The 72,089-nt window shown below is 45.7% G+C and overlaps 1 long non-coding RNA gene across 1 annotated transcript; it reads left to right on the forward strand.

Annotated features, from left to right (window-relative positions):
* Positions 1-6,036: 6,036 nt before the first annotated feature.
* Positions 6,037-54,967, forward strand: LOC139317525 (uncharacterized). Its single transcript, XR_011600462.1, has 3 exons — positions 6,037-6,130; positions 24,113-24,198; positions 54,888-54,967. It is a non-coding gene; the product is annotated as an uncharacterized lncRNA (long non-coding RNA).
* Positions 54,968-72,089: the final 17,122 nt, after the last annotated feature.

The raw sequence follows: 72,089 nt of genomic DNA on the forward strand, positions 1-72,089 counted from the left end.
CACCCTCACTCAAAGAAGCGTTAATAATCCTCTGGAGCCAGCCTCGTGTAACCTCCCGGGAAGGCAGCACCAACCAGGAGGGACACGGGTCCAATAAACATGTGGTCGCGTTCAGCCGTCCCAGAATCCTGTCCATGTCCTCAGGAGCCACAGGATCAAACTCCTCCCAGATAACACTCTCAAGACCTGCCTCAATCATCCCGTCAGGACTTACCCAGTCAGAGGCCAGACCTTCCCGAATCTGAGCGATTTTATCATACAGATACTGCACAAAGTCCTCAGCTCGACCCTGCAAGGGGTCATCCCGCGCTCCCAGATGGAGGAGGGAGCGGGTCACCCTAAACAGGGCAGCTGGGCAATTATCTGATGACGCAATAAGAGCGGCAAAATAGCTAGATTTTGCTGCTTTTATCGCCACTAGGTAGGTCTTAATATGAGACCTCACCAGTGTTCGGTCAGATTCGGAACGGCTGGTCCTCCAACCGCTCTCCAGGCATCTTTTCGGGCTCTTCATCTCCCTCAGCTCCTCGGAGAACCAAGGAGCTAGGTGAGTTCGGTGCCGGGTCAGAGGCCGCAAAGGCACGACGCGGTCCAAGGCCCCGGCGGCCGCACTCTCCCAGGTGGCCACCAAGTCCTCAGCCGAGTCATGAGCCAGAGTCTCAGGAATTGGCCCAAGCTCCATCTGGAACCTATCAGGATCCATCAGGCGCCTGGGGCGGAACCACCTAGTCGGTTCCGCCTCCCTGCGGCAGGGTGTAGCGGTTAGAAAGTCTAGTCGAAGGAGTGAGTGGTCAGACCATGACAAGGGTTCGATGACTATATCCCCTATATCAAGGCCACTTGACCACTGACCAGAGATGAAAGCTAAGTCCAGAGTGTGCCCACCTATGTGAGTGGGGCCATGAATTAACTGAGTCAGGTCCATGGCCGTCATGGAAGCCATGAACTCCCGGGCCACCGGGAGTATGTGACTACCTGTGAATTTCTCATTATGTTTCAAATTTGCCTCAAAGATAATTGTGAAAATTGGAGCCAAGTTTGGTTGCCTGATAGTATTTGGAGCATTAGATTAAAATGATTTTTAAGAGAATCCAGGCCTCACAATTTCTGAAAGATGCCACATACTTGCACCAGACCTCCCTCTGAGCAGCAGAGGGAATGGCATAATTCCTTGGAGAAAAATATGGTTAAATATGGTTATGTGCATTTACAAAGGTGATTTCCACTATCCATTTTAGAAGAGGAGAATCCTTTCAAGAGACAAAGAATAAAACCAAATGGCATATGTATGATTCAATTGCTACTGATTTTAATACCGTGTTTCCCCGAAAATACGACCTACTCAGAAAGTCCTAGCTTAATTTTTATACATGTGCCCAATATAAGCCCTACCCCCCAATAAGCCCTAATTAAGACCCCGCCCACTCCAGAGTGCACAGGTAAAAATTAAGCTAGGGTGGGGATGGGGGGGTGGAGCGGCCCTACTACTTACCTTCGGATAGTTGCAGCCAGGCCTCGCACACCTCGGCCCATTTCTTTTGCTGCAGCCGGCAAGGCTTTCCTGAAGGCCTCTGTAGCTGATAGCAGAGCTCTGGATCGATCCGGAGCTCTGTTATCGGCTGCAGAGGCCTTCAGGAAAGCCTTGCTGGCCTTGACAAAGAAGTTCCTGAAGGCCTCGGATAGCGAAAAAGAGGCCGGGGGCAACATGCGCAAGTGAGGTGAGTCAGTGGATGACATCCCCCCCCCCCCCAAAAAATAAGACCTGATGCCTTTTTTGGTGGGTCTTATTTTCGGGGAAACACGTTAGTCACAAGAGTGTTTAAACCAACGTTTAACTTACTAACATAAAAAACAAATAGTTCATTACCTTTTCAGTTTACATTATTTAATCTTGCTTTACTGCCCATTTTTAACATTTATATTTTATTGGCTTCTACTAATCTAGATGAAATGTTTATATTACTAGTGCTGGAAGAAAAATCCATCTGGTTCAGTTCCAAGCTGGGAGACACTGGAAACATGGAGGCTGATTGGAAAGATGGTTTATTGATAAAGCAGAACCACATGTGATTCTGGGCAGCTGACAAAATGGAGTTGAGAGTGGGTGGGTTTTTATACCTTCTTTGGGCTTTGTATTTGAGCTTCCTGTTCCTGTGCAAGAACATGTCCTTTAATATTCTATTGGCTGTTGTCAGATTCCTATGGGGTCATGTAGGGGTTATGAAGGGGTCATAGCTGGCTCTATAGGCAAAAGAGGAAATGCAAATCCTAGGTGCTTGTCTGAGCTAATCTGGTCAACCTCTGGCTTATTGTTTATCTGAGCTCCCAGGTGAAGTTTGGACTGCTCTGGGATGGTGCAACGAAGGGGCTTGTGTTCTGAAAGGGTGTTGGGCAATTCCTATTGTGCCTAATGGCTTTCATCCTATGTTGGATCTTGGGTGAGGGGCTGCTTCTAATCCTATCACTCTGCCTTTGTTAGTTGTCAAACTTTGCTGCAAGCAGTTTTGAAATATCCTGTCTTGAATGGATTTCTGCCTGCAGTATTTGCTTTGCTTATGCCCCTTCTCCAAGTTTTTTATTTTTTAATTTTTTATAAAAATGTCAAATCAATGTGTGAACAGTGTGGCACCTGGGCACCATACATTCCAATACAAACAAAACTGATCAGATTAAACATTATTACATTCAATCAACTTATGAAATTCCCATAATGCACATCTATATTAGGTTACAATCTATCATTATTCAATTATTCCACCTATTTCTCATTACTTTCATTTTATCAAATAAAAATGTAATACATTAATATTCCCTTTATTTCTATCTCTTATTCTAGCTTTTAATCATATCACCCTATATTAAAAAGCTTTTTCTTTCTTTCCTGTCTAACTTCTAATCATGTCACCTGCCTACAAAAAGAGAGAAAAAGAATAGAGAGGGAGAGATAGGGAAAGACAATTCAAAACAGCAACTAAGAAAAATTGCTCCTCCATCATCTCTTGCCTGCTTTATACTTTAATTGCTATACTTTAAAAGAAAGAGGGGTAGAAGGAAAAGCAAGTCAAAAACAACAATAAAAAAAAGAAATCATCTACCCATCATCTCTTGCCCGTTTTGATACTTCAATTGCTATGCTTTTTTTTTTTTTTGGCTTGCCTCCCCTATTCCTCTCTTAAGTCTCCATCTATATTTCTTGGATGTCCAATCTAAGTATTCCTCCCACCTCTACCCTCTTCCACTGCCTATTTTCTAAAAAATTTACCGAGGCCCCTGCCTCCATTTCAAACATATCTTCCAACTCTCTTAATATGTTTTCCCCCTGGTTTAATTCATCAATCATTATTATTTTCTGTATAATCTCGTCTTCTTCCTTATTTCTTCTTTTGGCTCCTCCCTTTCCTGGGCGTCTCGGTCTGTAGTCATCATCCCTTGTATAGTGTTTTACATTTTTTCCATAATATCCTTAAATCCTTTGTCCATAATATCTTTTATATTTTGATAAAGTAAATCCATCTCCTGGACAATTCCACTCATTTCTCCTTCTTCAGTATCTTATTTTATTTTTTTACGAAAGTTGATTGTTGTCCAACAGTCCAAGAATTATTTATTTAGTCTTTAAACTACCCTTCAAGGAATACACTAGTCCCAATTCTTTATATCTCATAAGTTAACACTCAGTTCCATTCAAGTAGTCCCCAGAGGTTATCAAAAAACCTTTTATATCCTCTTTGCAAATTCAATCCTCTAATATAGTGTTCAAGTGTCTCTTTACTTAAATCAATTCCTTGTAGTTTCCTCTTTTGTCAGCAGGTGGTACTCTCGGTTTAAATTTCAGTTTACTAGTCCATTGTCATTTGGGTTGTACAACAAATATCAAAGCAGAGTAAGGTTTTTTTTAATATAGATAAATCCAATGTTTAAAAATACCTTCCCAGTAGCACTTCTTCCCAGTTTAGGAGTCTGTTTATTTCATAATCTGTTGTTTATTCTCCTACAGCTTTCATTTCCGGTTAGGTATTTTTTTTCAAAACATCCCAAAATGCTTAGGCACCGCTTTAACACTAAATTCTGGCAAATAGTTCTGGTTTCTTGGTGTTCAATTTAAGACAAAAGAAAAATCCTCTCCCCCAGTTCCACCATGGCTCACCACCTTCTCTCCAGCACCAGTCTTAGCTGTTATTCTTTGGTTGTCCCAGCTTTACTTTAGAAAAGTAAAGTCCTACACTTAGGCAAGGAAAACCAAAACTACACATATAGACTGGGTGAAACCAGGCTTAAAGCAGTAACTGTGACAGGGATCTTGGAGTCTTAGTGGACAACCAGCGAAATATGAGCCAGCAATTTGCAACGGCAGCCAAAAGAGCCAATGCAATCCTAAATTGCATTAACAGAGGGATACAATCAAGATCAAGTGAGGTGCTAATACCACTCTATAAAGCCTTAGTAAGGCCACACCTAGAATACTGCATCCAGTTTTGGTCACACCACTATAAAAAAAGATGTTGAGACTCTAGAAAAAGTGCAGAAAAGAGCAACCAGGATGATTAGGGGACTGGAGACTAAAACATACGAAGAACAGTTACAGGAACTGGGCATGGCTAGTCTAGTGAAGAGAAGGACCAGGGGAGACATGATAGCAGTCTTCCAATATTTGAGGGGCTGCCACGGAGAGGAAGGGGTCAAGCTATTTTCTAAAGCACCTGTAGGCCAGACAAGGAATAATGGATGGAAACTGAAGGAGAGATTTAACTTGGAAATAAGGAGAAATTTTCTGACAGAACAATCAACCAGTGGAACAGCTTGCCTTCAGAAGTTGTGGGAGCTTCATCACTTGAGACTTTCAAGAAGAGATTGGACTGCCATTTGTCAGAAATGGTGTAGGGTCTCCTGCTTGGGGTGGGTGGGGGGGTTGGACTAGATGACCTACAAGGTCCCTTCCAACTCTGTCAATCTATGTATACATGCACACACACCACTTCCATTTCTCATACTGATATGCAAAGCTCTTTGTGCTCTGGATCTTCTCTCTGGAGAAGCATCCTGGCCCGAGTCCAGTCATATCATAACGGCTACCTACATTAGGGCCCCCTATGTCAAGATAACCCACTGCCACGCCCCTTTGCGACCGCAGAGGTCCCTTTTATCTCCAGTATACACAGGTCGAGCCTTTGTTTTGCAACGACCACCACGAAAAAAGGCGCCCCTGGGCCAGGCTTCAACCCTCGAGGAAAAGAATCTGATTCCCTCTTTGACTTGGGCACACGTCTCCCCTCGCAATTTCCACTAAAACAAAAATAACTCAATCGACCGGCTTAACTACTGCTCGTGTAAACCACAAATCCATGCTTTGTCCGCTCCCTCAACCCTATAGCCACACCCCATACTTTTAGTACCTCCTTGCACTGACCTCTCCCCTCCCCCAACCTTTTCTCACTACGAGCAACTTCCCCCTCCCACCCGTACAAATCTCGCGAGACAGTACGCGTTTTCACAAGCAGTGCTTCCCCCCCCTCTTTTTGCACAAATCGCTCCAGGGCTGGGCTTAAAAATGACTTAAGTAAAGAAGGGCGGGGGAAAGGGGGGTGTAGAAAAGAGGACGATTGAAATGTGGGGGTGCCCCTCCCCCATCGCTCGCAACTTGCAATCCCCCCCACCTGACTAACCTTGTTTTGTACTCCCTTCTCCCATCCCACCCTCCCTTTCCTTCTGTAATCTGTTCCTTGGGGGGGAAAAGGAGGTGAAGAGTCCCTCAGTCCTCCCGGGAGCGAAGCTACCTTTGGCGGGCACAGAATCTACACGAGGCCGATGATTTTGCGGCCTGTATTTCTCTCAGTCTCTTAAGAAGGCTCCGCAGCTGCTTCTCCCCCTCACAGTCCCCCCTTTTCTCCTTCAGCAGCTTTTCCTAGTGCAAAAATGGCCTCGCAGCCGGCTAGGTAGGAGTGAAGTCGAGCCACCACAGGTGAGACCGCGTACCGTGAACCCGTCCCTCGTTTCCACATTGTTGGGAAACAAAAAGGCCTCGCTTCACTCCATAACCATTAAGTCCGTGGCGGGTGAGCAGGCTGGTCTCCCTTCCGGTCTTCCTCGTAGGCCTCGGTGTTGTGGACGTGGTGCTCCTGCAACTACCGAGGTAACCCTCTTTGGCGGTGATGTGCGTGTTTCTTTGTTTTTTTCCAAGGGAGGGGGACGCACGCCTTGGGTTCGGTTGTTCTCCTATTGCGCTCCGTTGCCTTAATTACTCTGCAAATACCGGCAGGGACGAGATTGCTGCCCGACTGTCCAGGCCTCGGAGCCCTGTGGAGGGAAGGGGTGTTCGCTCCCCACCCCCGAGCCTCAGAAATGGGCTATGGTAACGTTATGGGGGGGCATACCAGCACATGCTTCTGTTGCTATAACGTTATGGGGGCATACCAGTACATGCTTGTGTATTTTATAGGCCGCGGGTAGAGAAAAAATGTGTTTAAAAAAAATCCATTGGAGAGGGGGATATTATTTGGGGGACGAGACTGATAGGTATTCATGGCCAAATTTGCCGACCCGCGTGCGGGCCTTGGGGCGGACCTACATTGCAGAATTAAAACGGGTGCATCTGAGGGCGAATTATGGGGGGGCGAACGCAAGCGCCTGGTTGTTGCTATGGGAGCGTTCTGATCGGTGGGGGGGGGGTAGGAGAGACTAGTCATCACAATCATTTTCTCGGGGAGAGGCGGGGGGGGGTCGCTTTTGCTCCTTGAGCAAATCGGGTGTGTGCGTGCCGTTAAAGGTTGTCTGGGCCGAGCTTCAAGGATCGAATCTTGGCCTAGAAGCGTGGGGCTATTGGGGTGTGTCCTTTGGGTAAGGGATAGCTGCGACCACATCCTCGAGAAGGGAGGCCGGCAAGGGTGGTAGTCGCTTCAGCTGGAAGTTTGGATAGGTTTTTGGCCGAGTGTTACATAATTAAGGGTTCAAAAGAGGAGTGAGGCTGCCCCTGCGCTTCTAACTAGAGCAGGGGTCTCCAAACTTGGCAACTTTAAGACTTGAGGAGTTGAAGTCCACAAGTCTTAAAGTTGCCAAGTTTGGAGACCCCTGAACTAGAGTTTTAAATTACACGGATTAATTCCCGTTTCAGTGTCAATGAGTGGATTTGGAACCAGCAATTACTTTTAGGAATTAACGTTCCCCTTAGTAACGAGAGAGAGACCCAGTGCACATCCTGGGGGTTCTCCTGGGCTTGTGAGTCCTGCTCGAAGAGCAGGTGGCAGTCGTGGCCAGGAGGGCCTTTGCGCAACTGTGGGTTATGCGCCAGTTACGCCCTTTCCTAGACCAACAATCCCTACTCATGGTCACTCGTGCCCTAGTCACTTTCTGTCTTGACTATTGCACCACACTCTACATGGGGCTGCCCTTGAGGAACATCCAGAAGCTCCAGTTGGTGCAAAATGCATTGGCCTGCATGGTTCCTAGTGGTATGCACATATATCATCTCTCCTGCGGGAGCTGTATTGGTTGCCGATTTGCTTCCGGGTGCAATTCAAGGTGCTGGTTGTCACCTTTAAAACCCTTCATGGCTTGGGACCAGGTTATCTGAGGGACCGTTTCTTGCCGGTCACATCTACCTGGCCCACCAAAGCGGGGAGGCAAAGAATGTTGCAGGTCCCATCCCCTAGGGCCGTGTTGGCGAACCTATGGAACGTGTGCTGGAAGCGGCATGCAGAACCATCCCGCGAGGAATGCACGACCTCGCTGGGTCCTCTTCCATGTTCCTGTGCACACATGTGCGCCAGTCAGCTGGCTGTCGCACGCACAGGAGTGGCAAAACCCGGAAGGGCAGCGTTCCGTCACGCATGCGCAGGCCGGCACCCGAACTTCTGGGTTTATGTCACATGCATGTGCGATGGCCAGCTGTTCATTGGGCACGCGTCTATGCTGGAAACCGGAATTTCGGGGTGCCGGCTTACGCATGCGCGACAGACTGCCACTTTCCTGGGTATCGGTGCTCCTGCACGCGTGAAGGCCAGCGGGGCTGCGTATTCCCCGCAGGGATGGTTTCGTGTGCCATTTCCGGCACGCAGTGACCTAAAAGGTTAGCCATCACTGCCCTAGGGAGATACACCTGGTGGAACCCAGAAGAAGGGCCTTCTCCGTGGTGGCTCCTTCTCTCTGGAACATCATTCCCCCAGATATTAGAATGGCCCCCACTCTGACACTTTTCCGGAAGGCTCTGAAGACCTGGTTCTGCCAGCAGGCCTGGGGAACGCAGACTGGGATGTAGCCCATTAAATGGCTCGTATGATGTGTTGTCGCCAGGGCGGGGTGTGTGTGTGTGGGGGATTATTATTTTATTAATTTACTAGCTGTACCTGGCCACACGTTGCTGTGGCCCAGTCTGGTGCTTCCGCTGGGCTAAAAGAGCGAGGCTGAAGTTCCAAACTCTTCACGAACATTTAGTGGGCATGGCCAACTCAACGTCACTCACTTTCATCAGTCACATGACAGCCCCCGAGCCACGCCTACCCAGCTGGTGATTAGGACAGAGAACCGGTTGCTAAAAAACAATGGGAACCACAAAATCCTCCCTCTCTGTCTCCCCCTCTCTCTTTGTATCTCTCTATGTCTCTCTCTCTTCCCCATCTGTATCTCTCTATGTCTCTCTCTCTCCCCCGTATCTCTCTGTGTCTCCCTCTCCCCCCTCTCTCTGTATCTATGTCTCTCCCCCCCCCTCTGTATCTCTGTATGTGTGTCCCCCCCCCCCCGGTCTCTCTGTATTTCTCTATGTCTCTCTCTCCCTCTCTCTCTCTCTGTTTATCTCTGTCTCTGGCCCGGCCTCTTCTGCATCCACCGCCATCGCCCTTACCTTTTCAGGCCAGGCCTTTGCAGCTCTCCGCACCACAGCAGAAACTCGGGGGGGCCCTCCGTCCTCCCTACACAGATGTTCTCTGGGGGCTCGACGGGGAGACACATAGCAGGGAAGGGAAGGGAGGGAGGGAGGGGGTGCGGCGTGGGTTCGAGGCTGGTTTGGGGCTTCCTGCCTGAAGGAAGAATGCGGCAAAGCCAGGAGCCACGCACACCCCACTGGACCCCTGCTGCACAGTTCTCCCCCGCCTGCCAAGGGCAGAGGAATGATTAAATCCCCCGCTCTTCCAGGCGAAACGAAGGAGGGCCGGCCATCCTCCCTCCTGCCCATTTCCACCCCCCCGAAGCCTCCCCGGAGCCCCTTTTCTGCCAGAGGGCGAAATTTTTGTGTAGGCTCCATGAACTGCCAGAGTGCCCACCTGGGAATCAAAGGCGGCGCTGGTCAAAGGCGACCCCGAGGCTCCAGTTGCCTCCATCTCCCGCTCACTGACCGGATTCGCATAGCGCCGGTTAGTGGCTAGTCTTTCTGACCTTGGGGCCAGTGGTAGCACTGGGCCAGGCGCGATTTGGGCCAGGCGAGGGATGGAGGGTTCCCACTCTGCGGACCCAGGCAGCCTCATTGCCAGATGTTCTTTGGAGGAACCCCGAGAGCAGCTGGCGAGGGGGATGGGCAGCAATGGCGGGCGAGGCTAGTTCGTGGGGTGGGAGGGGGAGGTCAGAGCCAGGCTCGGGCGGGCCCCGCCCAGCCCTAGAAGCGCCAGCTGCGAGGGCTTCCCGGTGGGGAGCCGGCTGCCTACCTGCCCAGCCTGGTGGCAGGATATGGCCCTCGGGCGTCTCTGCCTTCCAAATGCGCAGTTTCTTGGAAGCAATATGGAGAGTCTAAATATAAAGAGCAGAAATCTGTTGAGCGTAATCAGGGCTGGGAGGCTGCCATGTTGGTTTTACGTCCAGCAGATGGCGCTGTTTTTCAATGTTTGTCAATGTCAATGTCTTTCAATGTTTTCCAATGTTTTTCATGTTTTAACCTGTCACAGGTGTGACATGTATATAATATAGGTATATAAAAACACACCCTTAAGTCGAATGCAACGTTGTGTCAAAATTTGAAAGCAATCGGTGAAGAACTTTGGAGATGTGCGGTTATGTACAAATGGACATTTACATTTTTATTTATATAGATATGATTTTTTAATTAGTTTTATTGTTTTTATATGTTTTTATATTCTTGTAAGCCACCTTGAGTCGCCATGTGCGAATAGGCGGCAATATAAATATCCTAAATCAGGGGTCTGCAACCTTAAACACTCAAAGAGCCATTTGGACCCGTTTTCTACAGAAAAGAAATCACCGGGAGCCACAAAACCTGGATGGGTGTGGCCAACTCAACATCACTCACAGATGCCGCTGCTGTTGCCATCTCCATAGCCTGCCCGCTGCTCCCACAGCACCTTGTGCAGCACAGTTAAATTTAGCATGCTTCACAATGGTGAGACAGTTTCCCCTCCACCTCCTGGAGCCCATTATAATGCAGACCATCAGCCGCAACCGGGCTGGGCCAGTGTCTTGGGGTGGAGAGCAAGTCACGCATCTCCCTGAGTGACTGAGGTGCGCGCAGCACCAACAAGGGCTGGAAGAAGCCCCTGCGAGATATGGCAAGTACAGGGGTGCTTCGCTTCCGCTCTGGAATATGGAGCGAGTCTCCATCCCCCGCTGTTGCCCTTCTCAGACCAGGCAAGGTGTGACGGGGAGGGCGAGGGGCGGGGCCAGCCAGTGGTGGGTTCAGTGGACAGGGAGCCACAGCAGGGGGATGAAAGAGCCACATGTCGCTCCGGAGCCACAGGTTGCAGACACCCGTCCTAAATAAATAAATAAATAGGGCTTATGAGCATCCTAAAAAATCATGGTAGGGTTTATTTTCCGGTTAGGTCTTATTTTCGGGAAAACGGTAGTTTGCTTATGCCAGGGGTCCTCAAACTTTTTAAACGGGACCAATTCACAGTCCCTTAGACTGTTGGGGGGCCGGACCGGCTGGGTGGGCGTGACTAGGTGGTCTTGTGACTGGGTGGGCATGGCTAGGTGGACATGTGACTGGGTGGGCATGGCCAATTTAGCAGTCCATTGTGCCAATTTAGCAGTCCATTAAACAATACACACACATGAAACTTTCATTTGTTTTGTTCCTGGGAGTGTTTTATTTGCTTTTGTTTGCATGTTGCTCTTTTGGTTGGCTTTTTTTTTTACTAAATCGTTTTTTAAGTTGTTTAGTGGTCCACTTCAGAATACTCAATTTTGCAGCAATTCTTCTCAGCCCCAAGGAGCTTACAATCAACAAGCCTCTCTCTTTCTCTCTCTCTCTCTCTCTCCTCTATATCTACCTCCCCCCCCCTCTCTCTCTCTTTCCATATCTCTCCCCAACTCTCTCTCTCTCTCTCTCCTGGGGCATCTTCTGCAGGATCCCCTTCAATCCTGGCAGTGCACTGGGATACCTCATTGAATTCCATTCTGTTCCGTTCCATTCCTTTCCATTTCCATCCCATCCCATCCCATCCCAATTCCTATTCCCACTTTATGCTATTGCTATTGCTATTGCTATTGCTATCCCATCCCATCCCATCCCATCCCTATTCCTGTTCCTATTCCCATTTCATTCTCTCTTATTTCTATTCCATTGCATGCCCTTCCTGCCTCCCTCTCCAGGGGCAGGCTGCCTCACCGGCCACCACCAGGACTGATATCTATGTGTGGTAGCTAAATTCCACAAAGGAAATACAGTAGATTTAAGCGGGGGGGGGGGGGGGAGATCCGGTCCGTCAAAAACAAAAAACAAAAAAATCCTCCTGCGGAAGGAGCCTCCATGGGCAGTGGGGCTGGGCTCACCTCTGGTTGTCCCAGCGCGAGTAATGCCCCTTCGCTGACAGCGCACGATGCTTCGTGGTGGCAGCTTTGCTCAAATGGGGGTGGGTTTCAGCTGTCACAACCGTCTCCTGACTGTTTCTTCACGGATCAAGGGGGGGATCTTTGCTTGCTCAGAAGGTCAATTTTCTCTGGCAATGGTAAGGCAATTTGAGTTTGGGAGAGATTTGGGGCTTGGAATGAGAATCAATCAGGAATCAGGTGGACCTCCTTTCTGTGGATCTGCGTAACGTGGGATTCTTTGAACACCCCCACCCCGCCCCCATTTAACTAATGCCACATCTCCAATCTGGATAACTCTGGAATGAAGGATGAGTTTATGAGTGAAAGTACATTTTATCTAATGGAGGGGAGGGGAGGGGAGGGGGGGGATGTGCGTGTCCCAACTTCTTCCATCCTCCTTGGAATCCGCCCTCCAGGACCTCCTGAAGCCTCAGCCTAGCATCCTCCCCCGATCATTAGAACAAAGGCCAACAAGTCCCGCTCTTTATCGGGTGGGGGGTGGGGGACTATGCAAAAGAACATTCGCCTTAATACGGGGGAGGGGGGAATATTTGAATTTGTATCCACTGGTAGCGCTACCCCCGATGGCTCCTATAGTCATAATGAGAGCTTTGAGGGGGCAGCAGGGCGGAACAGCCAAAAAAAAAAGAGCGAAGAAATTCAGCTGTTACAAGTGGATTATTGTGCATTTGAACATTCTGACGGAATGTTTCTTGTTATATCCCCCCCCCCCCGGTTTGGCTTCAGCCCTAATTCTTTCATAGCCCTGAGAATTCTGAGAGTTGGGAGTCCATTGGTCGTAAAGGTGCAGGGAGCCCCTGTTTCTACCTGTCCCACGTGGGAGATCAGGAAGCGGAAAAAACCCGGAAGCCCCAGAAGAGAATGGCATCTGCGCGCTGACATTTTCTCTGCACGGCGCAGCCTTTTTTCTTCTACTTTTGCTCCAGGTTCGTCACCCTCTGGGCAGCCCTATCTGGGGAACTGCCAGCCCTTCCACCGGAGCTGTGAAGCAGTGCAAGGAGAGAAGCGGAAATGGGGGTGGGGGTGTTCAAAGTATCCCACGTTGCGCAGATCCACAGAAAGGAGGGAGGTTCACCTGATTCCTGATTGATTCTCATTCCAAGCCCCAAATCTCTCCCAAACTCAAATTGCCTTACCATTGCCAGAGAAAATTGACCTTCTGAGCAAGCAAAGATCCCCCCCTTGATCCGTGAAGAAACAGTCAGGAGACGGTTGTGACAGCTGAAACCCCCACCCCACCCCAGTTTGAGTAAAGCTGCCTCCACAAAGCATCATGCGGTGTAATTGCGCAGGAGGCGCAGGCTCTCCTGTTGGGACCCTTTGGGTCCCTCCCCCCCCGAGAGACGGTGGACCAACAAAGTCCCTGGCAAATCTTTTTTGCCAGCTGAGGAAAGAGTTCTTTCCTCGGCTGGCAAAAGGCGCGGCCCGTTTTTGGCTTCCCCCGCGCCCTCCAGAAGCACTCTGACAGCCAAAAACAGGGCACGTGGAGACTTTCCGGGGCCTCCACCTGCCCCTTTTTTGGCCTCCCCCCACCCACCAGAAGCACTCTGCCGGCCCTCGCAAACCTAAGCCCTTCCTGTGGCTGAAGGGTGGGGGCTGGCAGGTGGGTGTGGCGATGTGGGCGGGGCAGCCTCGTGGTCCTGCACGGGCCAGATTAATGGCTTTGACGGGCCAGATCTGTCCTGCGGGCCATAGTTTGAGGATGCCTGGCTTATGCTATGTGAACATAGCTGATGAGGGGGTTTTTTTTGCCTTGCGCATGTGCAAGATGGCCATCTCCTGGAGTATTTGCTGACGGGATGGTGAGGGGATTGACTGTTTTGGGGTGGTTGGGGGGCGATTTTCCATCCTCTGGCCCCATGCCCGGATCGCTGAGTATTTGGTGGCTTGGATGAGCCGTCCCTGATCGGGACAGGCTCTTGGATGGCCTGAGAATCAGCATAGAGAGATTGCATCAGCTGGGCTCTGTTAGGAGGGCGGCGGCGGCCTCCATGATCGCGCCTTGGCCGCGGAGAGCTGGCGGCCCGACTGGCGCGGCTGGGTCGGCGAGGAAGCCGCTCTCAGCTGTCCGGGACCCTGCGGTGCTGTGGCGGCTAGGGAGGATCGTCAGGCGCCTTGGGGAACGTGAGGAGCTGACAGTGGAGAAATCGGTGATGTTAGAGGCCGCATCGGTGGCAGTTGGCTCCAACCGAAGACTGAGGGGACTCATAGCCCAGCTTGTGCTTTGCTGGGTTTTTTACAACCCCCCATGTGACTCGAGGCCTCGGAAGACCTAGGCAAAAATTGCCCTGAGAGGAAAGGGCATGGCTACATGGGTGAGTGTGCCAGTGAAGATCTGGGGGTGCTGGGAGTTGGCTAGAGGGGGATTGGCAATTTTTCCATCCTTGTCTCCTCCTTGGAATCCCTCCCCACCCCTTGTAGTGGCCTCCCCTGACTGCTGCCCTGACTCTGATTTTGGCCAGACTATCTTTGCCAGCTTCAGTTGTTATTGGGACCTTAACATCACCCTTCTTATTATATTGCCATCTGATCTCCTTCCCTCTATTGCTGTGTGGTTACAATTCCACCTCCTCTCCATCGCCTTCCATCGATCTCGGCATGGCGGAGAGGGACAGCGGGCAAAGGGCGAGGGAGCTGAGAGTCTTGGACAATTACTGCTGCTTTATTCCGGAGGAAGGTGTTATGATCTCTGCTGGCGGCTTCTCTGTCACTTAGTCGCCGTGAGAGGGTGGCTGCGGCTAATTCCCCTGGATAAAATCATCGCAGCTGTTTTTTGACTTTCCATCGCTGTGAGAGAGCGGTGGTCTTTCCGGTTTTCCCACGCCTAGCTGCACTGCATTTGCCTTCTCCTGCTTTACCATTCTCTGATGCCCATAGTCACCTTTCACCTATTTCTCCCATATTTTCAACTGGCTTATACTTCGGCGGACCTCCTCGCTGCGAGATGCCCCCCTCTCGCGGACATGGCCTTCTTATCTATCGAAGGCTGTTGAGGGTAAAACTGCCCTCTGCAAAGTGGTGCAACGGACCAGACAGCGAATAGATAACGTTGCTTAGCAAAACACACAGATACTCACAGACTCTGAACGTTTAAAGAAAAATAAACAGTCTTTACTTGTAGTAAAAAAAACAAACTTGGCTTCTCAAAACAAAGATAACACTTCTTCAAATAATCACGGTTCAACACAAAAACATAGTTTGCTTACAATTCCAGTTCTCTTCAGTAACACAGACACAGTTCCTTTCAGCAGTTCAACCTTCTAATAGCAGGAGCAGAAGTGAATGAACTTCCTCCCTTCTTTTATGTCTGCTTACCACAGCCAATTAGTCATCTTGTAGCAGTTAAAGTTACAGAACATAGTTTTCTATATATTACCTACCCAACCATAGGATAAGCATCGAACAAAGGCCTACCTCAAGGACGGGTTTTGGAACCCCGAGTGGTGGCATGTTTCAAAGCGGGGCTTGAGGGGCTTTTTAATTAGGGTTTTTAACCAAATTTTAAGGGGACCCGGGAGGCGGGGGGGTGAGGAATGAGCCGGGGCGGCTCTCACGGTTCAGCAACCTAGCCCGTCTGAAGTTGGTGGGGTGAGGGGGGGAGAGGGAGGGAAAGAAGAGGCTCGGTGGAGAGAGGGTCTTCCAATCCCTGTGATGGTTGGGAGAGGCGGGGGATGTGAGAGAAGGGGATCTGGGGAGCGCCCCCGCTGTATCCAAGCGGTGGCGCGGTCCGGCCCCCTGGGCTCACCCTGCTTCCCCAGGGGTGTAGGAGAGCGGAGCCCTGGACTCCGGCTGGTGTATCTGAATGCCAGGTCGGTGGCGAAAAAGGCCCTCGTCCGAGATTTAATTGACAAGGACGTGGACCGGGCTTGCATTACGGAGACCTGGTTAGGGCCGGAGGGAGGTGTCCCTCTCACCGACTTATGTCCCCCAGGCTTCCGTGTGCTTCACCAGCCGCGACTCCAGGGTAGGGGCGGGGGGGGCGGGTGGTGGTTGTTATTAGAGAAAGCCTCAGTCCCAGGGAGGTCACTGTTCCTCAGATAGGCGGGTGCGAATCACTCCTTTTGAAGTGGGACCCTGGAGTTCAGTTGGGCCTGTTGGTTACGTACCTATCTCCCAGCTGCGTAGCCTCAGCCCTGCCCGCACTACTAGATGTCCTGGCCGAGTTGGCGGTTGAACTCCCCAACCTTTTGGTTGTAGGAGACTTCAATTTGCCATCGGCCGGGGAGACATCTGAGTTAGTCCAGGAGTTCATGACCTCCATGATGGCCATGGACTTAACTCGGGTTGTGCAGGGCCCAACTCATAAAGGAGGACACACACTCGACCTGATTTTTCTCTCTGGACAGTGGATAAATGATCGGGGTAGGGGGGACTTGTCCATCCACCCCGTGTCATGGGCCGATCATTCCCTCCTCAGGCTGGACTTTCTCTCCTTCACACCCCGCCGCTGGGAGGTGGAACCAGTGAGATGGTTCCACCCCAGGTGCCTGATGGAACCGGAAAGGTTCCTGACGGAGCTTGGGCCATTTCCCGCCTCCTTAACCCACGATTCGTCCGAAGCCCTGGTGGCGGCCTGGGAACAGGCTGCGGCGGGCGCCTTGGATCGAATCGCGCCTTTGCGGCCTCTGACCCGACGCAGATCCTGGGTGGCTCCATGGTTTACCACGGAGCTCAGGGAAATGAAGCGTCGGAAAAGATGCCTGCAGGGCGGTTGGAGATCCTTCTGGTCCGAATCTGACCGAGCACAGTTAAGAACCCATATTAGCTCCGGCAGGACTCGACACTTATCTTGTGGCAATGGAAGCGGCGAAACGTCAGTATTTCGCTGCTCTCATTGCATCTGCAGAAAACCGCCCAGCTGCCCTGTTTAGAGTGACCCGCTCTCTTCTCAATCATGGAGCGAGGGAGGACCCCTTGCAGGGCAGAGCTGAGGATTTTGTACAGTTTCTGCAAGATAAAATCGCTCAGATCTGGACTGGGTTGGACTCTGACTGGGCAGAGTCTATCGAGGAGACAAGGGCCTGTCTTGAAGGTAACGTCTGGGTTGGGTTTGAGCCTGTTTCGATGGATGAAGTGGACAGGATTATGGGTCGACTGGGTGCCTTCACGTGTTTATTGGACCCTTGTCCCTCCTGGCTTGTTTCTTCAGCCAGAGAGGTGACTGGAGCCTGGATTCAAGCGGTTGTCAATGCTTCTTTAAGGGAAGGGGTCTTCCCCGTCACACTTAAAGAGGCGGTGGTTCGACCCCTCCTTAAGAAGCCCACCCTTGATCCAGACTCCCTTAACAACTACTGTCCAGCCTCCAACCTTCACTTCATAGTGAAGGTTGTTGAGTCCGTGGTGGCACAGCAGCTCCCGCAGTTCCTGGAGGAAACTGACTACCTGGACCCGTACCAATCGGGTTTCAGGCGCGACTACAGCACGGAAACGGCACTGGTCGCCCTAGTGAATGATCTCTTGCAGGCTCGGGACGGGGGTTGCTCCTCCATCCTGGTCCTTCTTGACCTCTCAGCGGCTTTTGACACCATTGACCATGGTATCCTACTGCAGCGACTCGGGGGGTTGGGGGTAGGAGGCACCGTTTTACGGTGGTTCTGCTCCTACCTCTCGGGCCGCTCGCAGTTTGTATGGACGGGGGGAGAGAGATCCACCCCGAGGCCCCTCACATGTGGGGTGCCTCAGGGGTCGGTTCTCTCCCCCCTGCTCTTTAACATCTATATGAAGCCGCTGGGTGAGATCATTCGTGGTTTCGGGGTGAAGTACCATCAATATGCTGATGATACTCAGCTTTATATCTCCACCCTGGACCACCCTGGGGATGCCCTTTCTGTGATATCCCGCTGCCTGGAAGCGGTACGGGCCTGGATGGGAAGAAACAGACTCAGACTCAACCCATCCAAGACTTGAGTGGCTGTGGATACCGGATACCGGCTGTGGATATAAAGCATGCGCAAGATGGCGGTCGCGTGGTGAGGTGCTGTGGCTGGATGGAGGACTTTCCGGAGCTCGAGGGGGTACTGCAGGGGAGCTCGACCACCAGCGACCCCTGATTGTGTCAGATGGTTTCGGGGCGAGGGTTTTGAGATCTTCCTCGCCCCTGAACGCCCCCGGAGTTGGAGACGGCGAGGGAGAGTGTAGCCGTGCTGCTCCGACTCTGCCGCCGCTGCCGAGAGCCGAGTGGAGAGTGGTGGCGCTGCTGGGGAGAAGGGAGAGCGGAGAGCGGAGCCGAGCGGAGAGTTGAGAGCGGAGAGAGGAGATATGGAGATGAGGCTTGTTGGCGGCGGCGGGTTCAGTCAGCGGAGCTCGGGGTGAGGGTTTTTGAGATCTCCCTCGCCCCTGGACATGCCTGGAGGCGCTGGCGGAGAAGTTGGCCGTGCTGCTCCGCCGCTGCCGAAAGTGGAGCTATGGTGGTTTGTTCGGCAGCAGTCGTTGGCAGCGATAGCGGCAAAGGTGAAGGGGGAAGTATGGCTGTGGGGCAGCGAGTGGTGGCAGCCCGTTGAAATTTCATCTACCCCACTCAGGAACTTCCTCAGCGGCCCCCTGGAATCTGGGAATGGTGGCGTAGATATCAGCGGGGGTGGTGAGGCCGGCCCTAACATTAAACTGGGCCATGGCACACCCCACGGAAGTACTGGAGCTGTTTTCAGGTCCTATTGCCGGAGAAGGGGGCTTGCTGGAGGGTGAAAACTGAGAGGAGCATAAACGGGTCTAGGACTGGAGAAGAGAGACCCCCTCCCGGGATATCTTGGCAGCTGTAGAGGACCTGGAGGCTGGGGTTTGGATTCGTTATCCCGGAAGAACTGAGGAAAGTAGGGCTGGGGGGCAATGGAGGAGCTTTCCGTCGCATAGATACCAGCCCTTTCCCCCCCCCCCCGGGTACTGTGTCCGCCTAAATGGGCTTATTATTTGCCCTGAGCGAGGGAATTTTCTCTCTTCCCCCCCCTCTTTTCTTCCCCTCTTCCTTCTCCCCCTTCCCTTCCCTTTCCCTTTTTCATCGGGACTTACTCGAATGTGACCTTGAGTACAAGACTTTGCCAAGGATTTTCCATCTTTGCCCCTGGCGTGACTCATTGACTGACTGATAGACTGATAAATCTTTCCTCCGACCATGGTCAGCCAAATTGATGCAGCTGTTGAGGGGTCCTCTATTACATCATGACTCTTGTCTGTGGGAGAAGTTTTTCAATCTACGGCCCCTTGGGGGTTCCACCGTGAGAGGGCGGGCCAGAGGTCGCCCCCATTGGAGGAGATAATTAGGACCCTCCTACTGTTGTGGGAGGACAGTAGAGATACCAACAGCACATCAATGAACAAATGGCTGTGTTACATCTTTTGTGAAGTCCCCTGTCTGAGCTCCGGGCCTCCATCGCTGCATTTTGGAGATGTATACGACTGCAGATCTTCTTGCGCTGCGAGATTCCCCCTTCTCGCAGATGTGGCCCTCCTCACTATCGAGGGCCCACCTCAAGGACGGGTTTTGGGACCCAGAGAGGTGGCATGTGAAAACTAGGGGATTGAGGGGTTTTCTATCGAAATTTTTAGTCAAATTTTTAAGGGGTCCCAGGGAGGGGGAGGGTCAGATTGGAATTCAGGTTGTGGGTATGGGGGATAACCCACAAGGGGGAGGGTCGGGTCTGGCAGTGAAGTGCGGTGTGGGGGGTGGGGGACCCGGGGTCGAGGGGGGGGTTAGAGCTTGTCCGGATGGTTTTTTGAACATCAGTACTGTAGGTGGGAGGGGTAGATAAGGCGGGAGCAGGGGGCCATATCGTGTTAGGGGAGTGCGCACTCACTGTCTACGAGCGGTGGCGTGCTCCGGCCCCCAAGGCTCTACTCGCTCCTCAGGTTGCATAGACCCTCAGGACCCAGGCCTTCGGCTGATGCTGTGCAATGCCAGGTCCGTAGTAAATAAAGCCCCCCCTCATCTGTGATCTTGTTCAGGAGGGGGGTGCGGACCTGGCAGGTATTACGGAGACCTGGTTGGGCCAGGAGGGGGGGGTTTCCCCTCGTTGAAATGTGCCCGCCAGGTTTCCAAGCATTCCATCAGCCGAGGTCATGGGAGGGGCGGGGGGGGTAGCGGTTATCATTAAAGAAGGTCTGAGACCGAAGGAGGCCACTGTTCCTCAGACGGCCGGCTGTGAATCCCTTTTTGTGAAATGGGGTCATGGGGTTCAGATGAGTTTGCTGATCACGTACCTGGCTCCCTGCCACGTGGCAACAGCCCTGCCCGAGCTACTCAATGTCATCGCCGCGGTGGCGGTTGATACCCCTAGGCTTATGGTCATGGGGGATTTCAACCTGCCGTCCGTGGGTGAGGCGTCGGACTTGGCTCGGGAGTTCATGGCTTCCATGACACCTATGGACCTGACCCAGTTAATTCATGGCCCTACCCACACAGGGGGAAACACGCTGGATCTGGTTTTTGTCTCTGGACAGTGGTCGAGGGATCTTGAGATAGGGGATATAGTTACTGAACCCTTGTCATGGTCAGATCACTCTCTCAGATCCGCATGGAGGCGGAGCCGGTAAGATGGTTCCGCCCCAGGCGCCTGATGGAACCTGACAGATTCCAGACGGAGCTTAGGCCATTTCCTGAGGTTCTGGCACACGCCTCGACTGGAGACCTGGTGGCCGCCTGGGATAGGGCGGCTGCTGGAGCTCTGGATCGGGTTGTGCCTTTGCGGCCTCTGACCCGGCGCCGATCTCAATTGGCTCCTTGGTTTACCGAGGAGCTGAGGGAGTTGAAGCGCCGGAAAAGACGCCTAGAGAGTAGTTGGAGGGCCAGTCTTTCTGAATCTGACCGGACACTAGTAAGATCCCACATTAGGAATTACCTAGTGGCGATAAAAGCAGCGAAATGTAGCTATTTTGCTGCTCTTATTGCATCATCAGATAACCGCCCGGCCGCCCTCTTTAGGGTGACCCGCTCCCTGCTCCATCAGGAAGCACGGGAGGACCCCTTGGAGGGTAGAGCCGAGGATTTTGTTCAGTATCTGTATGACAAAATCACTCAGATTCGGGAAGATTTGGACTCCGACTGGGTAGTCTCAGGGGGAGAGACGGGGCAGGTCTTGAGAATGTTATCTGGGATGAGTTTGATCCTGTGACCCCTGAGGACGTGGACAGGATTCTGGGTAGACTGAACGCGACCACTTGTTTATTGGACCCGTGTCCTTCCTGGTTAGTACTGGCTTCCTGGGAAGTGACACGAGGCTGGCTCCAGGGGATTATAAACGCTTCGCTGGGTGAGGGTGACTTTCCCGCCACCTTGAAAGAGGCGGTGGTGAGGCCTCTCCTCAAGAAGCCTTCCCTGGACCCGGCAATGTTGGTAAATTATCGTCCGGTCTCCAACCTTCGCTTCGTGCGAAGGTTGTTGAGAGTGTGGTCGCGCAACAGCTCCCCCAGCACCTGGATGAAACGACATATCTAGATCCTTTCCAGTTGGGCTTCAGGCCCGGGTACAGCACGGAAACTTCATTGGTCGCGTTGGTAGATGATCTCTGGAGGGCTCGGGACAGGGGATGCTCCTCTGTCCTGGTCCTGTTAGATCTCTCAGCGGCTTTTGATACCATCGACCATGGTATCATGCTGCACCGGCTGGAAGAGTTAGGGGTGGGAGGCACTGTGTTGCGGTGGTTCTCCTCCTTTCTCTCTGACCGGTCGCAGTCTGTGTTGACGGGGGCAGAGGTCAACCCCGAGGCCCCTCATATGTGGGGTGCCGCAAGGGTCGGTCCTCTCGCCCCTCCTGTTCAACATTTATGTGAAGCCGCTGGGCGAGATCATCCGTGGTTTTGGGGTGAAGTACCACCAGTACGCTGACGACACCCAGCTGTACATCTCCACCCCAGACCACCCCAACGATGCCCTTGAAGTGATGTCCTGGTGCCTGGAGGCTGTGCGGATCTGGATGGGGAGGAATAGGCTCAGGCTCAACCCATCCAAGACCGAGTGGCTGTGGTTTCCGATGTCCCAATATAGTCAGTTGGTGCCATCACTGACTATTGGGGGCGAATCATTGGCCCCCACGGAGAGGGCGCGCAACTTGGGTGTCCTCCTGGATTCACGGCTGTCTTTAGAAGAGTACTTGACAGCCGTGACCAGGAGGATTTTTCATCAGGTTCGCCTGATTTGCCAGTTGCGTCCCTTTCTGGATCGGGACTCGTTACACACGGTCACTCATGCCCTTGTCACCTCCCGCCTGGACTATTGCAACGCTCTCTACATGGGGCTCCCCTTGAGGAGCACCCGGAGGCTCCAACTGGCGCAGAGTGTGGCCACGCGGGTGGTAATGGGAGCGACATGGTGTTCCCATGTAACACCTCTCCTGTGCGAGCTGCACTGGCTCCCGGTGGTCTTCCGGGTGCGCTTCAAGGTTTTGGTTACCACCTTTAAAGCGCTCCATGGCTTAGGACGTGGGTACTTGCGGGACCGCCTACTACCACCAATAGCCTCCCACCGGCCGGTACGCTCCCATAGAGAGGGGCTCCTCCGGGTGCCGTCGGCCAAACAATGCCGACTGGCGGCCCCCAGGGGGAGAGCCTTCTCTGTGGGGGCACCTACTATCTGGAACGAGCTCCCCCCAGAGATACGGAGGATCCCGGATCTGTGCACCTTCCGCCGCGCTTTAAAGACCTTACTATTTCACCAGGCGGGCCTGGCCTAATTTTCTCCCTCTTTTATAAAAGATTTTTAATTTTTAAATATCTTTTAGTATTTTATACATTCAATTTTAAAATTGGTTTCAAAAAGTTTGGGGTTTTAAATTTGTCGGGGCCAAAATTATTTAATTTGATTTTATTCTACTTTTAAATTTTGTATGTATGTGTTTTATTGTTTGGCTGTGCACCGCCCTGAGTCCTTCGGGAGTAGGGCGGTATAGAAATCAAATCAAATCAAATAAATAAATAAAAAATAAATCTCGTGATCTAGTGGTCCCGTCACTTGTGATAGGAGGGTCCTATCTTACTTCTTACTCCCTCAGAAAGGGTCCGCAATCTGGGTGTCCTCCTGGATTCAGGGCTATCTTTAGAAGATCATTTGACGGCCGTGACCAGGGGGGCCTTTGCACAACTACGCCTGGTGCACCAGTTGCGCCCTTTCCTAGACCGGGATGCCCTTGCCATGGTCACTCACGCCCTTGTTACGTCTCGGTTGGACTACTGTAATGCCCTCTACATGGGGCTCCCCTTGGGATGCACCCGGAGGCTACAGCTAGTCCAGAATGCGGCCGTGCGGGTTGTTACGGGGGTTTCTCGTTACTCCCGTGTGACACCTGCGCGAGCTGCACTGGCCACCGGTGGTCCTTCGGGTCCATTTCAAGGTGCTGGTGCTCACCTATAAAGCCCTACATGGCTTAGGCCCGGGGTACTTGCACGATCATCTCCTGCCATCCTCCCATTGTCCTGTGCGCTCCCATAGAGCGGGCCTCCTTAAGGTGCCATCAGCCAGACAATGTTAGCTGGCGGCCCCTAGGGGGAGAGCGTTCTCTGTGGGAGCGCCGACCCTCTGGAATGGGCTGCCCATCGGCCTTAGGACAGTCCCTGACCTCCTCTCCTTCCGCCGCGAATTGAAGACGTAGCTCTTTCATCAAATGGGTTGATCTGCAGGGGTGATTTTAAATAATTTTAATCAATTTTTAATTGGATTTTTAATGTTTATGTAATTTTTGTTCCGTTCTTTGTAAACCGCCCTGAGTCCTTTGGGAGAAGGGCGGCATATAAATTACATAAATAAATAAAATAAATAAATAAATAAACATGGCTTTTGGCTTAGTATGTAGAGCAAACCTGGCCAATGTTTGTTTATTCAGTAAACCATAGGTAAGTGAACCATGACTGAATTTTAGAAATCTAGTGCAATTATGTTCATTATACTTGTATAATGTATGCAAATTTTTGTGCTTACTAAACCTGAATAAATGAATGTTTAACATAGAAATGCAAATGCTACTTTGATGTATCTATTCTACTAGTGTTATCACTATAAAATATTTGGACCATGAAAAAGCCTTTGTGGGTAGTTTTGTAAACAAGTTTATACAATAATTCAGAGATCCCCAAACTTTCCGGCTTTGCGGACCGGGGAGGGAGAGGGAGTGGTTATGTGTGAGCGGCAGGTGAGCATGCACACACAGCTCCATTTGTGCAAGCAGCAGGCACATGTGCCTGTTGCTTGCACAAATGGAGCTGTGCGTGTGTGTTCACCCACCGCCCTCCACTTCCACAGCCCAGTTTTGAATGGGCCAAGGCCTGGTAGTTGGGGACCCCTGCAGTAGTTAGTGATTATTAATGAATTATTAATTTTGATAGCATTGACTGCTCTTAAAGTGTTCTATTTTCTTTATTAGCAGATATGATGGAAGAATTGCATAGCCTAGATCCTCGCCGGCAGGAACTGTTGGAGGCCAGGTTTACTGGAGCAGGTGTTGCTAAGGTTAGTTATGTGCACAACCAGTTGACTAACATGTACACTTCTGCATGGATTTAGTACCATTTTATTAGATGGGAAGATTATGTAAAATAACAGAGATACAGTCAAGATGTACACATATTTCACACACAGGAATTGATTCAAAGTCATATTACCAGTCCTGTTGATTTCAGTGATAAATATGATAATAATGGAACTTGCCTGAGCCGTATGAGTTGATGGTCTATTGAGTTGCATCTTCAAATGCAAGATAATTATGACTGGCCCTTTTTAATCATACTTTAAGCAGGCCTGTGGAATTAGTAAAATGCCACATTGATAAAATAAAACATAAATACAGCTAAAATTCAGCTAATAAATGTCAAAATAATTAACTGCATTTCACACCACTCCAAAATTCTGTTTTCTAACAGGTGTTGGAAACTTGGTTTCTAGTCTCCAACTTGACAGACTTTGTTTCAGTTTGTCAATGCTCATTTTAGACTGCTGTGTCCAGAGCAGTATTCCAAGTGGGGCTTGATAGAGACAGAATAGAATGAGATAATTACATCCCACTATGTAGATTCCGTGCTCTTAGTGGCTTCATCATACTGTTAGCTAATATTCAACTTGTGTTCTAGAAGATCCAGATACTTTTCAGATGTATTATATTGCAAAACTAGGTTTCCCCCTTTAATTTTTCCCCAAGTTGCAGAAATTTAATCCATGAAATTTGACCCTGTTAATTTCCACCCAATGGTCAAGTTTATATAGATTGTTTTCAGTCTTCTAAAGTGTTAGCTACTTTTATTTTGTGTAATTTACAAATTAGATAATAATTTCCACCTCTTCATCCAGGTTATTAATAAAAAAGTTGAATAGCAGAGGACCTGAAACAGAGTACTGTGGTACTCTGCTTGATAGTTATCCAGCCAGTTAGAAATTCATCTAACAATTTGTCACCTACCCTATATTTTACCACATATTTTACCATTTTATTAATAAGGATTTCATGTAAAACTTTGTGGAATGCTTTGCCGAGTTTACAAAAATATACTACACCTGTGGCATTCCCCAATCTGTTAAACTAGTACTGTTAAGAAACGAAATGAAGGCAAGTCTGCCATTAATTGTTTCTGACAAACCCATTCTGACTTTGTTAAGTGCTGCAATCTTATTTTAGTGCTCACAGATATGTAATAATCTGAGGACCTTGCCCAGTAATGATATCAGGTTGACAAGTCTAATTTCCCAGGTTCTTCCCTTTTTTTAAAGAAAGGGACAATATTTGCTCACCTCTAGTGTATGAGGACCTTGCCAGTTCTCCAGGAGTTCCTCATAGATTACAGCTAGTCAGTCTGCAGTCACTTCTGGTATAGTTTTTTAGTACCCTAGAATTGTAATTTATATTTACCACTATTTTACAAAAAGGTTGAAAAGTTAGATGGGTCTACTTTAGGTTGTTTATTAGTATGTTGAGAGGTTTACTGCAGGTTTCTGACTCCTCTCCACTCTCAATTGTACCTTTGAAATAAATCCTTAAGCAAGCTATTGAGTTTTTTGTGGCTAGGTTGTGACCTTCATTCAAGTCCATAATGATCCAAACAGGAGGTTACCACAGCATAGAACTCTGAAGCCATCTACTGATAAAATTGTCAGTGAAATAGCGATAGCACTTAGACTTATATACTGCTCCATAGTGCTTTACAACACTCTTTGAGCGCTTTACAATGTCAGCATATTGACCCCAACAATCTGGATCCTCGTTTTACGGACCTCAGAAGGTTGGAAGGCTGTGTCAACCTCGAGCCCGTTAGGATTGAACTCCAGACTGGGTAGAGTTAGCCTGTAATACTGCATTCTAACCACTGCACCATCAGGGCTCCTCCATATCATTCTAAGGTGGTAAAAGCTGGTAAAAATGTCACTGATGTCACCCGAACTAAGGACAAATCTACAGGAGATTGCGATAGAAACTAATATTTGGGCTGATCATAACCCAATAAAATTAAGCTGGAAAGGAGTAAAGAAAAAAATGAGATGGACATTGAATCAATACTAAAAGAGAAAGAATTTATACAAACAATAGCAAAAGAAATGGAATTTTAAAAAAAAGAAAAGAAAGAAGAGACATCGTTGCAAAATGTATGAGATACAGCCAAAACATATATTAGGGGACTAGCTGTAACCTACACCAGGGGTCTGCAACCTTAAACACTCAAAGAGCCATTTGGACCCATTTCCCACAGAAAAGAAATCACCGGGAGCCACAAAACCTGGGTGGGTGTGGCCAACTCAACATCACTCACTCCCACCCAGTCACATGATCCCCCAGCCATGCTTACCCAGGTTTTGTGGCTCCTGGTGTTTTCTGTGGAAAACAGGTATCTCTGTCTCTCTCTTTCTCCCTCTCTGTCTCTCTCTTTCTCTCTTTCCCTCATCTCTCTCTCTCTCTCTCTCTCTCTGTGTCTCATGTGTGTGTTCCCTCTTGAACCATTTCCAAAAACAGGCGAGGGTTGGTGTTTGTTTTTTTGCTGATGTTGTTCGTTCTTCTTCTTTGGGTGCTTTTTACCATATTTAAATCGAGTCATTTCAGGTTCCCAGATAAATGAAGCTGTTTTGTCCCCCTGCTGTGGCTCCCTGTCGGCTGAACCCACCACTGGCTGGGCCCGCCCCTCGCCCTCCCCTCCCAGTCACTCCTCGCCTGGCCTGAGAACGTAAGGGTGACGGTGGGAGATGGAGACTCGCTCCATATTCCAGAGCGGGAGCGAAGCACCCCTGTACTCGCCATATCTTGCAGGTGCTTCTTCTGGCACTTGTTGGTGCTCCGCACACCTTGGTCACTTGGGGAGACACACAACTTGGTCTCTGACCCGAGACACTGGCTCGGCCTGGCTGCAGCTGACGCCACTGCTGTTGCCACCTCCATAGCCTACCCGCTGCTCTCACAGCACCTTGCGCAGCACAGTTTGTTTGTTTGTTTATTTATTTATTTATTTATTTATTTATTTATTTATTTATTTATTTATTTATTTATTTATTTATTTATTTAATTTGTATACCACCCTTCTCCCAGAAGGGACTCAGGACGGTGAACAGCCAAAATTAAAAAAACATACAAATACAAAAATTAAGATAATTAAAAAGAATTAAATCATTGGCTTCCCAATTTAAAACCCCCAAGTCCATAAAATTTAAAATCCCAATTAAGAGCCATTTAGGCTAGGCCGGCTTGGTGGAATAAATAAGTCTTCAGGGCGTTACAGAAGGTCCGGAGGTCCGGGATCAGCCGTATTCCAGGAGGCAGCTCGTTCCACAGGGCGGGTGCCCCCACAGAGAAGGCTCTCCCCCTGGGGGCCGCCAGCCGACATTGCCTGACCGACGGCACCCTGAGGAGGCCCTCTCTGTGAGAGCATATTGGACGGTGGGAGGTTATCGGTAGCAGCAGGCGGTCTCGCAAATATCCTGGCCCTAAGCCATGGAGCGCTTTAAAGATGAAAACCAATACCTTAAAGCGCACCCGGAAGACCACCGGGAGCCAATGCAGCTCGCGCAGGAGAGGTGTTACATGGGAGTGCCACGTCGCTCCCATAATCACCTGCGCGGCTGCATTCTGCACCAGCTGGAGCCTCCGGGTGCTCCTCAAGGGGAGCCCCATGTAGAGAGCATTGCAGTAGTCCAGGCGTGGCGTGACGAGGGCATGAGTGACCGTGCACAAGGAGTCCCGATCCAGAAAGGGGCGCAACTGGCGTATCAGGCGGACCTGATAAAAAGCCCCCCTGGCCACGGCCGTCATATGCTCTTCTAAAGACAGCCGTGTGTCCAGGAGGACACCCAAGTTGTGAGCCCCCTCTGTGGGGGTCAGTGACTCGCCCCCAATAACCAGCGATGGCACCAGCTGGCTATATCGGGACGCCGGTATCCACAGCCACTCGGTCTTGGAAGGGTTGAGTCGAAGCCTGTTCCTCCCCATCCAGACCCACACGGCCTCCAGACACTGGGACATCACTTCGAGGGCATCATTGGGGTGGTCTGGGGTGGAAATGTACAGCTGAGTGTCATCAGCGTACAGATGGCATCGCACCCCAAAACCACGGATGATCTCACCCAGTGGCTTCACATAAATGTTGAACAGGAGCGGCGAGAGGACCGACCCTTGCGGCACCCCACATATGAGGGGCCTCGGGGTTGACCTCTGCCCCCGTCAACACAGACTGCGACCGGTCAGAGAGAAAGGAGGAGAACCACCGCAACACAGTGCCTCCCCCCCTAACTCTTCCAGCCGGTGCCGCATGATACCATGGTCGATGGTATCAAAAGCCGCTGAGAGATCTAACATTACCAGGACAGAGGAGCATCCCCTGTCCCGAGCCCTCCAGAGATCATCTACCAACGCGACCAATGCCGTTTTTGCCGCTTTTATCGGCACTAGATAGGTCTTAATATGAGACCTAACTAGTATTCAGTCGGATTCGGAGCGACTAGCCCTCCAACCACTCTCTAGGCGTCTTTTCCGGTGCTTCATCTCCCTCAGCTCCTCGGAGAACCAAGGGGCCGGGCAGGTTCGGCGTCGGGTCAGAGGCCGCAAAGGCACGACTCGGTCCAGAGCACCAGCGGCCGTCCTATCCCAGGCAGCCACCAGGTCTTCAGCCGAGTCGTGAGCCAGAGTTTCAGGAACTGGCCCAAGCTCCCTCTGGAACCTATCAGGATCCATCAGGCGCCTGGGGCGGAACCACCTGGTCGGTTCCGCCTCCCTGCAGTGGGGTGCAGCGGTCAAAAAGTCCAGCCTTAGGAGAGAATGGTCCGACCATGACACGGGTTCAGTAACTATATCCCCTATATCCAGACCACTCAGCCACTGACCAGAGATAAAAACCAAGTCCAGAGTGTGTCCTCCCGCGTGAGTAGGGCCATGAATTAGTTGTGTCAGGTCCATGGCTGTCATGGAAGCCATGAACTCCCGAGCCATCCCAGACGCCTCACCGGCAGACGGCAGGTTGAAATCCCCCATGACCAAAAGTCGGGGTATCAACCGCCACCCCGGCAATAACGTTGAGAAGCTCGGGCAGGGCCGCTGTCACGTGGCAGGGAGCCAGGTACGCGATCAGCAGACCCACCTGGATCCCATGGCCCCACTTCACCAGGAGAGACTCACATCCGGCTATCTGAGGTACAGTGGCCTCCCTCGGATCAAGACCTTCCTTTATAATGACCGCCACCCCCCCACCCCTGCCCTGGGCCCTTGGCTGATGGAATGCGCGGAAACCTGGTGGGCACATCTCTATGAGGGGGACCCCCCCCTTGGCCCAACCAGGTCTCTGTAATACCTGCCAGGTCCGCACCCCCCTCCTGTATTAGCTCACAAATGAGGGGGGCCTTATTAACCACGGACCTGGCGTTGCACAACATCAGTCTAAGGCCTGGGCTCTGAAACTCTGGACAGCCAGGGGAACGAGAAGAGTCATGGGGGCCGAGGCATGCCACCGCTTGGAGATAGCGGGTGCGTGCCCCCACCACCTGATGTGGCCCCCTACTCCCGCCATATCTGCCCCTCCCAACCACGGTCCTGATAGAATCACCCTCCACCCTATCAGCACTGAGCTCCTCCACACCCCGCTCCCCGCCTTCCATTCCATGCCCCTGTATCGAGCCTGACCTATACCCCTCCCTCCCCACTCCCCGCCCTAAACCCCTTAAAAGATTACAAAAAGACAATTTCAAAAAACCCCACAACCCCTCTTTGCAGCATGCCACCTCTCGGGGTTCCAAAACCCGTCATCGAGGTAGGCCCTCGATAGAGTGGAGGGCCAAGCCTGCGAGAGGGGGGAGTCTCGCAGACCAAGAAGCTCCGCTGCTGAATACATCTTGACCACAGAGGATGGGAGCAGCCATATCCTTTTTTTTTTTTTTAAATATTTTATTGTTAAGAAATTATAATAATACAGTTTTTGTCCATCCGGTTACGTAGTATAGGAAAAGGAAATAAATAAGAATACAGATGTATGTACATATAGATAATCTTTGCTACTCAATTACATAGTATATAAATATGTACTTATACTGATATGTGCTTATATCATTCTTAATGTATATATATATAATAGGTCTTTAAAGGTAAATTAATAAATACATAAGTCATATCTTTTGCTTACCTATATAACCTTTCCTTACTTCATTTCACTTGCTACAATGTGCAGTACATCTTCTCTTACTATGTCATTTGACTATTTCTTGTACTCAATCTAGTCTCTTCCATTTTTTTTTAATTTCATTTTCCTCTTCTCTAACCACCCGTACCACTTGTCCCACACGCTATAGTAGTCAGTATCTTCTCTGTCATTGATTTCCAACGTTAGTTTATTCATCTCGGCACATTCCATTATTTTACCGATTACTTGTTCCTTAGTTGGTATTTTTTTCTCTTTCCATTGTTGAGCAAAAGAGATTCTTGCTGCTGTTGTTATATGCACTGCTAGGTATTTCTTCTTTTTTGCCATTTCCATCTTCAGAATTCCTAGGAGGAATATTTTAGGATCTAATTCAAAAGTTTCACCTATTATTTCTGAAAGCCAATTACCAATCATCTTCCAATATTTTTTAGCTTGAGGGCAGGTCCACCAGCAATGGTAAAAAGTGCCTTGCTGATGCCCGCACTTCCAACACTTTGGACTTAGGTTGGGATAAATTTTGGCAATCCTAGCTGGTGCTAGGTGCCACCTATAGATCATCTTATACTGGTTCTCCTTGTATGTGGTTGCCTTGGTGAGTCTTACATTGTTATTCCATATTTGGTCCCATTCTTCCAAATTTATATTTTTCCCAATATTTTTGGCCCATGCTAACATTGGATCTTTAACCACCTCCTCCATCAGGTCATATTCTACCAAATAATTGTACAATTTAGCCAGTAATGTATTGTCCGTGCTCATCCAAATCTTATCGAAATCTTTGCTACCCATTTCTATACCGTATTGTTCTTTATCTTTTTTGTACCTTGATTTTATCTGTGCATATGTCCACCATTCTATGTGAGTACCTTGTTCTTTTAACTGTTCTATTGTTTTGAGATTTCCTGCCTCGTCTAATATTTCTTTATATTTCACCATTTTACCAAGTTCCAGAACATTTGGGTATATTATCGCCTCCATAGTTGAGAGCCAACTGGGGATTTTAGTATAATGTTTTCGTCTTATTTCTTCCCAGGTTAACTTCAATATATCCCTCAATTTATGTTTATTAAAGTATGTTTTTGTTTTTTTCCCTGTTTCCCATAGGAAGGCATGCCAGCCTTTCTGAAGATCATGCCCTTCTAACGTTAAAATTCTTTTGTTCACCAAGGTCGCCCAATCTTTTAGCCAAACTAGAATTGCTGCTTTATGATAAGTTTCTCAAATAGGTAGTCCAAGCCCTCCTCTATCTTTTTTATCTTGTAAACTCCTAATTGCTATTCTTGGTTTTTTTCCTCCCCAAATAAATTTCCTAATGATGGCATCAAGCTCTCTGAAAATTTTTTTGTCTAATTTAATTGGCGCCGTTTGAAACAGATACAACAATTTAGGTAAGACACTCATTTTGATTGTCGCTATCCTCCCTAAAAAGGAAATCTGGAGCTTCCCCCATTTCTCTAAGTCTTGTTTTATGCTTTTTACCAAAGGGACATAATTGTCCTCTTTGAGGGCCGAATATTTTGTTGAGATCCACACTCCCAGGTATTTAACTTTCTTCACAATTTGTATTCCCATGGATTCCTCCAGGGCTTCTTTCTGATTTTTCGTCATATTTTTGGTGAGCATTTTGGTTTTAGATTTGTTTAATTTGAGCCCCGCTACTTCTCCATACTTGTCAAGTACATCCAATATTTGTATGCCTGTTTCCACCGGTTCTTCCATGATTAAGACGACATCATCCGCGAACACTTGGACTTTATATATTTCCTTCCTGATTTTGAGCCCTTTAATTTGGTCACTCTCCCTAACCTTCTTTAATAACACTTCTAGTGCCAATATATACAGAAGTGGTGACATTGGGCATCCCTGTCTTACTCCTTTACTGATCTGAAATGTTTTAGTGAGTTCGCCGTTTACTAAGATGTTAGCCCTTTGCTTCTCATAAATCGTGTTTATTGTGTTTGCAAAATTTTGTCCGAATCCCATTATATCAATTTGTTGCTTTATAAATTCCCAATTCAAATTGTCGAAGGCTTTCTGGGCGTCTAAAAAAACTAATGCCACCTCTTTGTCCGGGTGTTCCTCATAATATTCTATCACATCCAGAATCGTCCTTGTGTTATTCCTAATTTGCCTCCCTGGGAGGAATCCATTCTGATCACTATGTATTATCTTATTGAGGATTCTTTTTAGTCTTTCCGCTAGTATGTTCATGTATATTTTATAATCAATATTGAGAAGAGAAATTGGCCTATAATTCTGTATCAATTTGGTATCTGTTCCTTCTTTTGGTAGGAGTGTAATATAAGCCTCTCTCCAAGATTCTGGTATTTTATTTTTCAGTAGGGCCTCATTAAAAATTTCAAGCATTCTTGGAAGTAGAATGTCTTCTAATTCTAAGTTTTTATATAATTCCCCTGGGAATCCATCCGGGCCCGGAGATTTGTTCTTTTTCAGTTTGGCAATTGCTGTTTTTAACTCTGTCAATGTAATCTCTTTATTCAACATCTCTTTTTTCTCCTCTCCAATCTGTGGCATTCCCTCCTCCAATAGATATTGTTTTACTTTCTCTTTGGGAATATCTTCTTCTTTATATAAAGACGCATAGTATTCGCGTGCTATTTCCAGTTTTTCTTCCTCCTTGGTTACAATGTGGCCTTCCAAGTCCTCTAATTGGAGAATAATTCCTTTCTCTCTCTCTTTTTTAATTCTATAGGACAACCACCTGCCTGGCTTATTGGCGTTCTCAAAATAATATTGTTTCGTTCTCTTAATTTCATATGCTAATTTTTCTTGATCCATTATATTTAGTTTATGACGAATGGTCATCCAATTTTCTTTTATTGTTTCATTATCAGTGTTTTGTTGTGCCTCTTTCTCTGCCTTTGCCAGTTCTTCTAGCAATGTTCTTTGAGCTTCTCTCCTCTCTTTGTTTCTGTATGCTCCGTATGCTATCATTAGGCCTCTTAAATAGGCCTTCATCGTATCCCAGATTATTCCCCGGTCCATTGGTTCTTTTTCATTTTCTTCAAAAAAGTTTGTTAGCTCCCCTCTAACTTTATCAATATTTTTTTTGTCTCGTAGGAATTGTATGTTCATTCTCCATCTCATATTCTTTCTCTTATATCTACTCTTCCATCTAATTTCCAGTGGGTTATGGTCTGCCCAGGTGTTGGGTAAGATCTCTGCTGTTACAATGTCCATTCCCATATTCCTGCTCAGCCACATCATATCTATTCGAGACCATGATTTATTAGGATTAGAATAGAAAGTGTACTGTCTTTTATTGGGGTGTAATGTTCGCCAAATGTCTACGAGATTTAGTTCATCCACTAAGTCAAAGAAGGTTTTTGGTAGATTTTTCCTTTTTTTCTTTTGGCCTCTGGGTCTTTTATGATCTTTATTCGCGTCTACCACTCCATTGAAGTCCCCAATGATGCAAATATTGTTATTATCCATTCTCCTTATTATTTCTCGCGTTTTATTGTAAAACTCTTTCAAATTTTTGTTTGGAGCGTAGATCGCTGCTATTAATATTGGAGAGTTGCCTCTCTTAATTTCAACTATTAGTAATCTACCTTTTGGGTCTGCATATTTCAATTCTGTTTTTATCTCTTTTTTGATATATAGTGCCACCCCTCTCTTCTTTTTCATGGCTAAGGAGGTATAAAGATTCCCCAATTTTTTATATTCCAAATATTTTTTGTCTTGTTTAATATGTACCTCCTGGAGACAGACTATATCTACATTTTGAGTGACTAATTTGTTAAAGAAAGTTTTTCTTTTTTTATAATCATTAAGTCCATTTACATTGATCGATAGGATTTTCCAATCATCCATCCTTTTTGCCTTGTGTTGTTTTACTTGAATTTAAGGTTGGTGTTTGCTCGAACTGCTCTTTGTGCTCTTTGTTTCTTCCCTGCTTCTCTGCTTTCTTTCTCTTCCTTCTCTTTCTCCTCTAAACTCTCCTTCCCCTCTGGGGTCCCTTCTTTGGATCTTCTTTGGGTGAGTTCCTCTTCTGTGGTAGCTGCTTCCAATTCCTCTTTACTACTCTGTTCATCTTCTGACCCTCTCAGTTGGTCAAGGAATTCTTGAGCCTCCACCAGGCTGTTTATTTTAATTTTCCTCCCTTGCCATGTAACCAGCATACCCTCTGGCAAGGTCCATCTGAAGAGTATATTCCTTTTGTTCAACTGTATGGCGAGGAATCTATAGTCTCTTCTTTGTTCTCTCACCCTCCTCGGCACTTGCTTCAAGACAACCACCTCCCTTTCCTTATAGTTGATTGGTTCTTCCTTTACCATTTTATAAAAGATGTCTTTAACTTTCTTCCATGCAAATCTTATGTGTACCTCTCTAGGTAGTTTGTTCCGTCTGGCGTAGTTCGTCTGTACCCTGTACACCTCGTCCAGTTCTTTTATTATGTCGTCTGTATCTTGTTGAAGAACCTCCGCTATTAGTTCTGCCATTACTTGGCCCAGGTTTTCGTCCTTATCTTCTGCAATGTTTTGGAAACGCAGATGGAAAGAGGCTCTATCCATTTCCAGCTGCATAATCGAATCTTCCAGATCCCTGTTCTGGGCCATTAATTTTTGATCTACTGTCTCTAGGTTCTTCTCTTGTTGTTCAATCTTAGATTCCATTTTTTGTATTCTCTGTTCGTTCTTTTGTATAGCTTGTTGTATGTCACTCATTTTCTGGTCAATGCTTTGTATGTCTGTTTTCAATTCTTGATGATTGCTGGTCATCTTCTCTTGCATTAAGAGCATTGTCTCTTGAATCATTGCTAATGACAACTGCATCGCTTGCATTGTTGGAATCACTGATGATTTCTCGCTTTTTGATAGCCCTTCTATCGACTTTTGGGTTGTAGGGGACGACATTGTAATTGTGGGGTTTGAGAAGCTGGAGGTTACTTTCTTTCCTGTTTTTGCCACAGTGGATGCAAGACTTGTCATCTCCCTCAACACTTTCGCCTGTTCTCTGACTATCTTTTCTATGTTCCTCCAAATAATCATCCACTAATTATTTTTCCCTTTACTTAGATTAACAGGACTAGGAATTATTTTAAAATATTCCCAATTTGCAGACAAATATTAAATAGCACAATCAAACAGTTTAAAGACAATATTTCTTATTTAACTTAAATCCTGATTATCAATTAATTAAATTCTCAATTCATAAAAAGGCTCTCAGTACATATATATATAGTCAACAGGAGGCCAGTAGGTTAATGCTCAATAGCCAATCAGTAAGCAATCAGTAAGCAATTAATTAATTAATATTATAAGATAAATCACTGTTTAAAAAAAAATTAATCCTTAATAATATTAGGCAATATAGTCAATCTATGCACATAACAAAAAAAAAAAGGAAGACAAGAAAAGAGAATAGATCCTAATATGGCTATGCAGATATTTAACCTTATAATATACTAGTTATTTGATGCAATATGAGTTGTATTCAACTTTGTAAATATGTTAATTAGCTACGTTATATTGATATTTTTAATACTTTAAATATGTAAATACTTTAAATACTTTAAATACTTATATAGATACTTTAAATACTTTAAATGTATAAAGAGAAAAAATAGATATAAATATATTATAAATATAGACTAATTTTAAACTAATAATAATCTATGTAGGTACAAATTTTTATTCAGTTCTTCTTAGTCCTTTCAGGAACCACACTTGTTAAAGTCTGTGCAGGAAAGTATGATAGTTTAATATCACCCGTTTTATTTCTCGCTTCTTATGAGAATGAGTTTAATTATTCTGCTTGTCACTTCCTGGTACTCCTTCTTTCCTCTCTAGCTCTTCGTTGTTCTTCTCGTTGGTATCAAGTATGGTTGCACTTCCGGTCCTAATTTCTGGTCGTTCTCCTTTCCAATCAGCAAAATCTCTTTCCTACGTCTTCAGAGCTCTCTTGATCGATCCACAGCAAGTTATATCCAAATCAGGTAGCGCCGCTGTTCCGCTTGCCAATCTCTCCTTCTTGTTTCTTGCCGGCCTGTCTGCGATCCTATCAGCTGTCAAATTCTCCTCTTTCTTTCAGTCGCCGCTTTTTCCTCCTATGAGACCTTTCGATCCGATCCAGCCAGCAAAGCTCTTGCCGATCTCAGACGTGCTCTAGAAGAAGTGGTTACGAGTGCACTCCGCCTCTTTTTCCCGGAATTTTTGCTTCCTGTCTCGTTAGCTATCGTGGCTTCGAGTCTGCCATTAACAGGCAGACGCGCTCCGTTAGATTGACAGTGGATATCAGTCCCACCGGGTGGGTTTGCGCTCCACCACTCGACTCACCGAAGCCCCACTATTGTCCGCGAAGCCCTCCAGGCTTCCACGCCTCGAAGGGTCCCCAAAACGTAGTGTTAAGTGGCAGTGGGAAGGAGCGATCGCTCTTACCACGCCATGTCGCCACAAGTCACCAACCGGAAGTGGGGAGCAGCCATATCCTAGGGCTCCATATAAAAGGTCCAGGGGAGAGACATGGAATGGGAGTCTCAACATTTTCACAAGACCAGGTCCACTGTCCCCTTACAACAGAGGACAAAGTCAAGTTCCAGGTCGACCACAATCCAAGAGGGGGGGATAGATCCAACCACCGTCTCATGGTGGTCCGGTCAACCAGTCGACCCCCTCTTGTGGTGAGATGGCAGCGATGAACCAACGCAGACAGCACAGCACCACTCGGGGCTCAGGTCCAAAACCGCCCTCTCACGGCGGTTGGTCCGATGGTCAAGTCCCCTCTGCTGGCAGATGCAAGAAGATTTGATATCATCCCAGTTCAGCCCCCAGGGGCCCCGACATCAGAGCCACCCTCTCACGGTGGTTTAAACTGAGCCCAGCCCTCTCAGCTGATGGGATGGAGCCATGTACCAGCCCCCATTTCAGATTTAAGTAGTCCTCCTCACAGTTAGGGAAAGTCCAGGTGGAAATAAGCTTGGCGTCAAGTGAGTCAGTAAGCTAGCCGACAATCCAAGGTGGGCATAGTCCCGGTAGAGAAGCATTGGGGAGAAACGGGCAGTTATCTCTAGCCCCCCAGCCCCCACATAACCAAATGGAGGTCTCCCAAGGTCTAAAAAGCATCTCACGCCAGGTCCTCGCCCAACCCAAAAGGCGGATGATCTCCCGGCCTCGTTGCCCCCCCATCCCCAACTTCATGGGGGGGGGTCTCCTCCCTGCCAGGCCCTCTGGACTGCCATCACAGCTGCCGTTGTCGTGCCGTCGCCGCCGTCACACCCAAAAGGTCTGGCAGCGTCCCAGAGATCTTCTGGGAAACCCGGCAACTCCCGCAGCACTCCGGGCAAAAACCCTCGGGCCTGGGAAGTTGCCGTGCAGCAGCGCCCCAGGCGAAAACGCCGCCACGCTGTTCTGACGCAGTCCGCTGCTCCCGACATCGCCTGACGCTCTCTCTGCCCAGCCTCAATATCCGGAGGGGAGAAGACCCTCTCTCAGGAATGCCGTGCGAGACGCAATCAAAACACAGCTACAGCCTTATTCAGCTCTTTTGGCATGCTGGTTTATTCGCATCCGCATCCAGCTACACACTGTGTTTCGTAAACACGATTGAAATCGGCACTACGTTACACCAAGAATGGGGCGTTTATATAGCCCATCTTTCCATTAACTCATTAGGACCGCACCCTTGTTTATTACCACGCCCCTCTTTTAGGGGCGTAATTGGTCTTCAGCGTGTTCTGGAAGGTGCTGCCGCTGTGTCCTCCGGAACGGCCCTAATCCCGTCGCACCCGATACCACCACCCCACACCCCGCATACGGCTGCCTTCACCCAGTGCCACCACCACCAAGTATGTATATGTCCCTCGATGCTTTCAGCACGCGTTAGCGATGTCGAGCAGGTTGCTAGGCTCGACAGGCGGCTCCCCTTTCACCACGTGTCCTTCTGTAAGAGATAAGTTACACGTATTAGTAGATAACCGTGGTTTGTGAGGATACATTCTATAAAACCGTCGAATCAGTCAGTTTGCTTTTACATTACTATGCGGTATCCAAGAAGCCTCTTCTACTGGATACCCCTTCCATTTAACAAGGTAAGAGAGAACCCCCCTTGTCCATCTAGAATCTAGGACTTCATCAATCTCGTAATGGCCCTCCGTGACCGGACCAGGACGGTCGCATACTTGGATATGTTTGGCGGGTTTGAGAAGACTACTATGAAATACGGGGTGGATCTTCCCCAATAACGGAGGTAACTTTAGTACTACAGTCACAGGATTTATTATTCGTATCACCAGAAATGGGCCCAGATATTTCGGTCCCAGTTTCCTACTAGGAAGCCTTAATTTGATGTATTTTGGTATAGAGAAATACCATGTCCCCTACCTTGAATGGTTGAAACGGTGCTCGTTTCTTATTCGCCTGGCTTTTATATGCGAGAGTTGCTTTATCTAATGCCTCTCTGACCTGGGGCCATACCGTATTCATCTTATCGGCCCACTCATGGGGCATTGGCGACGTTGTCGGTGGTTGATCTAACTCGGGTATCGCTACGAAGTCTCGTCCCATTGCCACCCGAAAAGGAGTGAGACCCGTACTGCTATGAACTGCATTGTTATAGGCGACCTCCGCAAAAGGTAGCAGTGAAGACCAATCGGTCTGTTGATATGAAACACAGCAACGAAGGTATCGCTCTATCATTGCATTTGCTCTCTCTGCAGCCCCATTGGTACTAGGGTGGAATGCCGAACTGAGGCCTTGCGTTGATCCAATAGCCGAGAGGAAGTTCCTCCAAAAGCGGGCTGTAAATTGCACCCCTCTATCAGAAATAATACGACGGGGTACCCCGTGTAACCTATAAATGTGTTGTATAAATAGCTTAGATAGCTTACGAGCTGAGGGTAATCCTCGGCACGGAATGAAATGAGCTTGTTTAGAAAATAAATCGATAATAGTCCAAATAACCGTGTTCCCATTGCTGTCTGGCAAATCGACTATAAAGTCCATCCCTATCTCCTCCCACGGTTGGGTAGGTGTGGCTACAGTCTGTAGTACTCGCAAAGGTTTTCCAGGGCGGGATTTGGCCTTGGCGCATATGGAACAATCTTGTGTGTATGTTTCTATATCTTTCCTCATATGTGGCCACCAAAATTGACGCCGTGTTAAATGCAGGGTTTTAAGGAAACCGTAATGCCCAGCCGATTTATTATCATGGCATCGGTGTAACACCAGGCCCCGGACCCCTTCCGGTACATACATTTTGTCCCCTTTCCACGAAAACCCGTCCCTATGCGTGAGCAGGTGTTTGTTTTCCTTAAACCAGCTATCAGTGTTGAACTCCCTTTGCACCTGCTCTTTCCAGTCTATTGTAGTCTCTGTGGTTATGGCTGCTGCAGTCCTACCACCGTTGGGCACCATAGCTTGCACTATCTCATCCCGTTTGCTCTGGAATTGAGGCATCCGAGAGAAAGCGTCGGCCAGGAAGTTCTTGCCATCGGGCATGTGTTTTAGCGTGAACCGGAAACGCTGAAAATAATGTGCCCACCGGACTTGTTTAGGAGACAGTCGTCTGGGAGTTTGTAATGCTATAAGGTTGCGGTGATCCGTCCACACCTCAAATGGTACCTGTGCTCCTTCCAAAAGATGCCTCCAGGTGAGAAGAGCCCAACGAACAGCAAACGCCTCCTTTTCCCAGATAGCCCAACCCCTTTCTGTGTGTTGTGGCCCCGCCCTCTGAGCCTGTCCCATCGGAGGAAGAAAGCTCCGAGCATGAGGAAGAGGAGTCAGCCAGGCCTCCCTCTCCAGGCCCCTCCCCTCTGGCATTGTCTCAAGTGCCGGCCGAGGGAGAAGAGACAGCTGATTCAAATCAGAGTGATGAGGAAACATCATTCCTGGACGCACGCCTCCGAAGGCGTGATAAACGTTTGCAGCAGCTTAGGAGGCGTGCTAGGGATTAGAACTGAGTCACTGGACCACACCCCAGAGACTATATAATAGAGGGTAGTGGTCAAAGGATCCTTGTGACGAACAAAGCAAAACCTTGGATAGTCACTAAAGCCTCGTCCGGAGCTGCTGAGAGAAAGATTTAAAGTGGACTCTGGAATATTTGTCTTTCTGTTTTACTTTGAAAATAAAGTCACTTGGCAGACGGTGTGTCTATCGCTGCCAAGTGGGAGATAAGAACTGGGTGCGTTCCAAAGTGTTTCCTTAACCCTCGACTGGCTGTGTGTGTGTGTGTGGGTACGGGGACAGATCACTGTGGGACTGAATTTTTTGGAGGTGTACTATGAATGGTTTCGATTGATCAGGATGTTGTAGTACGGGTGCCTCAGCAAAACAACGTTTCAGGGTTTCAAAAGCTGTCTGGCACTCCATTGTCCAATCCAAGCGCCATCCAGGTCGCGGAGGCCCCTCCCCTTTTGTGCGTAGCAGGTTTGTTAACGGCAGAGCAATATGTGCGAATGTTGGGATGAACTGACGATAGAATTTGGCGAACCCAAGGAAGCTTTGTAACTGTTTCCTTGTTGTAGGGGCCAGCCATTCCAGCACAGTATTTACTTTTGTCGGATCCATCGCTATACCGTCCTTGGATATCCTATATCTGAGATAGTCTAGTTCTGTGTGATGGAATTCGCACTTGGACACCTTAACATACAGGCGGGCTTTTAACAACCGTTCCAATACCTGACGGACTAAACTAATATGTTCCTCCATAGACTCGGTGTATATTAAGATATCGTCTAGATACACTAGAACCCCTTGGTATAGATAATCGTGTAATACCTCATTAATCAATTGCATAAAGACTGCGGGAGTGCTCTGCAATCCAAACGGCATAACACAAAACTTATAACTGCCCAATGGGCAGTTAAAGGTGGTTTTCCACTCGTCTCCTTGTTTTACACGTACCCTATAGTAGGCCTCCCGTAAGTCCAATTTTGTAAAATACTTTCCGGTCGCTAATGCAGCTAACAGGTCCTTCATTAAGGGTAACGGGTATAATGGTTCTACGCTTACTGCGTTCAAACCTCGATACTCCACACATAAATGAAGCCCTCCATCCTTTTTCTCACGGAACAACACCGGAGCGGCCATACGTGACCGACTAGGTTGTATAAACCCACGGGCTAGGTTTTTGTCAATGTATTTACGTAATTCTTCCACCTCACATGGGGTCATGGCATACATGCGTGATTTTGGCAGCTTTACCCCAGGTATTAGTTCAATGACGCAGTCAGTGGGACGGTGTGGTAACGTATCACATTCCCCCTCATCAAATACTGCCGCTAGATCTGCATATACTGCTGGTACTCCAACGGGACATATATCGCTATCCAGCCCCAACGAAACTCCTTGCTCTTTCGGAACCTTCTGTGAGCTACCCGGATCTGGTCCTATCGACAGACGGAGTTTCCTGAAACCCCCCTCCCACCAGATTGTGGGCTTCCATTTATCCAACCAAGCCAATCCCAAAATCACGGGTTCGATCATTGTGTCCACCACCACAAACCGTATGTTTTCCCAGTGAGCTCCTATCTCCATTTTTACTAATTCTGTCACTTGGGTTGCTGGGGCTCCCCCTAAAGTAGATCCATCCATCTGTTCCAATGTTATTGGGGTTTTTAACGACCGTAACCGTATACCCAAACGGGTGGCTACAGTTCGCCTCATCAAACACCTTGTACACACAGAATCAATAAGGGCTTCATGCTGTACTCGTGTTGGCCCCTGTAATGGTGTCAGGGTTATGGGTATGAGGAAGGGACGGATGGGCTCACTTACCATTGGGTCATTGGTGTCCTCTTCCTCATTACTATCGGCTAGCACCACAGGAACTATCCCAGGATGTACAGCAGGACCCGGTTCCTTTGTTGTGGTTCCATTGGGGCTCTGTCCCGGTGGCAATAGACCTCTGGTCTTTTCCGGGGTTGGTCGCCCACGGGACTTTCCACTAGCTGTCAGGGCATTCGGTCCAGGTGGGTGAGCCGGTGGTAGCGGGCATTCCAGAGCCCTATGGCCAGGTTGATTACACCGGAAACAGCGTAACAGCCACCGTGTGGATTCAGCTACTCGAGGATCAGGCTCCCCTCGCCCTGCTGCTCTGACAGGACCCAGCCGGTCTGGTTGGCGTCGGATGGGGATCGTACTCACACCTCCCCTAACCCGGAACTCTCTTAGTCCCACGTCCAGGTCAATAGCTGCTTTACACCACTCAGACAAACGGGGTGGCATGCCCCGATATACACAGGCTTGCCTTAGGTCATGATCCAGTCCAAGATGGAATTGATGAACAAGCATGCGTTCGGGCCAACCCCTAACTCTCCCCGCTAGCCGACGAAACTCTTTTACGTATTCCTTTGCCGAACGGTCCCGTTGTTTCAGGGCCACAAGCTCCCCCTCAGCTACTTGTGTTCGTGTGTCATCTTCAAATCGTACCCTGAGGCCTTCCAGGAATAAGCCAACATCAGTGAGCTCTCGAGCGTGGTCGTTATGCAAGTCCGCTACCCAATCCGCAGCTTCACCTGTTACAGTCGTTGTAATGGCCACTACCATGGACCACTGAGTTGGATATAAGCGCCCATATAAATCAATATAACTGTGTACCTGGCTCAGGAACAGGGCTACACGGTCTGGGTTGCCATCAAACGTGGTCTGCAAGGGGGGTGGCCCCCAGACTGGTTGGGGTCCCCATACCCCAGGCTGTCCAGCCGGTACTGGAGGATAAGCTATCTGTCCCGAGACCTGACTTGGCCCCTGCCCCGGAGGGGGGGAAGCGACCCAGACGCTGTCCCTGTAGCCACGCCCGCCGATGATCCAAGTGATTGGGTTGCAGCATATTGTGTGGCCGGTGGTCGGGGATTGCTTTGGGAGGGACCCACCTGTAATTTGGGGCTAGCCAGGCGGAACCGGGTCTCTGTCCCTGCGGAGGATGTTGGCCAGCCAGGGTTAGGTTCCGTCCCCGTCATCCACGGTTGCCACGATTGTGCATCCCGGAAGCTGGCTTCACCAAAACGCTCCCGAAGGACTTCTATGGTGGAGTGGCCCAAACTTGTTGAATAGCTCCACTCCCCGTCATCGTCTTCCACCCAGCGCCGTCCTCTCCAGTGGTGGAAACGTTCGCTGTAAGGGGGCGACACCTGGTCCTTCGGGGCCCCTGCCGGAGCAGCCAAGGCGGGGCTCTGCCACCACTCTCCTAGCAATGCCGGGGTGGCCCCCCCCTTGCCGCAACAGCGTCCTTACCTTCCTCTCCCTGGCTGTGGCTTTGACAGCGTTCTTTCGGATGAACCGAGGGCTGAACTTCAGCCGGGCTTTCCTCAGCTGCAGGCAGCCCCTCCTCCTCCGAGGTCGGCGTTGCAACAGTTGTATCCACTCCCTCTGCCATTCTGTAGGCATGCAAAGGGAAGCACCGATTTCCTCTCAGGAATGCCGTGCGAGACGCAATCAAAACACAGCTACAGCCTTATTCAGCTCTTTTGGCATGCTGGTTTATTCGCATCCGCATCCAGCTACACACACTGATTCGTAAACACGATTGAAATCGGCGCTACGTTACACCAAGAATGGGGCGTTTATATAGCCCATCTTTCCATTAACTCATTAGGACCGCGCCCTTGTTTGTTACCACGCCCCTCTTTTAGGGGCGTAGACCGCGCCCTTGTTTATTACCACGCCCCTCTTTTAGGGGCGTAATTGGTCTTCAGCGTGTTCTGGAAGGTGCTGCCGCTGTGTCCTCTGGAACGGTCCTAATCCCGTCACACCCGATACCACCACCCCACACCCCGCATACGGCCGCCTTCACCCAGTGCCACCACCACCAAGTATATATATGTCCCTCGATGCTTTCAGCACGCGTTAGCGATGTCGAGCAGGTTGCTAGGCTCGACACCCTCTCCGTGTAGGCAGAGAGTTCTCCTAACTGGGCCTGGGGTCGTAAGTCTTCACAACGACCCCCAAAAGACCCCAAAGGGTAGGTCAGTCCCCATCCTCAAGGCGCGATCTCGGCAACCGTCGCCATCTTGCGCATGCGCTGTTTGCTGTTTTAAGTTAAATTTAGCATGCTTCACAACGGGGGAGACGGTGTCCCCTCCACCTCCTGGAGCCCATTATAATGCAGACCATCAGCCACAACCGGGCTGGGCCAGTTTCTTGGGGTGGAGAGCAAGTTGCGCATCTCCCCGAGTGACCGAGGTGCATGCAGCACCAACAAGGGCCGGAAGAAGCACCTGCGAGATATGGCAAGTACAGGGGTGCTTTGCTTCCTCTCTGGAATATGGAGCGAGTCTCCATTCCCCGCTGTCGCCCTTACCTTCTCAGGCCAGGCAAGGAGTGACTGGGAGAGTGAGGGGCGGGGTTAGCCAGTGGTGGGTTCAGCAGACAGGGAGCCACAGCAGGGGGATGAAAGAGCTGCATGCGGCTCCAGAGCCACAGGTTGCAGACACCCGACCTACACAGTGAGAAAGAATAAGGAAAAAAAACAACACCAAATGACTTTAAGAGAAGAATTTAAAAAACTTGAGCTAGAACTACAAAGAGATCCACAAAAGAAAACTCTTAAAAATCAAATGGAAATAATAAAACATAAGTTGAATTTAATAGAAAAGGAAGAATTGGCACAACAAATCAAAAGAGCAAATCAGAATTTGTTTGAAAATGCCAAGAAACCAGTTAGATGGTTAGCCTATAAATTGAAAAAAGAGAGAAGAAATTGATAAGTAAATTACAAGATGAGAAAGGATGTATACAGTTTCAAAATGAGATTTGAAAAAAAATAAAATTTTATGAAAAATTATATGATCTAGAAAAAAATTCAGAGGAAAAGATAATGCGGTATCTGGAAAGAGGTAAAGTACCAAAAGTGCCTGAGAATATTAAAAATATGTTAAATCAGTGGTTCCCAAACTTTTTCAGTCCACCGCCCCCTTGGTACTATAAACTCATCCTCAGTGCCCCCCACCCGGGGGTGGGTTCTACTTAACTTTACTACTGGTTTGTAGTGGGGCCGCGCGTGCGCGCGCTCACTTCGCTCACGCATGCACACGCTCTTCTGCACATGCGCAGAAGCGTTTTGGTGATGTCGGGGTCGGTGGGCGGGGCCTCCTGCCGGTTTTACTACCGGTTCTATAGGCAACCCACCACTGCCCCCACCCCCACCCCCTATAAATAGCATTGTTCGGAATAGCTCTTTGCACAACCCACTAAGGAAGATAGTAACAGTAAAATACACGGAATACAGCCATTTTTGGCCTCCTGAAGCCTTGCCCCGCATGTCCCATTTTTGTGAAAAACGGGCCCGTTTTTCGCAAAAACAGGGTACGCAGAGCCTTTGGGAGGCCTGCAGGCTGCTCCAATACAAATCTATCCCTGTAACAAAAATAGCTAACACTATTAGTTAACGCTAAAGAAATCCCCTGAATCAACCAATCTAGAGCAGTGATTCTCAGCTGGGGGTTCCTTTTGAATTTGCTGACCACCAGCGAGTGGGAGAAAGCAATTTCACAGAGGAGGGGATGGAGAGGGCTGTGGGATGAATTCACACCCATTCCCAGACCCCCTTGGGATCAACCTGCAGCCCTCCCCTGCCTCTTCAGGCGGTGGAGCGTGGGGGGGGGATGCTTTTCAAGAAGTCACAAGGAGGGCTGAGAGCTGGTTTCTGTCCCACAAGTAAGATTTGGTCCAGAACCAACCCCAACATGAAGGTCTTTTATTTGCTCCTTGTACTCCTTGTCTTTGCATTTTTAACAGGTAATAAATTAAATTTCTGATGATGTAAAAATAGCTCATAACTCACCTTTCTAGACAGCTATTATCATGTCTAAAAGCAAGATACTCTTCTCCATCTTTTGTCTGGAGTACCATTTAATCCAGAGCCTTTTAATTCCAGAAGTCCAAGTTTCAAGAATGGACTTCTGGAATTAAAGCTCCATTTTTTAGCTAAAACTTATTTCACACCTGTTAGTTTTGCTTGAGCAGTGTGAACAATTGACAGTGTGATCCTCCAAAGGTCTGAAAAATATATCATTGATTTTTCTTTGGCATTTAAACTAGATAACCAATGTGAAAAAGTGCATCAAGGAAGGACTGGAAAGCCAATTCATACTGAACTGTATTGGGTTTTCTGTTGTTATTTGAATAAAATGAAAAGAAATCAAATAGTGGTACTTAGTGCGGAAAAAGAGATGAAATAATGGGTCATTCTCAACACTTGAATTCTCTACATTTAAAATAGAAATTATTATGGTTAAGTGAATTTTGCCCCATTTTACGATTTTTCTTGCCATAGTTCAAATCAAAGTTCAAATCAAAGATTTGATAGTTCAAATCAGAGATTTGATATTTCAAATCAAAGATTTCTGAGACCAATGTTGAATACTCAAATTTCAGTAGTCACCAATCCCAGTCTTAAAATGAGTTTAGAATCAGTGGGAGTCACTGATAACAATGAACTACTAGCTACTGATAATAAGTCCAGTCCTGGCTTTCTTTTTCTTCTGTCCAAGTTTTGCAAGTACTTTTTCCAGGTATATGTTTGATTCCAAAGTATACAAACCATTATTGTTAGGGAAAAAATGGGTCTTCCAAGCAGTTTTAAAAGACACTGTCAGAATGACTCTGCTCTCAGCCCCCCTTGTGGCTCCTTGAAAAGCATCCCCCCCACATATGTAAAGGAAAAGAATAAGCTTAAAAATCCTAGCCTTTTAAAATTGAAAATATGGAGAATTGGGAGGATGAATATGAGACACTAAGGGAGATGTTTCAAAAAGTAAGGGAGGCATTTAAGGGAAATAAGCAGAGAATTGGTTAGCTTGCAAAAAAAAAAAGAGAAAAGATGAATGAGAAGCAAGAAACGAGATAATATTGAAAAGGAAATAATTGAAAAAAAAAGATAAAGATGATTACACTGGGTTCAATAGAAAAAATGGAATAAGATGAAATATACTGCTAATAATTAAAAAGATGAGGGGAAATTTTGAGAAACATACTTGATAAATGAAAGAAAGACCGGGGTTGCCTGGACTCCATAGTGGAAAATATAAAATTGAAAATGAATACAGCAATAGAGGGGGATGAAGGAAGGAGAAGAGAGAGGGAAGAAGGAAGGAGAGGGAAGGAAGAGAAGGGAGGAAGGAAGGGAAGGGAAATTAGAGTAGGAGTGAGGGTAAGAGGGAGGAAGAGAGGAGGAGAAGGAGAAAGGAAGGGGAAGTAGGGAGGAGAAGAAGGGGAAGAGAAAGTAAGAAGGAAAGAAAAGAGAGGTGGTACGTTTGAGGAGAAAGATTGCTGTACAATAAAAAAGATGAAATGGAAGAAAGGCAACCCCAAACAAATATAAAGATATTAAGATAAAGAATGAATTGTTAAACTTTAAAGAATAAAAGAGAACAAATATGAATAAATAGCAATAATTAGAAACACACATACAAACATACAATGTATTTTCTTTGAACAGAGTATTTGGCCGGTTTACAAATTTAAACAGTGTTTAGTCATTTCAATTAAATTTACAATTTCTATATTTCCTTTTTGCCATATTTATTCCTCATCTATTTTTTAAAAAAACCAATATTACCCTTCATCCTCATCTCTAATCTTAATCAAATTCAATTTTTCCCTTCTATTCTATATTATACCCCTTCCCATTGTCATCTATTTTTAAATCCATCCTCACATCGGTTAATTATGTAATATTATAGTTGTTTAATACAAATTCAACATTTTAATATAAATCAATTAATTATATAACTATCTTTTTTGTATATTAATCAATATGAACATGAATATTCCAATTATTTCCATGCCATCCAATTTCTTACAAATCCATTAATTATATTTACCAATAATAATAAACCAAATAATTTCCCCCATATATTCCTCCAAACCACAACTTAACCGTTTCTGCTTTCAACACAATATACAATTAATAGTATCTCAATTATTACAATTCCCTAGTTAAATAGAGCTTTCCCCTTATGTTACTCATTTTCACATCTTAAACTCTCCCAATAACCCAAATAGTTTTGCCCATATAATCCTCCAAATCACAACTTAATCATTTCTACTTTCATCACAATATGTAATTTAAAATATTTCAATCGTTACAATTTCCCTAATTAAATTTAAAAATGTTCTAGCTGTTATCCAAGCTACAACTTAATCCTTTTTACTTTCACCACCATATACCATTAAAGGTATTTCAATTGTTACAGTTTATACTTATTCATATTTCTAAAAAAAATAAAAAAATAAAAACTTATCATTCTCTAGATTTCAAAAATACAAAGACAAATATTCCAATTATTCATTTCATTTTTACAATCATGATTTCCCATTTATTTCTTACTACTATTCATATTTCAATTCTAAATATGTATAACATCTTTCTCTTTCATTTCTTTTTCTTCCCATTTTTATTTTTGCCTTTTTCTTTCTCCTTTTTTTCTTTTGTGTTTTAAAATCTTGAACTCTCCTCTTTTGCCCTAAATTTCCCATTGTTTGCACCTACCTTTTTTGGTGAGGAAAAAGAAAAGGAAATCTGCCTCTGCCTAATTTTCCAACGTTGCAGCAAACAGCCAACAGCCTGCTTTACTTTCAGTTTCGTTTTCAGCTTGATTAGCACAAGGAGAAAAAAAAATCTGCTCCAGCAATTTAGCTCTTTGTGTTGTGCCCCAGCTCCGGATCCCAAAAGTGTGACACACACAAAGCTCCAAAAACTCCATTTAATACAAACAGACCCCTTCCAAAATGCAGGCTTCCAGTGCAAATGTCCTTATCAGCCTGCTATGAATTACAGAGAAGAAACAAAGTCTGACAAGGGTTGGCAACCAGCCCAGAAACCAAGATATAACAAGAAACTCACTCTCAAAATACTCTGCGTAGAAATTAAACGTTGTTTCCAGCAGCGTGTGCTATCTGTGAGCGAACTTAGGAGCCTCTGGAGGTTCTGAAGGCCCTGGTTGAGTCTCTGCCTCTGGCACCACATCCTCTTCAGCCTCCTCACTGTCCGACTTGAGCGCCGGCTGCACAGGCTGCTGGCGCGACACCACACCAGTGTTGTGGCCCGCCAGTAGCCTGCGCGGATCGTGGCTGATCCCGACGACGAGGAGGCTGGTGTGGTGTCACGCCAGCAGCCTGCACAGTTGGCGCTTGCGTCGGACAGTGAGGAGGCCGAAGAGGATGTGATGTCAGAGGCAGAGACTCAGCCAGGGCCTTCAGAATCTCCAGAGGCTCCTTCCAGTGGAGAGAGCGAAGTGGAGGAACCTCTCCTCAATGCTCGGGCATGCAGGGCTGCCAAAAGGCAGGAGTGGCTACTCAGGAGGAGGAGGTCTACTCAAGAGTAGGGGTTGAGGATAATTGGCCACTCCCTTAGCCTATTTAAGTCCCATGCAGCTAGTGCTTTCTTGCTAGAAACAACGTCTCATTACTACAGAGCATCTTGGAGAGCGAGCGACTTCTCATATCTGGTTTTCTGGGCTGGTTGCCAACCTTTGTCGGACTTTGTTCTTAATAACTTTGATAAGGACCCTTTGCACGGGAAGCCTGCATTCTTGAAAGGGGTGTGTTTGGAATTAAACAGTGTTTGCGAAGCTTGGTGTGTGTCACATTCTTTGGGAATCCGAAGCTGGGGCAGAACAACCAGCCTCCTCGTTGTTGGGATCAGCCACAATCCGTGCAGGCCGCTGGTGGGCCAAAACACTTTGCAGCAAGCAGCAGAGCCCTGCGCAAAACAGCTGAGAGTAAATCAGCTGAGAGTCGGGAGGCCGATCTAATCAACGGGCTAATTAGCCTATGCTGAAGCTGAAAGGAGTTGTTTTTTCTTGCTGTTTGCTTGCAAGGAGGTAACTGCTGCGAGGCACAGGCCAAAGGGTGGGGGCCACCCTCCTTGCCACTTAGCGCCCCCCTGCCGCCCCCCTTGCCTCTTACCGCCCCCCTAAGCCATCCCACCGCCCCCCAGGGGGCGGTACCACCCACTTTGGGAACCACTGTGTTAAATGAAAAAATAACAATGATGGAGTTGACAGGCGATAAAAAGGCAAAAAAGTAATAAGACCCCAGGACCAGATGGATTACCAGCAGAGGTTTATAAATGCTTACAAGATACATTAAGCCTGTCAATGTTAGATGTTTGTAATGAGGTAATGTTAGAGGCTGAAATACCAAACACCTGGACAGAAGCAAATATTACCCTTATTCCAAAAGAAGACTCAGATCTGACACAGGTTAAGAATTATAGACCAATATCACTATTGAATGCAGACTATAAAATATTCGCGTCAATAGTAGCAGAGAGAATATAAAAAGATTTTTAAATGAATTTATTCATCCAGATCAAAATGGATTTCTACCAAAAAGACAAATAAAAAACATAAGGTTTGTCTTAGATACGTTGGAACATTATGAGATATATTCAGAAAAACAAATGGCATTGATCTTCTTAGAAGCACAGAAAGCATTTGATAACGTAAATTGGCAATTTATGACGCAACAGTTAAGATAGTATGGATTTTGGAGATAAATTTATAAAAATGAACAAGACAATATATTACAGACAAACAACAAAAGTAATAGTTAATGGGTACTTTACAGAAAACTTTAATATAAAAAAAAGGCACAAGACAAGGATGTCCATTTTCCCCATTATTATTTATATTAACATTGGAAGTGTTAAACAGAAACATTAGGCAAGACCTAGAAATAAAAGTTATGGAAATAAAGGAAAAATAAAAATTACAAGCATTTGCAGACGACTTGATATTCATATTAGAAGAACCATTGGAAACCAGTCCCAAAGTAATGAAAAGAATAGAAGAATATGGGGAAGTAGCAGGATTGAAAATAAATAAAGAAAAAACTAAAACAATAGTTAAAAATCTTACAGATAAGCAAAAAAATGAACTGGCAAAAAAGACATCTTCAGATAGTTAAGAAAGCTAAATACACTGCTCAAAAAAATAAAGGTAACACAAGCAGAAGACATCCGAGATCTGAATGAATGAAATAGCCTTATTAAATACTTTGTTCGTTACATACAGTAGTTTTGTGTTCCCTTTAGTTGTTTGAGCAGTATATTTGGGAATACATCTAACAGCAAGATGCGCAACAATCGAAGTTAACTATATTAAGCTACTAAAACAAATAAAACTAGACTTGGAAAAATGGAACGGTTTGCAATTATCAATGTTAGGAAGAATAGCGACTATAAAAATTAATATTCTACTGAAACTACTTTTCTTCTTCCAAACGATCCCTATAAAAATAAAGAATTTTTTTTAATGAGCTAAATACAATAATTTTGAAATTTATTTGGCAAGGGAAAAAAACTAGAATTAGATTGAAACTGTTGCAAGACTCAAAAAATAATGGAGGTTTTGGATTACCAGATTGTGAGTTATATTATCAAGCGTGTGTACTAACATGGGTGAAAGAATGGATAACCGTCAGACATAAAAGATTATTATAGACATAAAATTAGAGATTCCTTGATACAAACATGGACCCAGATCAGACAAAAACACTACAAGAAAATCCCAAATTGGCTCTCAACGATGGAGGCCCTGACTCACCCAAATAGGCGGGAGAGGGAGAAAATGGCCAGATATAAAGATATTCTAGACGAAGGAGGGAGGCTTAAACCAAATGATACCTTACGAGAGCAAGGAATAACTTTAGATTGGTGGACCTACTCACAAGTAAAATCCAGATATCAGAGGGACAAAGAACAATACGGTCTAGAACCGGGACCAAATGGATTGGATAAAGTCCTGATGGGAACAAATAAAAAGATTCTGGCAAAATTATACAATTATTTGCTAAGCGATGAGAAGTTTGAAGATGTTACAAAGAATCAAATAATTGCATGGGAGAAAAATATAGGGTGCAATATAAATTTTGGGGAATGGGAGGAGGCATGGAACAGAAATCTTAAATTGACTAGAGCGGTGGCATATAAGGAAAATCATTACAAAATGTTTCATAGATGGTACCTAGCTCCGGCCAGACTAGCGAAGATATATCCCAATATACATCCCAATTGTTGGAAATGTGGCCATGGCCAAGGCACCTTCTTTCACATGTGGTGGACATGCCCGGAAGCAAAAGGATATTGGAGTAAGATCAGGAGATGGTTACACGAAATAATTGGGGAAGATATTGAACTAACACCAGAGATTTTCCTCCTGGGAATAATAAAGAAGCCATATAGAAAGGAAATGACACATTTAATGATCCATATAATTACAGCCGCTAGATTGGCATACGCACAGTACTGGAAAGAGAAAATTCAACCACCAGAAGAGCTTACAATTAAGAAAATACTCGAGTGCGCAGAGATGACTAAATTAACTTATGAATTAAATGATGAAAAGTCAGTATACTATATGGTGTGGGAAAGGTGGTACAAGTGGTTGCATGATAAAATGGAAGAAAGATCTAAGGTGTGTTAAATATTGGTTAAAAGTGAGTCAAAATATCAACAAGTATCATTTATGTAAATAGTTAAAACACTGCACATCCGATACAAATTGAAAATGTTTATTATATTTATGTGTTCTACGTTATTGTTTGAATGATTGTTTGTTTGTTTGTTTTCTTTTTATTTCCTTTTTGTTCTGTAAAAAATCTCAATAAAGTTTCTATAAAAAAAAAAAGAAAACCAATCAATTGATACACAACTTGCAGAAAGGAAATTAGGATGGAGATCAAACCCACAAAAAGAAAGGAAAAAGAGAAACAGGTCTCACAAAAATAAAAATTTCTAAATTAAGCAACAGCGAAGCCAGTTATTTTTAAAAAAATACATGACTGAATATATGAAAAGATGGTTGAGGCGAAGTAGTGGTTAATATTATCCTGAGGAGAGTGACAGACCTCTGCAATGCCGTAATTTTGGGATGTGAAAAGGGCCTTAAATTGTTGGATTGGAATTATCTATTTTTGGTTTTTTTTTCATTAACGTATCATATCTATGCTGAGGTATAAGGCAAGAGAGTCATGCTGGGGCATGCAGGAGATCTGGCTGTTACCCCATTATGACGATGGGAATTATTAATCCTGAAGAAAGCCACTACTACAGATATATGGATTACAATTATAAAGTCACTCGGGTGGGTTTTTATATATATATATATATATATATATATATATATATATATATATATATATATATATATATACACGAAGATATTCATTATTGATGGGGGCAGATGATAATTGAGGACTTTGAATATTCTGTTGCAACTGGGATGTTATGTTACCCTAATCCGGATGATGGAGTCAGTAATCCAGTGGAAAGACATCAAAGAAGATATTATATGGATTATAAATTTAAAGTCATTGATTTTGTTTATATAAGGGAATACTTTTTAGTAGGATGGGCAGAAGAACAAAGATATTAAGAATTGTTGTGTATGGAAATTTTGTAGGAAAGTGGGTGGTGACAGGCTAGTGTATTGATTGTATAGATTAAGAAAAGGGATGCTTAAGAGATATATTTATGGGAGTGGAGGAAATGGATAGAGTAGAATAAATGTAAAACTAGAATTTATGGGGAAGGCTGCTTTGAAATGTCATGTTAATATACACAAAAGATTAAATGTTAAAGTAGGATTTATTATATAGTTCTAAAGTGGAAGGTTGTTTTTATATATTAATACACAGACATAAGTAAGGGGGAGGAGAAAAAAAGGGCAGATTATCGATAAATTGGGAGTTATAATAATATTACTGTGTTAAATCAGAAATTATTATATAGTGTTATAATGGAATGTTATTTTGAAGTGTATGGTAAGAGGGGGAAGTAATAATATCACTAGAAGTAAGGGTCAGTATTTGGAGGAGGGAGTAAGGGGATGTTAAAATATTATATAATCTGTTATGTATTAGGTTTTTTATTTTGAAGAAGTCACAGGGGGGATGGGGTGGTGGTGGGGGTTAGGGAGGAGGGGGGGAAAAGGGGGGAAAATTTGTAATTGAAAACTTTTTCAATAAGAATTGTATTTGCACAACATTGGAAAAGCGAGGAAACACCTATGGAAGAAGATATAATTAAAAAAATATTGGACTGTGCAGAAATGGACAGATTAACACTGAAGATAAAAGAAAAAGAAGACAGAATATTTTTGAACTTGGGACTTGTTTTATCAATGGTTGGATAACAGGGATAGAAATTAGGAACTTATAATAAATAAATGTAGCTAGATATAAGTAGATAGATATTGATTTAAATAACTATATATATAATATAAATATAATAGATGTGATTATATAATTAATTTGTTAATTTTAAATCCAAATCCTTATATATAAGTATATAGACATATAAATACCTTCAGTAACAGCAAGATAAGATCAGTGTTTGGATTCTATACTCTATATTCCTTAGCTATTTATGGTTAATTCTCATTCGTACTATTAGTCAAGAGATAATCAAAGTTCCAATATTAGAGATCCAATTAATCAATTAATCAAAAGACGTAAAAAATGGAAATCAGAATGTCATCAATTATATATATCTTTAGTTGTATAAGAGTGATGTCAGCCAAGTCATAAATCCTCTTCTCTCCCCTCTCCACCTGCTTCCAATGCGTTTCGGCAGTTCTCTATGGTGGATCCTGCTGCTAGATCGTCCTCCTGTCAATCTTCTGCTAACTCCCTTCTTCAACTCAATGATGGCTGCACTTCCTGTTTCTTTGCAATACTCACAGGAATAAAAAAATTCAGAGGATCAGAGTCTCAGTCTCTTGCTTGCTTGCTTTTCACTCCGCTTCCAATCACAGCGCCAGCCGCATCAGCACTCGCCCTCCTCTCCCTCTCACCACGACCTCCAGAACTCTTTATACGAATAAAAACTGCTCTCTGCGTATTCCTGGTCGGCTTGCCGGGTCTCCGCCGATATAATCCGCTCCCACTCTCCGTCGCCGCCTCACTCGATCGAGAACTCCTCACCCGGCTCTGCCGACCTCTCTCTCCATGCCAAACGCTTCAAAGTATGGAAAAGTGGTAACCTATCTGGCACGGCACCTCAGATCTTCCTCTTAGCTCCCGTCTTTTTTGCTGGCTATTGCGGCTTCAGGCCAGCCATTAAAGGGCCGGCTCGCCGCGTTGGTTCGACAGAGCTGCCGGGTCCAGCGGGAGGTGGTTGCACCCCATACTCTCGCTCGCCCGGCTCTCTCTCTTGTCCGCAGGTCTCTCCGGGATCTGCGCCCCAAGGGGTCCCCAAAACGCGGTGATAAAGAGTGAAAGGGAGCGGAGATCGCCCACCCAACACCCTGTCGCCTCAAGTCGCCAACCAATACTTATTTTTATAGACAATATTTACAATATTTATTAATCTATTTATCTTAATTTCATATATTAAGCTTTGAATATTGATATTTAAGACTTATATTAACTCTTATATTAAGATTTGAATTTAGTTATATAACAACTACAATATCCATAAGGCTTGATTTAAGGAAGATAGTTTGCTGAATTGAGGAATCGATACTAATTAATTAAGATAGCAAATCCCTTAATAGATTTAAGAAGAGGAATCGATAAAGTAAATAGGGCAAAATCATTGAATGGTCATTTGGAAAAATATTGAGAAAATTATAAAAGAACAAAAGATAACCCTGAAAGAAATGGCAACAATGACTTCGACAATTTTGAAATCAGTTAAAAAAGCTCCATCTAACCCTGCTCTAACAACACTGTCCCCGGTAATTCAGAAACCCTTAGAAGGTATGCAAAAGTCAGATAAGCCACCACCAACTCCAACCCTTCAAACAGTACAATCTTCGCTATTCATGATTCAAGAAACCATGCTTGCAATGCAGGAGAAATTGCTAAATAGTCATTCTGAACTTAAAACAGATATTCATGTTTTGGACGCAAAAATGTCTGAGATTCAGGCCTCTATAGTGAATAATGAAAGGAGAATCCAAGATGTAGAACAGAGGATGGATCAAAGCGAGAAAAAATTAGACATGGTGGACCGAACATATGTGATACAACACAAAGGAATTGAAGAGTCCCTGCTACAGCTGGAAATGGATAAGGCCTCATACTACATTCGCCTCCAAAATATTTACGAAGAGAAGGAGGAGGACTTAAGTGATAAAATAGCCGGGTTGATAGCAGATGTCCTTCAGCAGGACAAACAAGATATTATTAAAGAACTTGATGAGGTCTACAGGGTTCAAACGAACTATGTTAGAAGAAATAGACTTCCCAGGGAGGTCCACGTGAAGTTCGCCAGGAAGAAAGTGAGGGATATTCTCCTCAACATAGCGAGAGAAGAAAAGATTGAATTCCAAGGAAAGGAGGTGAATATCCTAAAACAGGTACCTAGAAGAGTGAGGGAAGTGAGGAAAAACTATAGGTTCCTGGCAAGCTACTTAAATAGAAGGAATGTCACATTTCGATGGATTCTGCCAGAGGGGATGATTGTGTCATGGCAAGGAAGAAAAGTTAAAATCGATAGTTTATCTGAAGCACAAGACTTCCTAGAACAAATAAGAGGAGGAGAAGAAGAACAGACTAGTAAAGAAGAGCTCGATACAGTAAATACGGAAGAAGAGACCTCACAAGAGCAAACTACAAAAGAAGATATAGAGGAGGAGAAGAAAAAAGAAGAAGCGGAAGGGCAAGGAAAAAAGACCAGACCAGTAAGAGCGGTAACCCTAAAGACAAATAAAAACTAGAACCCGGACACAAAATAAGAAATGGACGGCCTAAAAATTATATCCTTAAATGTCAACGGCTTAAACGACCATAAAAAAAGAAAGATAATCCTATCAAAATTGACAAAACAGAATCCAGATATAATTTGTCTACAGGAGGTCCACATAAAAGAAGATGAGGCAAATTGTTTAGAATTTGTTAAATTTGGTAAATTATTTGTGTCATTAGCGGAGAAAAGGAAAAGGGGTGTGGCGATTTATGTGAAAAAGGGAATCGAGGCAGAATTAAAACATAAAGATACTAAAGGGAGAATTTTAATGGTAGAAATTAGGAGAGCTAATGCAAAAATGTTAGTGGGAGTATACGCTCCAAATGAGAAACAGGGACAATTTTATAAAAAACTACATGAACAATTAGGGAACTGGGCCCATCTGGAAATATGTATGCTAGGCGATTTTAATGGAATTGTTAATCCATTGAAAGACTATAAAAGTGGTGAGAGAAAAAGGAATAAAAGATTACCGCTGCCAAAAAGCTTCTTTGATCTTGTTGATGAACTCAACTTAATTGATATATGGCGTACTTTACATCCTCACGACTCTCAATATACCTTTTTCTCAAACCCACAGAATTCTTGGTCTAGAATTGACATGGTTTGGACTACTAGAAAATTAGGTTTAGAAATTAAGAAAGCAGATATAAGCATAAATTCTTGGACAGACCATAAATTTCTGGAAATACATTGGCACTATGTTAACAAGAGGAGACAACAAAGATGGAGTCTAAGATCTAACCTCTTGAATGAAAAAGATTTTATAATAAAATTAAATGAAGAAATCAAGCGCTTTTTCATTGAGAACGGCAGGCAAGATACGGCGAAGGAAATTGTATGGGATACTATGAAGGCGTATTTGAGAGGAGTAGCGATTTCATATATGGCATTTAAGAATAAGGAAGAAAGAAAAGTTAGAGATGAATATAATAAGAACTTGGAAGAAGCAGATAGCAAATTACAACAAAACCCGGGAGACGAGATGGCCAAACAAAAATGGATGATGGCAAGACACAACCTTAACGTCCTGGATCAGAAAGAGCTGGCACAAAAAATTAAGAGGATAAAACACTATCAATTTGAAAACGCCAACAAGTCGGGAAGATGGCTAGCATATAGATTAAAAAAAGAACAGGAAAAAAATCAGATTCTTATATTAGAAGACATCAATGGGGACATTCTGACAAAAGAAATGGATAAGTTAGAAAGAGCGAGAAAATTTTATGAAGGCTTATATAAAGAGGAAGTGATTGACCCAGACAAAATTGTACAATACTTGATGGAAGCTAACTTGCCACAGATAGCAGAAGAAGAGAGAGAAATGTTAAATAATAAAATCACAATGGAAGAACTTAAATCTGCGCTTGCCAAAATAAAGAAAAATAAAACACCAGGTCCAGACGGACTCCCGGGGGAAATTTACGTAAAATTTGAGGAAGAACTACTATTAGAATTGTTGGACATATTCAATGAGGTACTAGTGGGTACAAGAATCCCAGACTCCTGGAAGGAAACCTATATTACTCTCATTTTGAAAGAAGGTGCTGACCCAAAACAGATAGCAAATTACAGGCCGATTTCTCTGTTAAATTCAGATTATAAATTATTCACTAGTATAATTGCGGAGAGACTAAAAATTTTTTTAAATGGCTGGATTCATAGCGATCAGAAAGGATTCCTCCCAGGGAGGCAAATGAGGGATAACGTGAGGACAATAATAGATGTTATAGAATACTATGAACAACACCCGGAAAAACAGCTGGCGTTAGCGTTTTTGGACGCCCAAAAGGCGTTCGACAATTTAAATTGGAAATTCATGATTAACCAAATTGATTCGATGGGATTCGGCACAAATTTTAGAAAGATGATTGAAAATATATATAATAAACAGAGAACAAGTATATTAATAAATGGGGATAAGACACGGACATTCTGGATACAAAAGGGAGTCAGACAGGGATGCCCCCTGTCCCCCTTACTCTTTATAATGGCGCTGGAAATTCTATTAAGAAAGATTAGAGACAACAAAGAAATTAAAGGATTACAAATTAAGAAAGAAATTTTTAAAATACAAGCCTTCGCGGATGACGTGGCCTTAATAATGGAAGATCCCTTAAAATCTGGTCCCAAGGTACTCCAGGAAATACAACAGTATGGTGAAGTCGCTGGTTTTAAACTTAACAAAACTAAAACCAAAATCTTAGTAAGAAATATGGAGGAGATGAACAAGAAGCGGTTAGAAAAGTCCCTGGAACTGCAAATAACAAAGAAGATAAAATATCTGGGAATCTGGATCACTGTAAGGTATTCCTCCTTAAAAGAGGACAATTATAATCCATTACTACAAAAAATAAAACAGGATATAGATAGATGGAAGAAACTAAAATTATCCTTTACAGGTAAGATCTCAGCAATTAAAATGAATATTCTTCCCAAAATCATATTTCTGTTTCAAACCATTCCGGTGAACCTGGATAAAAAATATTTTCTAGATTTGGAAAGGAAGGTGCGAGATTTTTTGTGGGAAGGGAAGAAGGCAAGAATTGCATATAAAACGCTGCAAGGGAAAAGAAACATGGGCAGCTTCGGATTACCGGATTGGCAATTATATCAGAACGCAGCCAAATTAGTATGGATCAAAGATTGGGTCACATTACAAAATAAGAGAATTCTGACATTAGAAGGCCACGATCTACAGGCAGGCTGGCATGCTTATTTATGGGGTCCAAAGAATAAAAAGAAATTACATTTTCACAGACACAAATTAAGAGAGACTCTGATCCAAACATGGGAAGAAATTAGACAAAGATTTTATACCAAAATTCCGATTTGGCTCTCAATTACAGAGGCGTTGCTTGCTGCTAATAAAAGGGATATTGGAAAATTTGGCACGTACAAAGACATACTAGATGGAAATGGTACCCTTAGACCTCGAGAAACTTTAAACAATCAAGGCTTTAATTTGGACTGGTGGAGTTACATGCAGATAAGCTCTAGATATCAAAAAGATAGGGATCAATTTGGGATAGAGATGAAGTACAACAATTTAGATAAAATTATGCTGGGGATGGAAAAGAAAATGCTAGCCAGATTCTATAACCTCTTATTAGGCGAAGACAGAGCAGAAGGGATAGCGAGGAACCAACTAAGCATTTGGGAAAAAAATATTGGCCACAGACTAAATTTTAATGATTGGGAGGAGGCTTGGAATAGAAATTATAATTTTACTAAATCTGCTACTTATAGGGAGAACCACTACAAAATATTTCACAGATGGTATCTAGCCCCAGCTAGATTAGCAAAAATATTTCCTAATGCCTCAGGAATTTGTTGGAAGTGTGGAAAGGAGATTGGCACCTTCTTTCATATGTGGTGGTCCTGCTCAGAGACAAAGAAGTTCTGGACAAAAATACGAACCTGGCTGCAGGAAATAGTAGAAGAAGATATAGAATTTTCCCCAGAAATTTTCCTATTGGGAATGACGGGAGACGGGTTCTCTAAGGACAAGACACAACTAATAATACATATCATAACAGCGGCCAGATTAACCTTCGCAAAATATTGGAAGGATAAACAAGTCCCTCCAGAGGTGATAATAATAAATAAAATTTTGGAATGTGCAGAAATGGCGAAATTAACCAGTATGCTTAAAGATGAGGAAAATTCAAAATTTAAGGCAGTATGGCAAAGGTGGTACATATGGTGGAATAATAGAATATGACTATAAGGATATTGATCTGTCCCCGTCCCCACACACACACAACACAGCCAGCCGAGGGTTAAGGAAACACTTTGGAACGCACCCAGTTCTTATCTCCCTCTTGGCAGCGATAGACACACCGTCTGCCAAGGGACTTTATTTTCACAAAGAGACAGATAAGGTACGAACGTTCAAGAAAGTCCAAACAGAAATAATATTCCTCCCAGCAGTTCCGGACGAGGCTTTAGTGACTGTCCAAGGTTTACTTTGTTCGTCACAAGGATCCTTTGACCACTACCCTCTATTATATAGTCTCTGGGGTGTGGTCCAGTGACTCAGTTCTAATCCCTAGCACGCCTCCTAAGCTGCTGCAAACGTTTATCACGCCTTCGGAGGCGTGCGTCCAGGAATGATGTTTCATTATCACTTTGATTCGAATCAGCTGTCTCCTCTCCCTCGACCAGCACTTGAGACAATGCCAGAGGGGAGGGGCCTGGAGAGGGAGGCCTGGCTGACTCCTCTTCCTCATGCTCGGAGCTTTCTTCCTCCGATGGGACAGGCTCAGAGGGCGGGGCCACAACAGATATACCTATTTCTAATAATGATTAATAATAATGATTGATTTGAAGATACTTGCTGTGTATATACTGTATATATGTAATCGCACGATACCTCAGATTTTACCTGAGATTTGATATTTTATTTTTTTAAAAAAACCTTTTTTAAAACTCAATAAAGTATATATATATAAAAAAAAAAGAAATTAGGAACTTAAGAAATATTATTATGTAAACGAATGGACCCAGACAGTACGCTGTTCATTAAGCACATATTGTACTGTATGTTAAAAAAAACCCAATAAAATATATATTTAAAAAAAAGCTGGTAAAAACCTCTGGTGGCAATGAATTCAAGAGCAACAAAGGTCTTGGTTGTCTGAAGGTTAACATTCTTTGAAATGACAGAGTTGGAAAGGACCTTGGAGGTCATCTAGTCCAACCCCCTGCTCGAGCAGGAGAATTCTATACCATTTCAGACAAATGGCTGTCCAGTCTCTTCTTAAAAGCCTCCAGTGATGGGGCATCCGCAACTTCTGAAGGCAAGCCATTCCACTGGTTGATTGTTCTCACTGTTAGGGAATTTCTCCTTAGTTTTAGGTTGCTTCTCTCCTTGATTAGTTTCCATCCATTGGTTCTTGTCTTGCCTTCTGGTGCTTTGGAAAATCGTTTGCCCCCCTCATCTTTGTGGCAGCCCCTCAAATACTGGAACACTGCTATCATATCTCCCCTAGTCCTTCTTTTCACTAGACTAGACATACCCAATTCCTACAACCGTTCTTCATATGTTTTAGCTTCCAGCCCCCTAATCATAAGAAGAACGGTTGCAGGAAATGGGTGCTGCTTTTGTTTCTTTTTTCTGCCAACTCTATATAGAGTTAGTAATGAATTGGTTTTGGACAGGAGATACTGCATCAGGCCAACTGTAATAAATACTTTATATATGACAGCATGAGAACTAAATTTTATACCCTAGTTTGCTTGTGCATGTCTTCCTACCCCATACTTACCCTCTTTCTCTACTGTGCTCTACCAGCTGCCTTTTCTCCACTGTTTTCCACTCTGGAACATCTATGGTGGCTTATGCACGATGCAGATTTGTGTATAGGTTTAAACACACCTGATCTGAGTATGTGTGGGTGGAGCCTTTCTGATTCAATCCAAGCATAAACTACTGAATGCTACCTGATTTGTACAAAGTTTCTAAGGAAGTCGTGTCTATGAATCTTAATTTTACTATGGTACTATGTATCATTACAGTTTGGTTATTCATTTCTATCTTCTAAGTCTTTGCTAACTGTTCTTAGCTTGTTGATTTTTGTGATGACTTGCACACTTTTGTTACTGTTAATCTTACTTGGGGTTACCAAACATTTGGCCAAAGGAGGGCATGTCCTCAAGTTCTCCATCCCACAGGTATAGCCTTAAAATTAAATATTGTCCAGCTTTTTGAGTAACTAAGAAGCTATCTCTTCCTGAGTAGCTTTCTTCCCTAATAAGTGCTAACCACAACTTGACCATCTCTGCTTTGTGACCTTAGTTGATTAGTATCATCCAGCTCAGGGGTGGGTTCTAAAATTTTTTACTACCAGTTCTGTGGGCGTGACTTATTTTGTGGGTGTGGCTTGATGGTCATGTGACATGGTCATGGGCATGGCCAACTCAATGTCACTCACGTCAAGGGGTGCCTCGCCTGGCCCCTCCCTTCCCAGCCATTCCTTGTCACACCCAGCCTCAACGTATCTACAGTTCTGTAAAAATGTTGTTCACCTTTTTTCAACTTTATTATCTACATACTATAGCTGTACTTTCATGGACCACTGAAAGGAGGAAATGGCTCACATGCTTTGCCCAAGAGTGTGATAGGCAATAGGCTTTTAAGGGGCTGCCAGAAAGAAGGGGGGGCAATGTATTTTCCAAAGCAACAGAAGGCAAAACAAGAAGCAATGGATGGAAACTGTACAAAGAGAGAAGCAACCTAAAACTAAGGAGAAACTTCCTGACAGTGAGAACCAATATAGGTGCAGAAATATTTCAGTCATAATTTCACATATAAAATAGCCATTCGTGCATATTGTTCAAAACAGTCATTAGTATTACGGCTGATGTTTGACAGCAAGCCTAAAAGTCAAAGATCACAAGAGTGCTTCTTTCTCTGTATGTATACAAAACATCACATACCAGGAATAGCATATTAAGATGGACTTGTACAACCTGATGTACAAAATAAACACACACATATTTATGCTCTGGACTATAGACATTGAATGCATGTAAATCCCTGAAAAATATGTAATTTTTTTTTACATATTTCAGGGTGGGAGGGAAAACCAAATTAATAATAATAATAATAATAATAATAATAATAATAATAATAATAATTATTATTATTATTATTATTATTATTTTATTTATTTCTATACCGCCCTTCTCCCGAAGGACTCAGGGCGGTGTACAGCTTATTTAAAAACACAAGACAAAACAGCAATTAAAATTTAAAATGATTAAATAATTTGGCTCAATTAAAACCCCAGAAATTTAAAATACCCCAATTTAAAACTATTATGTTGATAGCCCGGCCTGGCGGAACAACAGGGTCTTCAAAACGGGAAGGAGGCAAAACGGGAAGGAGGCAAGGACAGAAAATGGTGCCTGGAGGAGGGCATTTTTCAGCCACTTTCTGGGACTGAAAAGTTGAGGGGACCCAAGGAAGCAGCAACTGGCCAGGACTAAGACGCCCCCCGCTCCCACCCCCCACCATCCCACGCCGCCTTCTTTTTCTCTCCCTGCCCCCGCTCTTCTCTCTCCCAGGAAGAAGGGGACTAACCTAAAAAAAAAAAAAAGCTCTACTGCTGAGCAGAGAAAGCAGTAGCTGGGAAAGATGTTGCTACAGAGTTAAAACAACAAAAAAATTGCCCTTCCCCTGTTGCTACCCTCCCTCTTTTTCTCCCCACCAGTTTCTTTTAGCTTTGGCTCAGGTGCCAAAAGAGAGAATTCTCTTTTGTTTGTGAAGTCCCTCTCCTTTTTTCCCCGCCCAGCTGAAGAAAGACAGGAGAGGGCTGCTGCTGCCCCTATCAGTCCCAGTGCAGCGGCTGCATGCAACGCCGGCGGCTTTGGGAGGTGCTGGCTGGCAGGGAGAAGGGAGCCGGCACAGCAACCTTTGTGGCCACACAGCTGCAAAGCTTGCCGAGCTTCCCCCCATTCCCTGCCACACCTGCCACCCCAAATTGCGCCCCACTGCGAGACGCACATTTTACCGGAGAGTGACAGCTCCGGGTCGTCTCTCAGCTGTTGCGTGCAGGGAGTGCGAGGCAACTAACTTCTCGCACTCAGAAGTTTTTCTTTACTTTGCAAGGTTTTTCCCTGCACACAATGGCTGAGAGATGACCTGGAGCTGCCAGTCTGCGCTCTGCCAGGCGAGCAGCAGAGCAAGTAAGCCAACGATCTGCCGGCTTCCTGTAATCTGCAGTTTACTCGTGAGCACCATGCTCACGAGTAAACTACAGATTAGAGGCAGGCAGCAAATTGCAGGCAGCGAAAGAAACCACCGCCTCCTGCCTCCGTGCATCAAGGAGGCCGAGCAGCAGCGGGAAGAGCATGGGACGGGAGGCGCAGGAAGTGGCTGCCAGCGATGCCCTCAGGTGAAGATGTTGTGGGAGGGGAGGCTTGACCCCCCCTTAGGAGCCTCAGTTTACTCGTGAGCACCATTGGCCTTTCTCCCTGCCTGTCCCAGCCAATGGTGCTCACGAGTAAACTGCAGCTAGGATCTCCCATGTGCTTCCCTCGCAGGCCAGGCCAGCTGGGGGAAACGCACGGGAAGAACTCCGGTGCTGCGATCTCCGGCGTGCTTCCCTCCCTTCCCTCACGCATCAGTCCACCACCCACTGCTGGTATCACCCCTCCACCAGCTCTCCCTCCCCCACCCACCCGCGCCCTTCAGCCTTACCTTTGCCAGCAGCAGTGAGCAGAAGTACGGGGCTAGATTCTGCAAGTAGTGGCTGGGCGGGGCGGGTGACCCTGTGTTTATGGTCCTGGTGGATTTCAACCTGCCTTCTCTGGGCCTGGATTTAGAAGCAGCTCTAGAGTTCATGACAAGCATGGGCCTGGTCCAGGTTATTGATAGGATTAGATATGATTTTTGTCTCGGCAGTGGCAGTGTGATCTGGAATTGGGGGACATTGCCATTATATTATGGATATAGTACTGAGGCAGCATTGATCATGCTTGTGATGAATGACTGGTGAGCTTGGGATGTGGGGGGAGGAGCCATTCCTGGCCCTACTTGATCTCTCAGTGGCTTTCAATGCCATTGATCATGATATTTTTCTGAGGGGGTTGGAAGTGGGAGGCATAGTTCTACAGTAGTTCTTCTTCCTCCAAGGCTGCTTCCAGTCAGTTTGTGTGTGTGTGTGTGTGTCTAGCTGTAGGCCTCTGCTTTGTGGGGTTCCACAGGGCCTGACTCTCTCACCACTCCTATTTAACATCTACAAGAAACTGCTGAGTGAGGTAATCTGTCAGTACAGGGTAAAATATCAATATGCTAATGGTGGTCAGCCGTGTCTCTCTGCCCCAAGCCATCCAATGGATGCTGTGGAGCTGCTTTCTCTGCTCCTGGAGGTTGTACGGGTCTGGATGGGGAAGTATTGACTTTGACTCAACTCTGACAATGTCACTGCGTTATTTTATTTACCAGCTGAGCCAATTATTTCTGGACTATCAGACTTTCCGTACCTTGCCAAGAATTGTTATCAAAAGCTACTACGCATGTCCGCATTCCTTCACTTGCTTCACACACTCTTTCCTTTGTTCTCTTGCCAGAGGTCCAGCTTGGACCGGCAGGAGACCTCGCTTGCCAAAATGTAACAATTATTTTTTCTTAGTTAGTGAGGTGTTTTATTTTCTTTATAACAAATAAATGAGTTTTATTAGAGAACTTTTCTTCGCGTTTCTTTTCAGAATATTGCAACAAGGAATAAGCCTCGATCCATCCTCTAAACCAGGGTGATTTGTCCCAGAGCCAAACATGGGATTAATCAACGCCCTGACAGACAAGACTAAGCAACTATGGGTTTTAGGACTCCCTGTATCTAGTGGTTTGCCATATTTAACTCTGCAGAGAGGCAGGACCTATTAGATTGGTCCGCCCCTGGCAACTAATGGACCCAAATGGGTTCCAAAAGGAACTGGGGGTTATAACTGCAGATCTGCTGTGCAGTCTGGCTGAGCTCTTAGTCACGGTTTGGAATAGGAAGGTGACTGAGGCTCTGGATAGGATTGCACCCATGGATAGGATTGCACCCATGCGACCTCTCCTCACTAGTAGACCTATCTGTCCTCTGTGGTATACAGAGGAACTGAGAGGGATGAAATGGATGAAGAGACGTCTAGCACGCCGCTGGCGGAAGACAAGGGATGAACTCGATTAAACACGGGTAAGAGCCGCTATTAAGGCCTACCTCGTGATTTGTGTGGCAAAGTGTAAATATTTCTCCACACTAACTGTGTCTGCAGATAATCGACCAGCAACCCTCTTTAAGGTGAACCGTCTCCTCCTGGGGAAGGAGGAGACAGGTCCACCTGAAGGGGCACGCTGAGGAATTTGCAGATTTTCTGGAAGACGAAATTGCTAGATTTCGTTCCCAGTTAGATACCAGTGTGGTTGCTGGTCTAGTGAAGGCCCCTGAGGCAGGTTCTTGCCCTGTTATCTGGGAACAGTTTGACCCTGTTGCTCCTGAGGAAATGCACAGGATCCTAGGGAGTATGCACACAAGTACCTGTTTTAGACCCATGTCCCTCTTGGCTTGTGAAAGCTTCCCGGGAGGTGACATGCGGGTGGACTCTGGTGGTGATTAATGCTTCCTTACAGGAGGGGGTACTGCCCCAGCACTTTAAGGAGGCTGTGGTCTGCCCTCTTCTCAAGAATCCATCGCTGGATTCCACCCTGTTGGATAATTTTTTTTTCTTTTTTTTTTATTGAAAAGTTTTACAAAAAAAAAAGAATTCCCCCCCAATATTCCCCCCTCTTTCCCTCCCCTCCCCCCCCCGAGACTTCCCAGAGCAAAATACAGGGTATTTCAATTAACAATCATAAGCTAAATTAACCTATCTCCTCAGACTACTAAATCCCCCCCTGAAACCTTAACTCCACTATAGATAACATAATACTTCTAATACTTAACGTTCATTCATAAGCTATTTGATATTTTCTTGTCTGATACTTATTTTGAATATAATCAATCCATCTTCTCCATTCCGATACGTATCTTTCTTGTGTATAGTCCTTCAAATACGCTGAGATTTTCGCCATTTCTGCTAAGTTCGTTACTTTCAGTATCCACTCTTCAATAGTAGGCAAAAAGTCCTTCTTCCAGTATTGCGCTACCAACAGCCTTGCTGCTGATATTAAGTTCAAAATCAATTTAGTCTCTAATACTGTATAGTCCATCGTTATACCCAGTAAAAACAATTGAGTAAATTTCAACCTTTTTTTCAGAATATTCTGCATCACCCACCAAATTTTTATCCAAAATGCCTTGATTTTCTTGCAGGTCCACCATATATGATAATAGGTTGCATCATCACATTCACATCTCCAACATTTAGCTTGCAAATTCGGGTACATACATGACAGTTTTTTAGGATCTAAATGCCATCTATAAAACATTTTATAAAAATGTTCTCTCAAATTTTGTGCTTGCGTAAATTGAACATTTCTGACCCAAATCTTTTCCCATGTTTCCATCATCACTGGTTCCTGAAAGTTTTGTGCCCATTTTATCATACAATCCTTAACCAATTCCGTTTCTGAATCTATTTCCAATAAAGCATTATACAACCTTTTAATATGCATCTGACTTTGATCTCTAATCTGTTTCACCAAATTTTCCTCATTTTGCATAACACCAATGATGATTGGTGTTTGATCTTCCCTCCATCTAGCTTTGGAGGGATCTCTTTCAAAACCACCACTTCTTGCCCAGCCACCTGAACCTTATCCTTGTAGGAAGCTTGTAAGATATCATTTCTGATCCTCCTGGTTGTAAAATAAATCACCACATCTCTTGGCAACTGTCTTTGTCTTGCCAACCAGCAGTTAACCCTGTAGATTTTATCAATTTGGCTTGCTTCTGGTCTTTCTTTAATTATCTCTGCAATAGCATCAGCACAAATATCCTTTAAATTTTCTTTGCTGTTTTCTTTCAGGCCTCTCAATCTCAAAGCAAATTCCATGGACCTGTATTGTAACATTACCAATTCATCATCAACTTTCTCTGTTTTGGTCATGACATCTCCCATTTTGCTTTCCAAATTTAAATTGGCTTCATTAATTTCTTCCACTTTCTCATCCAACTGAATAACAAGTTTTGACAATCCTGATACTGCAAAAACAATATCTCTTATTTCATCGTGTTTTTCTGCAACCACTCCTTTAATTGATTTTATATCCTCCTCAACTTTCTTTAATTTCCCTTCCACAAGTACTGTTAAATTATTCATTGCTGTGGCTTGATTATTCATAGCTTCTTTCATTGCTGTTGCTTGATTATTCATGGTTTCTTTCATAAACTCTTTGAAATCATTGAGAGCAGCCTCCTGACTCTGTGAATCAGACTCTGTGAAGTTGTGTTTTCTGTGTCACCACTGACACAACTGGGGAACCTCCCCCTCCTTTAACAACTCCTGGCTTAACTTGTTTAGAAGCCATCTTTTTTTTTTCCTTTTTTAAAAAGATCTTTTTTTTCCCCCAAAGCCACAAAGTCCCTTGAACAACTTTAAAGTGCTTGTAATTTATAGTCTCTGATTTATCAGGCAAAATAGTCTTTTCTCCACAAGCTCTCACTTCCCAGCAGCTTTAATCCACTCCCCCAGCGCAAAGTTCTCAATAAGCACTTTTGTTTCTGACTTTCACTTTGAAAACCATAACAAAGACGCCATCTTCAGCCTCCAGCTCAAAGAAATTCAGTTTGAAACAAAGTAACTCTGGAGTTAAACGCTGTTACTTTTAAGGCTTGTTCTCCTGTTTCCGCTCTGCCTGCGCTTGTAATCAATCAGACTCACTTTTTGACAGCAGGATCGGATCGCGGCTTCTAGCTCTGCTTACACAGAGTTGTCCTGGCTTCGGAGCTTCTTGGTGGGCTGACTGGGGAGCTCTCACCCTCCAAGCCTCTGGAATTATTCCAGAGGACTTTCGGGGAGCTCTACTCTCACCCACCAGTTCTCCTCTCCTTCTTTTCCCGAAGGGGAGGTTTTTCAGCCGCCAGACAGCCGATTTACGCTGTCAAAGCGGCTTTTACGAAGACACAGGGCTGGCGGTCTAAGGAGACCATCCACGAAGCCTGCGGTGCAAACCGGAAGTCAAGATAATTTCTAACCTGTCTCCAATCTTCCCTTTTTGGGGAAGGTGATTGAGAAGGTGGTTGCATGGCAGCTCCAGAGATTTCTGGATGAAACGGATTATCTAGACCCCCACCAGTCAGGGTTCAGACCTGGATATGGGACAGAAACTGCATTGGTCGTGGTTTTTGATCTCTGGCGGGAGCGGGATGGGGGTAGTGCATCCATCTTTATTCGACCTCAGTGGCTTTTGATACTATCGACCATGGTATCCTTCTGAAGCGGCTTCGGGGTTGGGAGTAGGGTGCTTTGTGCTATCCTGGTTCACTTCCTTCCTCTGTGGCAGCACTCAGTCGATGTTAATAGGACACAAGATATCCAATCCTCATCCACTGTTTTGTGAGGTCCCACAGGGCTCGGTACTCTCAGCTCCTATTCAACATCTACATGAAGCCATTGGGTGAGATCATCCATCACCATGGACTAAGATGATATCAGTATATTGATGATACTCGGCTGTATATCTCAGCCCATGGTGAGTTAAGCGATGCTGTGACCTTCCTCTCACAGTGCCTTGAGGCTATTAGGGACTGGATTGAGGTTAGGTTGAAATTGAACCCTGGCAAGACTGAGTGGCTCTGGGTTTGAGGTTCTTTGGTCCATGGAAATTGCCACCTTTGGTCTTGGATGGGCTGGCACTGCCCCAAACAGACCTAATGCATATCCTGGGGGTTCTGGACTCGCGAGTACTGCTCAAAGAGCAGGTGGCAGTTGTGGCCAGGAGGGCCTTTGCGCAACTGTGAGTTATGCACCAGTTATGCCCTTTCCTGGACCAACAATCCCTACTCACGGTCACTCATACCCTTGTCACCTGTCTTGACTATTGCAACATGCTCTACATGGGGCTGCCCTTGAAAAGCATCCAGGAGCGCCAGTTGGTGCAAAATGCAGTGGCCCGCATAGTTTTGTGCAGACCTCAGTGTGTACATGTGTCACCTCTTCTGCGGGAGCTGCATTGGTTGCCAATTTGCTTCCAGGTGCAATTCAAGGTGCTGGTTGTCACCTTTAAAGCCCTTCATGGCTTGGGACCAGGTTATCTGAGGGACCGTCGCTTGCTGGTCACATCCACCTGACCCACTAGAGCGGGGAGGCACGGAATCTTGCGGGTCCCATCCCCTAAGGAGATACATCTGGTGGGACGCAGAAAAAGGGCCTTCTCTGGTGGTTCCCTCCCTCTGGAATATCAGCTCTCCGGAAATTAAAGTGGCCCCCACTCTGACACTCTTTCAGAAGGCCCTGAAGATGTGGTTCTGCCAGCGGGCCTGGGGAACCCAGAGTGGGATGGAGCCCATTAAATGGCTGGTATGAGTGTGTGTTATCTCGGGGGGGTGGGGGTTATTATTTTTATTTTTTATTATTTTTATTTCTTTTATATTGTGTTTTTATTTCCTGTAAGCCGCCTTGAGTTGCTGTGAGTGAGTAGGTGGCAATATAAAATTTCCAAATTAAATAAACTCTGACTGCAGTTATCCTTCCCCAGTCAGAACTGGCATGCAATCAGGGAGTTTTCCTGGAGTCACAGTTCCTGCTCAAGGGGCAGGTGGCAGCCATGGCTTGAAGAGCTTTTTCACAAATATAGCTTATGCATCAGTTGTGCCTTTCCTAGATCAGGAGGCAATGCTCACAACTCATGCCTTACTCATGCCTGGATCGGGAGGCTCTCCTCACGGTCACTCATGCCCTTGTCACCTCACGGTTAGATTATTGCAACACGCTCTACATGGGGCTACCCTTGAAAAGTGTTTGGAAACTACAGTTGGTCCAGAAAGCAGCCGTGCGAGCTGTCGTGGGTGCACCTAGGTACACCCACATTACACCAATTCTCCGCGAGCTGCACTGGCTCCCTATTGGTCTCCGGTCACAATTCAAGGTGTTGGTTATTACCTTTAAAGCCCTACATGGCTCAGGGCCAGGGTATCTTTGAGACCGCCTTCTACCGCATAACTCCCAACGACTGGTAAGATCCCACAGAGTTGGTCTCCTCCGGGTCCCATCAGCTAAACAATGCCGGCTGGTGGGCCCGCGGGGGAGGGCCTTCTCTGTGGCTGCCCCAGCTCTCTGGAACCAGTTACCTCCTGAGGTCCGGACCATCCCCACCCTATTGGCCTTCCGAAAAGCAGTGAAGACCTGGCTTTTCCGGCAGGCCTGGGGCCATTGATCTCGCTCTTGCGATCCGGCGAGATCCAGCCATGAATGGTGTGAATGAGTTTTAATTTTTTTAATGTTTTTAATTTTTAAATGTTTTTTATAATGATTTTAAATGCATTGTGAGCCGCCCTGAGTCTTCGGAGAGGGGCGGCATACAAATTGAATTAATAAAATAAAATAAATAAATAATAATAAATAAATAATAAATATTCATTTCCTGATTGGACTATTGCAATGCAGTCTATATGGCGGAATGGGACAACTCGCAGCCAGCTCAGTGCC

The sequence above is a fragment of the Pituophis catenifer genome, unplaced genomic scaffold (assembly GCF_029215685.1).
Source record: "Pituophis catenifer annectens isolate HBS135680 unplaced genomic scaffold, rPitCat1.0.hap2 SCAF_5, whole genome shotgun sequence".
NCBI lineage: Eukaryota > Metazoa > Chordata > Lepidosauria > Squamata > Colubridae > Pituophis > Pituophis catenifer.